The 72,089-nt window shown below is 29.0% G+C and overlaps 1 protein-coding gene across 1 annotated transcript; it reads right to left on the bottom strand.

Annotated features, from left to right (window-relative positions):
- Nucleotides 1-41,082: 41,082 nt before the first annotated feature.
- On the bottom strand, nt 41,083-41,721 carry LOC121132218 (uncharacterized). The gene has a single exon (XM_040727611.1). The coding sequence runs from the start codon at nt 41,719-41,721 to the stop codon at nt 41,083-41,085; it is 639 nt and encodes a 212-aa protein (XP_040583545.1).
- Between the last annotated feature and the right edge of the window lie 30,368 nt (nt 41,722-72,089).

Genomic DNA, 72,089 nt, shown 5'->3' on the forward strand with positions numbered 1-72,089 from the left:
TTTTCAATTAACCTTATTTTTTATGAAAATATTCAACATTTCATTAACCTCGTAGAATCCCTTAACTATAGAAATATAATAAACATTCTTTAATATTCATTTATATTATTATTATTGTTTTGCTGTATTTTCTAAGAAAACTATGCAAGACTTTTATTATATTCATATAAATACAATAAAAAAACAATTATTAAATAGTTTTGAACATTTTTCTTATTATAGAGCAAATTTATTTCATTATATGTAGTAGAAGCCAAAATATAATATATGTAAATATATTAATAAGAAAACCTCAACTATTTATGTATGCATGACTGTTTCATAATAAAACCACTTTTTATAGCACAAAATATAGTATTTATTTAGTTCAGCATGCAAATTTATGCATTAGTTTATTAAAAAAAAAATTATCTTACTTTTCCACTTTGATATCATATTTCATTGAGATAATAGAGTAATCATTAAATTTCCTTAAAAAATGGCATTACTTAGAATATCTTACCTCTGCATTAATTTGGATTCAAATCCTAACATGAGAACTATTATGGGGTTAAACAATAACTATTTTGTGTTCAAAAGTAGGATGCCTATTCAAATTTTACGGACAAGGTACGTTTGGTTTGGATGTGTTTTTTTTTTTTATGTTAGTACACACGCGACAAACATATATTAACTGTCTCAGCTATAAAGTATGTTTAGTTTGTTTGGCATGGCAGTAAGAATTATTTTACTTACTTGGTAATTTTTAGCGATTGAAAACATGGATCAAAGAATTTGCATCAAATCTTGTTTAAAAGATAAAATCCTGTGCTCCAAAACAATTGAAATGTTGACAATGGCATACGTTGAAACTGTTCTGAGTAATAAAAAAAAAGGATTAAAAGTTGTACAAACTTTTCCAAGAAGGCCGGGAAGATGACAAGGATGAGTCTGGCTCTGGACTCCCAGGCAGATGACAACGTTGAAAATGTGAATATAATATATAGCCTATCCAGCCCAATCCTGAGGACGCCCATACAACCTCTTAAGTACATTTTGCTACTATATGGTATTAATCAAGTTACTATTTAAGAAAGTTTTATTTGTCTTAACAGATCAGATCAGATTGTTTAAACTCTGATCATACCCATGTCCACCAACTCTGCAATGTTCACTAGGCTTATACAGTTGCCCACAAAATTAGAAATCCTTGTCAGAATCAGCAACACCTAACTTTTATACTGCAACTATCTAAGTAGAACACAAATACAAAATTTTAGTAAATTTGGTAACCGTTTACCTCAAGTACAATTGCAATTTCTGCAGAATTATTAAACAAAAAAACTGTGTGTGATTTTAAAAACCTGTTCAACAAGAAAATATATATATGAACAAAAAAATGTGATGTGAGTCTAATTTCCTTGATTGTAGAGAACAATAAGTGATTGGCCATAGACTGTTTATTAAATATAATAGACATTATTAAAGGTCAGTATTGAAAATAAAAAAATAAAAACCTTTCTTCCTTTTTTTTATTATAAAAAATTCCTTTTAATATGAGATAAATTTAAATTTAGAATGTAAATATTGTATTTATATTCTAACAAAAAAAATAACAATATTTAGAGTGTTGCAGTCCCCCCCCTCACCCCTCCTAATTATAAACCATCTTCAAAATCAGATCATCCTTTTTATAGTACTACAATAACGTCAGTTGAACACATATTCAGAACTAGCATGTACATATGGGTCATTCCATGTTGAATGAACAAAAATAAATCAAAAATACCACCCATTCCCCTCAAATTTAGATGATTTTTGACACACAACCTCAAATTCATGAGTAAATTAAGTGTGCCAAATTTCATCTCATAATTCTAAGCTGTTTATGAGATATAGATACTAGTCTGAGAAAATAAATTTCAACGTCGCTTTAATGTCTTTTTACCGGACGCTAATTTTTGTTACTATTTTTTTTATTTAAAAGAGCTTTCCTCTTGAATTTTGTTACTTAATTATTTTAAAATGTGAGGATTCGAAAAATGAAGTCAAAATTGAAATATTTAAATTTTTTATGATTTCAATTTCAATTTTAAAAAACTACTATAAGTACTTGATCAACAATAAAAAAAGATTGCCCAACTGTTACAAAAATGAAACTTTGGCAACATGTTCTACATAAATAGGGGCATCACTCCCGGAAAAATAATTTTGATTTTTTGCTTATAGCTCTCAAGGTGGGATCTCAAAGTTAGGTTACTTTTCTCGAGAATTTTGATCAATTTTACTTACGTTTTTATATCTTAAACTTATTTTATTACTAATATAGAATGAAAAAAGATACCTGAACTACAGTAAATAATATTATTGATTAGAAGTTAACAAATTTAAAAAAAATATATTAGAATTTTATTGAATATGACTTATTTATAAAGTTGGGCATAGCTTTAAAATAATTTATTCATTCTTTTTTGAGACTTGGAACTGTCGTCTTTCGCTCTTGCTACTGTTGTTGTCACAATGACGTCGATAGTCCTTTTTAAGGGATTGTACGGAATTGGTAATGATGGTAATTCTTTACATAAGTGAGGTAAAGGATAAAGGTTCCGGCAGTTCATCTGACGTGGCATCTTACACCAAGCAAGGTGGAAGTCTAAGCTTCTTTATGGTATAACGAATGATGTCTTAACCAAAAATACAGTTCAAAAATTACCTAAGGGGACTATATTTGTGACTCAATAGCAGCAGAAACTAAATCCATATGTATGATTTTTTATTTTTGGTAACCTGTCTTGGTGGTTGGCAGCTCTACTTCCCACAGCAGCACCTATGAATGATCTCATACCAGTCAATAACTTGATCAGTTATATGAAGATCTATAAAACTTCTGTAGATGATGCAATCAATGCATGATCGGCACATTTGTGTTACCCAAATGATGAACGCATACCATTAATTTTTGGTAAAGTTAGAACTGACATAAAAAAAAATACATGGTATCGAAATTACTGACTATAAGGCAAGGACTCTACAGCAAGATGCATGGTTCAAGATATTCCTATCTAAATCGAAGAAACAGAAAGCAAAAAACAGTTGCTTTGTATTTAAAAATTGACGAATGATCCATCTATTTAAATGTGTAAAGTAGTTACTAATTTAAGTATGAACATAAATTTATATTATTATTTAAAGATGGTATTATAAAAAAAAAATAACTGAAGAGCAAAAACATTTAATTTTTTTTTTCTCTTCTTTTCTCAACTGAAATTTGATAATGTCTTCTTTATTTATAAGTAGTCTAGGCGCAATGATTTATTGCTTGATAAAATCAAGGAAAGTGAAATGACAAAAAAAATTAAATAACAAGATAATCTTTATTTGATTATATAAATATGTTACTTATCAACATGTTTTTATATAACTCGTAAAAAATTTCTGCTACGTACATGCTTAGGAATTGTAATTGTGCTAGAGATAAACGTTAACCAGAGTTTTTCTAAAAAAAATTTATCAGCTGCAGTACCAAAAAAAGGTTTTACTAATTCTGATAATGTAGGGTCAACGACATCACCCTACTCATGAAGTATCATCTTTATAATGAATATCATCAAGATGGAGTGAAAGCTGTTGAGTCTTTAGTGAGGAATATCCACAAAAAGCACTAATCATGTCGTGCTTTTTGAAAGAAACAAAAATCCAAAGTATGTTCCTTTCCACTGTTCTAATCTTTCTTCAGGAGTTGGTTCTTGTATGATTTATAATAACTGACTATACCTCATCATGGTCTTTAATTAAATGTAAAAAGTAACTAATATTTAGAGATTGAACAGTAATTATTTATCTATGATAGTATATAAATATAATTAATCTGCTTATGGTATACGGGAGTTAACCACTTATCTCTGAGTTAAATATTTTTTTAAAGGACTCTTATAATATCCAAATATAAAACATTTGAAATTTGTCAATATATGGGTAACTAAATTTAACAAAATCATATATATTGTCTTTAAAACTTCAACATTAACAATTAGTATTCAATTATGTTCATAATTCATTTAATCATTCTAAAATTATTCTTATACTTCTATAATGAATTAATGTTCATATAAAGCCCCAAAAAATAGCTTGTATTAATTTACATCACAAAATGTCATGCCCAAAATAAGGCATGGGCGGAGCATGGCGGAAATAAAAACTACTTTTTTCTACCGTGCAAATTCTTAACAACACGATTGTAAGAATAATAGCTCGTAATGCCTCAATTAAAGGCAAATTAAACTATTAAGACAGAATAATATGTAATAATGAGTGTCAACGAATGGTTAAATAACGCTATTACATGGCTGTCAAAACGTTTTTTCGTATGAATGACGAAGCATAACACTCATGATTTTGTTGAGGAGCTAAAAATGTATATCCCTTTTCAACTGTAAGTAAAAGTTAAAGTTAAAAAATGAAGTAATTTGTGCATGTGTATTTGTTTGATATTAGTGTAAGACTTGTGTTCATTATTTTTCTATCATAACTGCTTACAGCTTATCTATATCTCCAAAACATTCTTCAAATGGTCAGGGTAAGAATGTTGATATTCTGTTTTATTTTTTGTACATAATAAAAATACTTACAATTCCCATCCATAACTTTTTTCTAATCAAATGTTTACTGACTAAGTCGTAAAAGGGCTTCTTTGTGAATTGAATATATTTTTAATTAAATAACTTTGCTCTTTTGAAAATCCCTTTTTTCATAGTTTTATTTGTAGTGTACTTGGATTAGGAATCCCACCGGATTCATAAATAGAACAAATGCATTTTATATATAGAAGTTTTTAATGACTAATGCAATAAAAAAATTACAATTTCCTCCTATCCCAATCAAATCATAATAAAAATGTCTCTTGAAAGTCGTTATATTTCTCCTTGTTTTTTCCAACACATTTATTATAAAATCTTATAGGAAGTCAATAATATATAGATATAAATGTTATTAAAATATGTGCAATAATAAAAAAAAAGAAAAGGAAAAAAAGATTATCGGTCATTTTTATACCTACCTTTCAAGGCCTGAAAGAAAAAAAAGTCACGTCAATAAAAGAAACAAAAATTACCACATTTTTATTAGTTCTTTTAGAAAGATCATATGACTTATTTTATGTATTTTATTTTAGATAGAGAGAATAAATAAATCTTTCATTGGACAGGGGCCATAGTTTTAGATTATTTGTTTGAAAAAAATTACTCGTCAATATATATTTGTACACTTTTAAAACAAAAAAAAGACAACAATGCAAATAAAAGAATAAAGAGTTTTTTACGTTTATCATATTTAAGTTAATTTTATCATTTTCAAAAACAATTAATAGAAGTTTGTCTAATTTTTTACCAAGTACGTCTACTTTGATAACATTGTGCACATTGCTAAGTAGACAAAATTTGGTCCTTTTTATGCGTAATAGTATTTTTTTTCTTAGGATTGTCTGTTGACACACTGCAAAATGATTATAAAATATACGAGTCATAAGATTACCTAAGGATGTCATTTTTCAAAGAAAAAATTAGTGCAAGGAGAAGGCACTAGTGAAACTTTTGGTATTACTGAGTTAAAATTCTTGTTACTATCAGCTGCTTCTTATATAATTTCGGGTTAAAAAAGATAACATTTTACATTTAAAATGGCATTAGTGAATGAAAATATTAGGCCAGAATGTTTAGTTCATAGGAAAAGTTGATGATCTATTGAATAATAAAACAAAAATGAAAGAGTACACAAAAAACTGTTTCTTAGATTTTTCATAACAAAAATGACATCCTTGCTCATAGTATATGAGTATAATTAGGGATGTGATTTTTGGCTAAATTGTAGTAAGTGTCAAAGCCATAGTTTAATAGTGTCAAGTTAAGAAATATTATAACTTTAAGAGCCATCATATCTGATTAAAGAGATCAGTATAAACTAAAATGCTCCTTGCTGTCTGATACATTGTAATTTTCAACATGGGGTGGAACAACTATTATTCATATGGGTAATAAAATGTACGCTCACTTCAATTTAGACAAGATTTAAGCCCCTAAATATATCAGCTCAAATATTCGTAGGGTTATGTCAACATCAAATAAGCTGATATTTTTTATTTCATAAAGAGTGGAATTTAGCTTTACAAGCCCAATGTGCTCATTTTCCCTTCATCAGTCATTATACATAAAAATGCCCTAAAAAAGACTATCTTTTACGCGAAGAGTTCATAATTTGATGTACATTATGTACTTTATGTACATAACTTTGGCTTGGGATATATATTGGGAAATTAAGAGGGCTCCTTGATGCTCAAGGAAGCGGCGGTGGAGAATTGAACTTGCCCGGGCATGACTTTTTTTCAATCTGTAACTTTATTTAAAACAATCAATTCCTAACTTTAAAAAATAATTACAAAATAAATCATTTTTGAGGGAAAAATCAACATAAAAGACAGTTTTTTTCTCCTAATGATTTAAGTTGACTAATAATGGAACTTACATAAGTTCTAGAACCTTCGACTCAAACGCATGCCATATTTTTGATGTTGAGCAATCTGAGCAGTATATTTTAATTCCAAAGTATGCAAGAAACATTAGTGTGTGAGCTCATGAACGACGGAGGATTTGTTCTAGAAATATAAGGGTAAGTCTTTTTTAGATTATGACTAAAATTGAGGATTAACATTGGAGTACTTTCTTCCTTCTTATTAGCTAGATACCGAGTATTTGTTTCCTTCCTCTTATGCTTGCAGTGGGTCTATTTGCAGTAATGTCAGCTTTGGTAGTCTCTTCTCAAAAAATTTACTTTTGTCAAGGTTACCATGTCATTTTTCGGTTTCTTTTATAGCAAGTTGTTAGTTTTATTATTATTATATATTTTATATTATATACAATACAATAAATTAAAAAACAAACATGAAGTACAGGTAATTTGAAATTTATCAGTTATAGTTAAATTTGTACATCAATATCCATTAAAAAATTGTTTATAAGCATATTCTATTGTATGAAATTACTAATATTTATATAATTAACTATTATGAAAAGAGACCCTTAATCTAACTCAACGACTTCCATATTTTTTTATAATTATCCCCCCCCTTAAAGAGCCTTACAAGTAAATTTCCAATTAAAAATTATCAAAGATAGAGAAGCATGTCAAGATTAATAAACAACGCATCACCTTGAGCGAATATTATTTCTAAACAACATCATTAAAAATTAATATGTGGCCAGTGGTATGCTCCCACATGGGAGTCCATGATTTTAATCAAGGTGAATACACAGCTTTGTATCCCGGGCGGAATAATCATGTTCGAGTGCTTTGCCACGTGGATCATTTCCTGGACATTGTAAATAATGTTCTCTATTTTGAAACACTTATCATATGAAGGTGACGTTGATGACAAGGCAATCCAGCTGGGTGAGTCTCACTCCAAAGTGGTGCCATACTATGTTCTCCACCACTCTCAACATAGATACAACCATTTGGCAAAAGTAAAATACATTAAATGATGTCTCCTTCTGATAGAATGAACACTTTTTATCTTCTGGACTCGTTCTAGATTTATTTGTAAAAAGTGAGGACGTTGCTAACCTATATCTAAGCCACTTATGGTGAGAATCGCTGAAGGGGTTGTTTAAAATTACAAATCCGTCTACATTATTCATGTCTCTTTCTAGGTCCAGTCTATTCATTCTTCTTTGAACTAAAGTGAAGGGGTGTTCCTCTAGTAAGTTGTTAGTAATTATATTCTACATCATTATATCTTATTATTGATACAGGGTGCTCAGTTTCAAACTATAAGTTCAATGAAAATAAAAAGACATGTGTGTTGTGGTGAGAGAATCTCTTTCAGGTACAAATAGTTTTTGTTTCCATTAATTTAAGCAATATTTATATATGTAACAATGTAGCATGGTCTCAAATAGTTATTTCAATTCTTTTTACCTACTATTCTTATTTTCATCTTTTTTTATTGTTCCAAATGATATCGTGCATAAATACATAATCTTCTTGGATATTAATGCTGAGAAAGATCCAGGTGTTTGCAGGGGGATCCTTTTTTTACGTTGAGGAGGTATATATGTCCCCACTCCCCTGAATGTGATCATCTTTTTATTATTAGTATATTTATGTAAATATATAAGTACTACTACCAAACAATAAGATAATCACTTATCTCTGTGTGTTGTTCATAGTAGTGATGTGTTTTATACTTTCTGATCCGAGACAAACAGATTAACAAGACATAGAAAGTCAACGAAGACAAGATCAAGACATTACCAAGACTTTGAAGTTGATACCAAGAGCGATAACGTTAGTCACGGTCTTGCTCTTGGTATCAACTTCAAAGTATGAATATGAAACAACGTAATAAAATTTTTGAACGTTTATAACACTTTCAATTCTTCAATAGCTAAAGCTCTCCACTAACTTCTGATCAATAAGATAATAATTTAACAAATGGATATTACAAAGTTCTAAATCAACGCCTGCATCATAGGAAAAAGTTAGAAGGCTAAATCGAGTTAGATATGTATGAGTTGTCAAAATGAAAAATTGTTTAAGCATAATTGATAAAATGTAGGAATCAGTTTCATAGATAGCATATCAGTAACCCAACAAACATTTCAACGCTAGTGTACAGCTGGCAAAAGTATGTAGAGCTTTTAAAAAATATTTAATTGATATCTACTTGCTATTGTTAAAGTACTGATCAAACCATATGCTAGCATTCAAATGCCAAGCAAAAAATTATTAACAATAGAAAGTATGTGTTTGAAAAAATATTATGGCTAGAGTTTTAGAAAATTGAATATTTATTACATTTAATTATATTATATTAAATCTTGAAAAATTAGATTAACATATTCCGATTAGATTCCTTTTCATTCTTATATAAACAAAATTTTAAGAAAAAGTTTCATAATGACTAGTACAATTGATATTGTTTGTCACATTTATAGAAACAATGAGAATGTTGCCCAATTTTGCATCTGAAACGGCAAAATTTCGCCTTTTCCTTATATATTGGATCTTTGCAGCGTTTTAACTGAGGGGTAGACTTGACAAGGGGAAGACCATTGTAGCTTCTCATGCTATTGCCACCTGCTTCTCTCGAAAATAGATGGAAACCGGGTCATTGTGATGGATAAATTATAAACAAGACTAATATGCATTTTTTAAGGCTTTAATGAGTCGCTATGATTGAACAAACGAAGCACTACTGGCCTGTCAAATATAGGCTACCTCCTGTTCCTTTATCTTATTATCCTTCCATATACAGCTGTTATTGCATCCAAGAGAGCAATTCTTCCTATGCCCTTGTTATATTTAGAAACGTTATTATGAAATGTCAGGTTCATTACTTTTTTTTAACTCTATTCTACTTTCTTGCTTTAGAAAATTGAGTATCTTAGAAAATGTCTCCAAAATTTTGAAACTGTTATATCACCTAATTTCAAAATGAAATAAAACTTTAAAAATGAATTGAAAATATTAAATATTATTTCTGTTTAACATCAAGGATTACAAAAATGTTTAAAATTGAAATTGAATATGTAGATCTTATATTGCGACCACCTAAAACTAATTTATTCTTTTCTTTTTTACATCATAAAAGCATTGTACTTCAGCCAATAGATACACAAAAATTTATCAATAAATGCTGTATGTACATTGAAAAATGAATACTTATATGTGGTGGTAAATTAATAAACATATTGCCTTTAATGGTTTAAGTTTACCACAACCACTCAAAAACAAACCCCAGATATATTTGACTATATTCTCTTATTTTAGTAGTGATAAAAAAGCTACATAATATGATTTGACAAAAAAAAAACTCTCATAGTTTTTTTCTAAAACCATTGAAATATAAAATATGTACGGTTCTTTCATTCTTAACCCAATAATAAGTAAATAAAATTAATATATATAAATAAAATGATAGCATCATTTGATGGTTTGTAATTAATAGGACTTTTTTTATAATAGGTTTATCCTATTCTATAGAGCGCGATAACATCTTAACTGGGACGTTTATGGTAAAGAGGGATGAGTCCTAGTCTTTTGTGTTTGCATAAATACGACTGTTTTTATGACCTAATGAAGGAAACATCGATAAAAACCAGTCTTATTGCTTTTCCATGGATTTGATTAATTTTTTTCTTGAAGGATTTCATATATCTGATCCCATTGAGAGGAAATAAAGTTTTTCAAAGTTCATCATGAAAGGTTTTGAAAGTTCTTTTAATCTTTGCCAATTTCCGATTGGGCTTTTTTATATTCTCAAAAAAATACCTCTCAAAATTACAACTCACAAGTATGTCATTCTTATGTTTTTGTAATCAGTGGCCACCTTAAGACTCTATTTTGGAGAAAGGAAGCAGATCAAATTGACTAAAATCAATATGCATATATCAAGTAACACTCAAGCTCAGAAGTATAAGATAAAAATCATTGACAGAGATTAAATCTGTGAAGATTATCTTTGTATAATTTGCATATACAAATATATCTTTCTTTAAATAAGCCACTCAATTCTTAATGTAAACGGCCAAGAGAGGTTATCTAAGTAAACAATAGCCTTAACAAATAGATAAAGAGACATCGCTATAATTGAAAATTACACTCAAGATCCTATACGTCAGACAGAAACAAAGGCAGTATGTTGGACAATTTAAAAGAGGATCTCCCTGTGATGCTCTATATTGAGAGCCTTGCTGAACTCAAATTATATTACAATACAGTCAATATTACAATAGGTAAAGTCCACAAACGAAGTTAGTATCTACAACAACGTTGTATTACGACAAAATCCAAGTTTATTTCTTTTGATAGGTTTATTTATTTAAAGGAATTATTGTAGTTTCGTATAAACGATCCACTCCTTTACTTTACCGTCTAGAATTAGTAAGGGATATAGTACTCTAATTAAAAGATCAAAAGTACATTTCAATTATACAATCATTTGGCACATAATCACTTTGAAAAGAAAGAGTAAAGAGAAAGATAGTTAATTGGCATGGGCTAGTTCAGCTAATTTAGATCAATAATTTTGTAAGAATAATATATTTTAAATTATAAAGAACAGTTTCTTTAGGGAGATAGGAGGAAGGGGAGTCATCAATTTGAGAGGGTGCGTCATCAGAGGGGCAAATTTTTGTATGAGGTAGTAGAGATGTATGTATTTTATTTAATACATTGTAGTATAGTAACGTTTTAAATGCATTAGTACTCCCGTACCACTATCGGATCGGTATACCGAACAACATTAAAATGCTCAATATAATCGGATTCGAGGTATCCAATTGTATTACCAAAATAAATTGTCATTCAGTGAGTATATTGCGGTTGAAATTAAAGCATTTATATATTATTAGAATATATTTATGCATATAATCCTAGGAAAAGTACAAAAGTATTTAATTAAAAATACTTTCAACGACAAATATCCAGAGTATTCTTTAGTGAGTCATTAAGATAAAATTAAGTTTTTAGTCTTTTTTGTAACTACGTTCTATGTAACACAGAGAAAATCTTGTATTTAATACTTTTATTAAAGTAGAAGCTAAATGATTGATTCGTATAGTTACATAATATTTTTTTGTGTCTAAAATTGTCCATAAACTAGAAAAAAAAACTTAGTTTATTTCAGATCCAGTCTTTGAAATATATTTGAAAGCAAGAAAACACCTGTTTTTTCGTGCTTCAAAAGATTCCAGATCATAAAGAGCACTTCATTATAGAGACAAGATCCTACAGATTTCTTGGTTTTAGTCAGTAGATTTTTCTAGCGTGAGTAGTACGAGCACGTTTACAGACTTCCCATTGTTGAATATAATTTTACACTACTTTTTCAAATAAATTGACCGATATTGCAGAAATTTTGCTCTTTCGTCGTCACCGGTGTATTGTTGTATACCAAATACTTACCGTGAGCCCAAAGAAAATAATCTAAAGGTGTTAAATCGTACAAACGAGACAGCCAATCAGCTGGTTCATTTCCTGAAATAACTTGTTACCCCATTTGCTTTGCAATAAATCGATTGTAACGTTCGCAGTGTGGCAACTAGCATCTGAGAGACAAATACAGTTCTTCTGCAACTGATGTGTTAGCGGCATCAATATTCCCTACACTACGCGCACTTCTTCGTCTTACTCGCACTGATACATTATATGCCATATGACTTTATTCAAATTTTACAATTAAACGTGTAATTATCAAACTCTGGGGGTTGTTAAATTGACAGTAATGCTCTTAAAATTGCGACAATTGAATTGTTATTTTTATAATTAATTTGGGTAATTTGCAATCGCTGATCAATTGTACATAATAGCTCTATGATGAAATTTCAAATTAATTAAGTTTCTAAATGTCGACGGAAGAAAATATATATAACGTCCCTAATGAAAACCCCTTTACAAATGGTTCTAAGTAATCAGATTAGAATAAGTCATGCAATTGAAACCAAAAATATTAAGGAAAAACTAACATTTTAAAGACCTTTGTAAAATCGCCAATAAGTAATATTCTAATCGTCTACACTTATACAAAGAAGAGATATGTTATTAATTTATGTTTGCACATCTTTGTATAAAATAACTATCCCTGTAAAACAAAAAAAATGAAAACATCACCGTGTATTGAAACACCAAACAAAACTTGAAATGTGTATCATCATTAAGAAACAAAATTAAAACTCTTATCATATATAAAATGTATTTTATTGTCTTTTGGATAAAGGAAGTTACTTTCATGTACCTTATATTTTACATCAGCATCGCATATACAATGTTACTTCATTTTTCAGTGACATATTTAAAAAATGAGCTCAAGAAAATGGAGAAACCACACCAAAATGTTATCAAAATTTATCTGTCAAGAAAAATTTCACCAAAGCTATAAATGACAATATGAAGTAAGGTTAAGATCAACCAGAGATTGATTGAGAAATCAAATGGTTGGATTTCGAGGTGGTAAATTAGACTCAACAATTGCGACTCACCTTGAACTCAATTCAGTCAATATATTAAAGATTTGCAAGTGGACTGAATCAATCAAAGACTTGTCAAATTGACTTGAACTCGAATTTCACTTTAGATAATACTCTCTTTAAAATATATTTTATTTTCTGAGGACTTGAACTGTAGTAGATGCAAACATTCAAGGACTTGCACTTGTGAAAAAAAATTGCAATTCACATTTTTCAAGCAGTAAAAAAACTTTTTTCGTCTTCTGGTTGGATTTCAAGTTTTTTATATTTTATTAAGAGGATCGTAAATCCTCTTAAAATTCTTTAATAAAAAAAAGTATATTGTATATTATTTGTACTACTGTATAATTTAATGAATTTTATGCATTTAATACAATTTAAAATAAGTTTGGGAGGAAATGTATTTAGAAAATGCAATTCCAATTGTTTTAAATTTTATAATTGATCAAAATATTCATATCTTTTATGGCAGAGTATCACATTACCTAAAATGTAATAAATAAATAAATTTATCATAACCATAAATCAAACCCATATTTCTGGTTGTATACAAACATATTGAACAACATCTCCTATTTTCTAAAATGGGGGACTAACTTTTTATAAGAGTTTGTCTATAAATGGAAGAGAGCAACCTTCTTTCGAATTTGTAAGCCATTAAAGACCATAAAAGGTTCACATATCATTATCTCCTTATATAAGTATATTTATGTATTTGTGAGCCTATTTTTTTCCTCTACACAACACCAAATGGAAAACGATGTTCGTAGTTATTTGAAGCTTTTTATGTTCATAAATACACATAAAAGACTGTCCTATTTTTAGGTCGGTATATTACTTCCCCCTTACCCAATACACTTTTCTGATGATGAGAATAAAAAGTCTAACTTTGGGACATTTCAAGCTATTTTTGACATAGTAAAGGTCATTTTAATTTGAACAAAAATAGGATTTTGAACATAAATATGCCATATTTAACCCTTTTGTAGAGTTTTAAAAGTAATTCTGTTATTTCTTTAAAAGTGAAAAATCAAAAAATCATAACAGTTTGACAAAAGAAAGAAATATTGCTCAAGCATCAACAACAACAAAAATCGCCCACTAAAAAGGCTTAGGATTTACAACCAAATATTTATGTACGTACTCCCTTCTATTAATTTCTTTCACATGAGCTATTGATCTGTAGCTACACTCATTCATTACTTCATTGATATTTATGAGAAAAAACAGTCGCAACATACTAAAATAGGCTTAAGAATGACTTTACATCCAGAGAAAATTTGGTTTATTAACTTATATTATTGATCTTCCTCCTATTGTCAACAACTATGCCTTCAGCTAAGTATAATTTTTTTTGAATTACTTCTGTCTTTGATAAAACAAAGAAACGGGTAATCATTTGGAACATCTTATTAGAGATGGGACCAACCACATTGATACTTTTCTTAAGTGTCCTTAAGTTCTATAATTTAGTATTTATAAAACACGAGTACGCATACTTGGTTTAAAAAGTAAGACTTATAAGATAATAATACTTAAGTATTTTAATGCAAAATTTATGAAAAACAAATCTCTTATTTCGTTTTAAAAGGTCTTAAAAATTATAGACATTTTAAGCAATTGTAATATGTACTTGTAAGTAATAAACCTTTGTATGCAGTGTCTTTGACCCTGAATGTGTTATCTAGTTACGTCAGTTAGGAAATTTGAAAATTTTACTGATTTGTTCTAAGATGCAAAACAGCATCAATTTGACAATAAAACAAGATGGAAATAATAGCCTAGAATGATTATATCTGACCTCTCCATTTCGGACGATAAATTGTCTTCTTTGCAAGCAATTTCACAGCTAAATGGAAGTAATTTACTTCTTATAAAAGTAAACAAACTCATCAAACGAGATTGAGTAACAAGATTAAGTATATTTCTTCTTAATACAACATGCCCATAAATACATAGCAGTTACTTGTTAATTTTCTTATGTACGTATGCAAAAATAAACTAATACTTGTACTTAACCTATGTAAATTTAAATGTACATGGGTTTATCCTTGCATCTTAGACTTCTTAAGTTATAAAAAAAAACAAGGAATACAATACTTTTTACTGATAAACTATAATCATAAGTATGAAAAATACAACTTTTTAAAATTATAGCAAAATATTTGGTACGGTGCAAAAGGCTTAAAACCCAATTGACTCAAAATTCCTTTTAAACTCTTTTTAAAGGCCTAGAGGGAAACTTTAATATAGTAAGTTTTTGGATTGTCGTGTGAAGTAAAAGTCTCTATGCTAAAGGAAAAGTACTATTCAAAAACGGCAGAGCCTAATGTATATTTATACTTTTATGTTCTTTATTCTACGACTTACAACATGGAGTACTTAATAGTTACTAGTTATTATCTTGGTCGAAAGTGAAGGGGAGTCGCCCACATCTAGGTTGGAAGGAATGACAATATTAAGTGGGGGAGTGGAAAGCTATCAACTCTATGTATACAAAGGATATTTAAGATAAAGATCCAATCAGGAAATTTATTATTATTTTATCTGTAATAGACAAGTTACAAAAAAAAAAGAGATCAATGTATGTAGTTAAGTCCACAAACACCTATTTTATCATTTGAGTATAAATTGACTGTCCAATAGATAGATTGGACCATTATTTTCAATAATTTATGTATTTATCTGAGTAAAATAATATCAGTTGATAGCAAGTTATATAATTTACAGTAAAAACAATTAAAAAATACTGACTGTACTATTGCAAAAATAATGTTCCTCCTGTTTCCAGAGGTAGAAAAACCCTGATATTGCATTGCATTCCAAGCTGTATATCAAGCCATTTTCTACATTTCCATCTCCTCGAATATTTTCAACAAGTACAGTTCAAGTAATCAAGGAATTAAAAATACCTTAAAAAGTACTTTCTAATCAGGGAAATTATTATGTCTTTCGAGTCCAATTCTTGCAAGTCTATTTACATATATTTAGTATATTTTGCACCTCAACGTTTCCCCCTCTAAATCCATTTTCTCCATTTTTTGAATAAAAATTGGCAAAAGTATATACAAAATTCCAGAGAATGGTAATTTTTAGTTTTCTTTTTTAGTTTCGAGAAAATAAAAACTGTTACATTTTTCTTGGTTTTCCCTACTTTAATATATCAAAATTCCTTCAAAATCTTATTGCCAAAGCTATTAAATTATATCTAGAGTGAATGATGAATTACGTCTGAAAAAATCAACAAAATGCCAGTTTGAAATGTAAAAAATAATTTCCACAACATATATTTACAAATATCGGGTTTTAACTTAATTTATAATTCAATTTAAATGTTTTGTAATTATTTTTATCTAAAAAAATTTTCCTTTGAAAAAAAATTTTTTGTTTATGAATAATCGTTAAATTACTAAAGTCTTGAAACCCCGAAGCTAAAGAAACCGTAGACCTATATGGAAGTATTTGTACTCCTTCAATATAAATTCTATTTCATGTTTTTTTGTTTGTTTTTTTGCCTTTTCTCGAAGATTCTATGAGTTATAAATTACACTAGTGCACATTATTTTTATCTAGTTTCCGACCTTAACGTGAAGATGACGGAATTCGTAAATAAAAGCTAGACACATCTATTCAGTATCTGTTAGAGTTACTCACAAAAGTTTCAGCTATTTTGGACGTACAGTCGGTATGTGGCAGTCGTTTAAGTGAGTTGATGTGAATATTTTTGTGAAAATGGAGAAAATCAAGTATCGAGCAGTAATCAAATAATTCTTTTTGAAAGGCAATACGACAATGCAAATCAAAGATGAGTTGAATTCTATGTATGAGTACTTTGCACCATCATTTAACATGGTGAAATTTTGTGCGGCTGAATTTAAACATGGCTGTATAAGCTTGGGAGACAATTATTGTTGTGGACGTCCAAAAACTCCAACTACATATGAAAACATCGCCAAAGTTCACAAAATAGTGCTAAACGACTGATTAATTAAAGTAAGAGTAATTGCCGAGGTTATGAATATGTCCAAAGAACATGTTTGTCACATATAAAGTTAATATTTAGGCATGTTAAAGCTGTCCGGGCGTTGGTTCTGTGTTTTCTCACTTTAGACCAAAAACGTGTTCGAAAGAAAACCAAGACAACACACGGGCTCACACCTAGCGGTTGCCATGACGAAAATCACAAATTATAGTTTGAACTGCTTGACCTTACGCTTTTAGTCATCAGATCTAGCCTCAAGCCACTTCTTTTGTTTCCCTCATTTAAAAATTGCAAATTGATCATTTTTTTTGCAAAAGGGAGCCCAAGTACTATTTGGACGAGTTACAGACATGGAAGTATCGATGGGAGAAGTCTGTAGAGTTACAAGGTGACTATTTAGAAAAATAAAATTAAGAAAAATATCTTGTATTTTTGTAAGGTTGAAAACTATTAAAACCACCCTTGTAGCTTTATTAGCTTTTTTCTCAGTTTTAAAATCCTTTCTTATTTCAATTCTTCTTTCGAATTTTGTATTCAACGATAGACGAACGTATAAAAGTTTTCTTTTTCCATAGGAATTATATCTCATGATTCAAATAATGAAGGTATCCATTGACGGAGCGTAAATAACAGTCTATTTTTGAAAAACTCTAAGTCCAAAATACCCGGTGTTTGTGGAGCCTTAAAAAAATGGGGTGAAGTAAATAAAGAATCTTTGAAAATTTTAGATATTGAAGAAGATTCAGTTTTGAGCGTCATAAAGGATCAAGCGAGGGAGATATTTAATATATAACTTATTAACCTTTCATTTCCCCGAGATGATTATTTGGAGTATGCAAAGCTAAATATAATCATCATTATTTACTCAACTACATTTTTTCCCCATTACACCCAAATGTGACTAACTCGTCAAATCATAATTTTTGGGAAAAAAATTAAAAATCAATACCTATTTACAGAAAATTTAATTTTTTTGCAAAAAAAAAGTTTCAAAACTTCAAAAATTTAGAACTACTTACAAAAAATTTCAATTTTTTGTAACTCAAATATTAAATTCTTACATTTTGATATTCATGTTTAAATATTTATTTAAAAAAATCATTTATAACTTAATTCCGAGTGTAAAGGATTAAAGAAAAGAAAATATCATTAAAACATATAGTATCCATATCTATAAATTAATTATAATACCCATTTTCCATATATTTTCGATTACTTTAAGTCACTTTAAGTTTAAAATATTAAGGACCATTAATAATATGAAATTCAAATTATTAATGTTTTTCACATTTGATTAAATCCAATAACAATATGCAGCAAAATTAAAAATCAATATTGATTGTTTTATTAGTTAAATAACTTATATGCAATATAAGGTTACGTAAAAAAAAATCTGAAATTAAATATATTGAGGTCAAGTTAAATAATTAAATCTGTTATAGATAATTTTCAGATGCATAAGATATGAAGCATACTTAAATTGTGGTTAATCTCTTAGCTGTTAAAGTTTTAATGACTTATTATAATTAGTCATATAATCAATATACGTATGTATACCTTTTTCCTTTTTTTTTCATTTTGGAATAATTTTCAAGAAACCTTAATAGTTGGTCATAAAAAAATCAATTGAAATGGTCCTTTTTTACACCATTTCTAAAAAAAATAATAATAGCTTATTCATAAGTTCCAGTCATACTATCAAGCAATTGGATAACATTCGCTTCTAAATATGATATCCAAGTTGAAATATGGCTTTGAATTAAAATTATATTCTTAAAATGTGATTTAAAAAAGAACAAAATACAAAAAACCAATTTTATATCAGTAAAAGGTGTAAAAAAGTCATTAGTGTGTTTTATAGCTTAAATAATAATAATAAATTGGGATTTTAGCCGGTGGGTAGAAATACTATTTCAAAGTGAATTGGATCTCAATATTTTTAAAAAATAACAAAAATATGTTTTATAACATTTAATGAGTGTAAATGTATTTAGACACTTTGTAACTGATAAATATATATATTAGGGGTTGTATGGTATGTTAAGCCTACGGTTCGGTACGAACCACGGTAGACCCTTCACATTTTGTTTTTTTCTAATTTTATTCTATATATTTTATTGTTCAATAATTTATTTTCTGTAGAAATGAAATATTCACAAATATACTTAACTTCTCAAAAAAGCATAGGTTGATGTTATATATACATGGGTTATATATGTAATACTATTACTCATAATTTTTTATTAAATTTCCCAAAAAGATAATTTTGTCTACATTTTCTGGTAATAACCAAGACAGATTAGTAGGCACAATATTGCCTTCAATTTTGTCAAAAATAGTAACCAACTCAATTGTTCCGGCTTTTTATATATGTATAATATGTAAACCAAATATAGAAAGATAAAAAAATAACAAAATTTGTATAATATTAAATATTATTATTTTATATATACGTTTCAACCCGTAAGGGTTGTACAGAACCAAACTGCAGTACAATCCCGTCCCGTAACGTTCCCAATATATATTTATATTTGAATATTTCCATTCAACAGATTTGTGTACAACCAATGCCGTTCTTAGCTACTTCGTGCCCCTATGCTTAATGAATTGCACGATACATAAATATTAATCTAATGACCTTTTTTACGGCCTTTATTAAAAATCCTTTTTATAATTTATAATGAACTATTTTTTTTAAACTAACCTTTTTATGAAGCCTCTTGTGGTCTATTTTTATAATGTGTCCATATCTTTAATTTTCTTCTTAGAAAATAGTATTCGTTTCTATTATTAAACCTTTAATGCATTATGTAGCATATATGATACTGTACATACATTTCACATTCTTTCATGCAGAATTTAACAAGTTTAAAGTTTTTTTCCTTTCATTTGTCAGATGGAGTTACATTGATTATAAGTAAACATTATAGTATTACAATTACTCCATCTGACCTTCAATCTCCAATATTCTTGCAAGTCCATATAAATAATGTATATTTCCTTTGTCAAGAAAGGACTGAAGTCAACCTTACGCACATAGAGTTAAAGAAAATACTTTCTCCCCAACACGTTGTCGATTGAGCTAAGTCCTTCAATAAAGTCTTATAAATATTTTGATAATCATAAATGAACTACCGGGTGCGGCTAAAAAATCTTAACAATTCGTTTTTGCTACATAATTCAAGGCTTTTGTGAATGCATTAATATTGTTCTGGTCAATTACTAACAAAAAACTAATTTTTCCTAAATAGAAAACGAAAAAATGTCTCCAACGAATTTTGGTTTCCACATTTTTGGACGCTGCCAAGAAACCAACAGAGATTGCAAAGTAATTGAAGATCTCCAACACGAATCTTGGACATGAAAGTCGTTTTCCAGCAGGACGGCGGGACTGTACATACGTCCAAAAAGGCCTAAAAGTGTTTGCCTTTCTTATCAAACAAAATGTGACCCCTACTCACCAGATTCCAAGCAATTGGACTTTACATTTTGTGTGCATGTTGAGTCCAAGGCCTGCACCGCCCGTCTTCCAAATATTAGCAACCTCAAAGACACTGTCAACATGCATTGGGATGCAATGTCTGAGGACTACATCTGCAATGGGTGCAATGCTTTCCGTGGCCTCCTGGAAGCCATCATTGCTGTCAAGGGGGCTACAAGGATGATAACGGTAGCAAAGACATCATATTAGTAATTTTATTGACATATGCTATTTGCGGAAATACACCCTGATTCAGTTCTAGATTGAAAGTGTAAAGATTTTTTTCACCACACCAAGTATATTAGTACTGTGTATTTGCATTTGTTTTCCATTTTTAATTTTCATTATTATTGTGGTTTAAAAATGCAAAGTAAATTCAAGGTGACTTTTCTTTTCTTTTGAAATTTAAAGAATAATTGTGCTTTGACATATTAAAATGACCTTGTAATATTTTTCAAATGACTTTTTTAGATCAAGGTGTGAGTTTAAATCACTAGAACGTAAAAATGTACAATTTTTTCATTAAAAAATTTGAAAATTAGCCAACAAGTGAAATGAAACAAAATTGATTAAACAAAATACATGAATACGAATATATTTATACACAATTTAATAAAGATATAAATGTACATAATATATTGTATAAGAATCAATTTCCTCGAGAAATAGAATAATCAAAATATTCATATTGAGAACTCTGATTATTTGAATACTTCATTATTGTATATTTATTTTCTTGGAATTTAACATAAAATGTTTCTTTATTTTTTTGAATATAATACGACTATTTTGAGTGTATAATGTGCACTTTTTTTCTTATCTAAATGTTTTTTTCTGATAAAATTATCGATTTATAAATACTTTAAATCTATGAAAACTCCAGACTCAATTTTCTTTGCGTTTTTCCATGAATAATTCGTAATATATGCATAGAATTGCAAATTATAAGCATTTTTGATGCTTGTGATTGATGTAAAGAAAACCAACAACAATAATATATAGTTTTAAGAGTAACCAGTTTATAGAGAGGTGGGTTTTTTTTTCTATACGATTTTTTTCTGGATCAAAATTTTCCCAATTTCAACGATATGGGGTAAATATTTTTATTTAATGATTGCAAATGTACTTCTTCACCCCATACATTACACATCACGTACCTTGCCTTGAAACATTCAAGGTGTCTTGGTTTTAATGAATTAACTATTCTTTGTTTTTCATTCATTTTACCTATTTCAAAGGAATATTTATAAAATACATATACGAAGGTGGTCTGAAAAGTTTCCAACCTCAACGTGAAGATAGGGACACACATAATAAAAGCCAGTCGTATGTATGAAAATGTGAATTTTCATATCTAATTTAGCTTTACTTACATCCATCTTGCATCTGTTAAATATTACTTGCTAAATTTTCAACCATTTTGGTTCAGACAGTGGTTATGTATTAGTCGTTTGAGGGAGTTAATGTGAGTGGTTCTGTCAAAATCAAGTATCGAGCAGTAATTATTATTATTTTTTTTTTTTTTGAAAATAAAATCTTAAAATATATTCAAACAATACAAACCATATTAAGGCTTGTTGTGTTAATATTTGACGTGTTTAAAATATAAAAAAACGTCTGATGAGGGACAGTTTTTATTTTTTTAAAATACAGCCAATATCTGTTAAATATCAAAGATAATCAAAAAAGTGTGAACATGCTATATTAAAAATGACAAAGTCTTTATTAAAAAGTGCTTATGTTAAAATTCTAAATTAGACGTTCTTTTATAATCTTTTTTATACATACTAAGACTAACTTGCTAATCCTCTTCTTCCTTTCTTCCCCTTTTTAATTCAAATTTAATATATGTTCTTCCTTTTTCCGTTAGTACAATAATAACTTTACTAAAAAAATAAGACAATCTTGTATTCATTGTAATACTTTAATTTCAAAATTTTGCGTAATTTAATGAATTTTTCAATTAAATATTTGTAATAAAACATAAATTTAATATTTTTACTATAAGAATGACAAATTTTATGTATTATTAATTTATTAAATTTTTTTCTTTTCGGAGCTTCTTTTTTACCCATTTCACCAACCTTTGTTATAAAAAAGATGTTTACTAACAGAGGGTTGGCAAAAAAGGACATATTTTAAACGTAAATGTACACAAGATGGTTGAAATTTCATCATGCCCTCAAATATTTTTATTTTTGTATTTCCATTGTTTAATTTTTTTTTTTTTTTGTTTAAGATATCCTCATAAAAATTTGTGCTTTCTATGTAGTGTAAATTAGCTTTTTGTTTGTTTGACATTTTGTTCTTCTACGTTTTGTTTTTCAACATTATGTCCGAGTACTATATACTTTGATATCGAAAATAAACTTTTCTATTTTTGAAAGAACATAGTAATTAACCAATCTGTAGTATAATAAATGAATAAAATAGACTGCATTAATAATTTCACAAGAAGCCTTTACATCAAAGAAAAGAAAAATGTTCACGAATTAGACGACACATTGATGCTATTAGCAAAGTCAAGACTTTCTTTTTTTCATTAAATGAAAGAATATTAATTTCATATATATTCATTTTATATCTGAAATATTAAATTCATATTTTTTATATTATTAAAATGGTTGAGATAAACTTAAATTGCTTTGTCATATTCTTTGAAAAAGTGCAAATATTTTTATATCAAATACCTTCCAAAATTAGAGTACAAATACTCATATAATCCTTAAAATATCAAACAATTTGATATCACGTAATACCGCCTTGGTTTATTTAACCCATATTGCTTGACAATTTTTTTGATTTTTTTGCGTTGTAAAAACTAAATTTAATCACAAAATGTCTGCCTTAGAAAAGCTAAGAAAGTTAAAATTATATATTCATGAATATCATGGGATTAGCCGATTCATATACAAAAGGACAAAGAAATTGTGTTACAATAAGATATACTTGATTTTTGTTTGTAGCTAATTACTTATTGGAGCAGTATTATCGATTTAAACTTTGTAGCTTCTTTGGACAAAAGTTTGAATTAGTTAACTTTTATTCATTGTAAATATGGAAGCTGATATAACTCTACTTATTTTATAATAAGTTTTATGTTTGGTGAATAAGTATATTTACTTTAATGGGTTATTGTACGCTTTAAATTTATATGTAGGTACACTATTTTTTTGTGTTTTTATGTAAATATATAGAAAATATTAAGACTCAATAAATATAAATTTGTTTTAATTAATATATAGAGGTACAAACAAAGTCAAAATATAAAGGAAGTCTGGTACCAATAAGGGAAGGAGGCCCAACAATCAATTAAATAAATAGGCATTACAAAAATTTTTAATATTCTACATCTTTAGAGTTGTATAATATATAGGCTTAACGCGTCCAAGATATTTTTTAAAGTTTACAATCTTAAGAGTGTTATTCATTGTCTATAGTTGTTATCATTATTTTTTTAATTCTTGAAGTAATTAATAGTACCGGGCCGTGCAGAACAATTTACCAATTTTTGTTCGGAACATATCGCGGACAATAATGACATTTCGAATGACTTGAGAAACAATTTATTCATACATTTTTAGAATAATAAAATAGTTTGTGATCAAATTTAATCAATGTAGCCACCATTTGACTCAATGACACTGGTCAGGCGACGTCTGAAGCTGCCACAGACTTGCTGGATGTAATAAGGGTCCATGGAGGCCCAGGCCTTGTTGACAGCAGCATTTAAGGCATTTATGTTCTTGTGTCGTTTTTTGAAGGCCTTGGTCTCCACGTGCGCCTAGATAGAGAAGTATAGTGGGTTCAGATCTAGGCTTTGAGGGGGCCAGTAGTCCTTGGCCAAAAGCTCATGTTTTCCTTGAGCCACTCCTGAGCTTTCTTGGAAGCGTGGGCGGGTGCTCCATCATGTTGAAAACCCCAAGGAGAGTTGCCGACTATGGATTTGATTCACGGAAGGACCTTGGACGCCAGAATCTTCACATAATCCTCCGCTGTTAATCTGTAGCTAGTGGGGAACCATACCGGCTTCATGGCCATCCCGTTGGAGGCCACGAGACCCAACATCATCACTGAAGCAGGGTGCCTTGTTGATGCAACATAGGGGTGCTTATCTTGCACATCTCCAAAGCTCACAATACGGTCATTTTGCCTGTTGAAAACAGGATCGACCGTAAAAGTTTTCTCATCTGAAAAAATGATGATGCGTCCAGATGAGCTCTTGATATCATTCAAGATTTTCTTGGCACGCTCAAGTCTGACTTCTCGCTGACGTTCAGTTAGCAGAGGGCGTTCAGTACGGTTCAGGGACTTTCCTCCAGCCCTTTTCAATGCCCTTGAAACAGTTGATCTCGACGTTCCTCTTGAACCCTGCCTTTACTTGCCTTGTTGAGATAGTGGGCTTCCTGCCAGCCCCAGGGGAATGCTTGAGATCACCCCAGCCTCCAAGCGCTTGGAAACGTTGTAAATTGTCTTCAACGAGGCCCCAACCTGTTCCTTAATGTTGTTATGAGGCACTCCTGCTCGGAGGAGGGCTGCAATTTCGATCCTCTTTGTTTCCTGATTGGACATGGTCTCATGTGTGGAAGTTGTTACGCTCTCACAGGAAGGATTTTTGTTTATTTTAACAGTAAAAATACGAAACAATCAGATTGGTTGCCACAAAACCTCTTAAAAAGTATATTTACATCATCGGTAAATAATTTTTGCACGGCCTGGTACGTGTGCTCATGAAAGACGCAGAGTAATATTAAAGATGAGTTTGTGAGTTATAACTGTGTAACACAAAAGTTGGACATAAAGTAGTATTAAAGATCGACATTGAAGTAATGTCTGCCTAATATATCCTTGCTAAAGAGTGGGACTTGTATTTATTTGCTTGCTATTATAGCTGATTGCAGTTAATATATTTAAACTTCATTATAGCTTAGTTACTCTCCTCCCAAATCATCTTCACATTATCAGAGTGACTATACTAATTTTTGGATACTTTTATTTTATGTATTGGTTATCATATTTTATAGCACTCTAAGTATTGTTATAATTTTGACTTAGAGGTCCTTTGGTGCCAAAAATGATACATAACTTAATAATCTATAAACTAAACTTCGGATCATTTTTTTGATAAAAATAAATAAATTAAAAAAATATAAAAGAATAAGGGAAAATTATTAGATTGATTCTCAAATTAGCGCTTTTATGGGCACATTTAGATACTTCTAAAAAGTAACAAGTAAGAAAATTTCAAAAAAATGTCCATTGGACCTATTGGTATTTCAAGGGTTCATATCAACTTTTTAAATAATGTTAGGCTACTTTCAAGATATTTTTACCCTGTGTGGAGGATTTCCCTCCAGAATATTGCTTTTGGAAAATTCCATGCAATTATATGATATATATAAGTTCAGTCTACAGATGAGTCTTACCCATCAAAGGATCTGTAAATGGTATTCATATTTGCAGATGGGCGACCTATAAATAACCCTAATAGTTTACCAAATTAGATACTACATACACGCTATTCCTTTAAGACAACTTTGGGGCGTCAATAGAGTTTAAAACCTCCCCCACTTCAATTAATCACCTATACTCTAGATCAATGGGTTGTGTAGTATAAACTTATGGCCTCAAAACAGATTAAAAACCACCACCGCCAATAACCATAAAGGATCCCTCCAAATACTTTTTTACAATGGCAGCATTTAATGACTTCTATTTATGTTCAACGATTTTTTTTTCATATGTAAAAACTATCTATGTTTAAGGACTTTTTTTTTGCACACGGAAAAACTATCTATGGGTCCTTCGATGGATTCGTCCCATCAGTAAATAAATCACTGCATTTTTATTATAATGGGGGGCCAATTTCCTAAGATGGTAATTTTTCTGCGGACAATTATACACAGATACCAATTTTTCCTGGGAAAATTTACCGCTGATTGCAATATCTAACACGGCAAATTTTTGGATGTTAATCTTTCTTGAAACATTTATATATATACATTCAACAATGTCCTCTTTTTTACAAATATCTTAATGTTTATAATTAAAAAAAAAAAATAATAGTATATATCAACAGATCATATATTTGTTGATATATATACTATTACAAATTTTAGAATTGACATACTGGTCCATAAATAAACAACCTAAAAGAAGGAGTAATTTTTTTGTATATAATTTACATACAAATATATGTTTAGAAATACAATATAAGCAAATAATAACTAATAACACAATCTGAATGGTCTTCTCTTTTGGGTTATTATTCTTGTTCTTGACATATTTTATATCCTTGGTAATCTCTTTTGACATCCAGGATTACTTCCTCATTTTTATATAATGCACATATATACATATTTGAAAAGTTGAAAAAAATGTCACGTTATTTTCTTTTTTCTTATCATTATTATTTTTTATGTTTTTTGAGTAAGCTTCTCCAGAAAAGGAGAGAAAATAGACAAAAATATGTTACCAAAAAAAAAAAAAAAAATACGCATTAGAAACATAACAACACACCACACAAAAATATAAAATGGATTAGCAATGCAATACAATACATATGTATGTTAAGTAGACTGTCCCTTTTTTGGGCCATCCCCTCTCCCTTATGGCCGAAGACCTTTTTATTTTTTGTTGTGATACTGGTAGTATTGTATCGGTCCTTATCTAAGAAAGCTTGAAATTACTATAAAACTCGATACTTTTTTTAATAAAATATTTTTTATTTTCTATAGTATTTAAAAAAAGACTAATTTTAATCATAGCTATTTTGTATATCTTTATTCGACCAAAATTTTAAAAAAATATCAATTTTAAAAAAACAGTAGAAATATCTGAGTTTAATTCCAATTAAAACTAAAAAAAAATTGAAAAATGGGATGGTGTCAAAGATTTATATGATTGGTCATTCTGCTGATAAAAATGTAAAATTGATCACTCGTAACATCATTAAAGCGGTGTTTTCTTTGTTATTTATTACATTATAAATTATATAATATAAAAAATTAAATAATTAAGAAAGCAATTTCTGTTTTTATATTATTGTACATTAATGAAAACATTAATATTTTTTGATAAATATTTGCATGAAATGCTTTTAATACCAATATATTTTTGCAAATTATTAATTTTTAGGAAAATTAAAAACCTAAGAATTTTATGGACTAACAGTCTCAAGTCCTAAAACTGAACTACAGAAATGTGCACCAACACACGACTATATACACGTAAATGTAATTTTACTTAAAGAAAAAATAGACCTTTTGGATCCTAATCGGTCATTTCTTGGACTAATTTAAGTCATTGTGATGTTAATCTTTTAATTATGGATAAAATAGGCGAAGGGAAGTCATTCAGAATTCACTGAAATGTATAAAAACAATATGAGCAATATTTTTTATTGTTAAACCAACTACTCAAAAATATTTAAGTTTTGATATATAAACAGTAAAAAAGACAAAAAATGGATAATAGGGCTTGTATGTCGCTAAAAATAAGTGGAGAGACATCATACTTTAATTAAAGTCAATTTTTTATTAGTTTCTGTAAAAAAAGTTTGGTTACAAAGAAGGGGGGGGTACTCAAAAACGGGACAATCTAATATACAGTGCTATTAGTTGTCTGAGCCCCTATTTATATATTCACATTTATCATCATCGGAAAGGGTTGTAGGGTGAATAATATGAATATTATGACAACCACATATTCTTACTTCAAATATATATGTGATTCGTCAAAGTAAGAACAATCTTTGAAAAAAATCATGAATTTATTTATTTATTGAACATATAAATATAGGGACCGCTCCCGGAATGTGTTCGCAAGTAGGAGAGGGGGCGCAAATTATACCATGTGTCATTAGGGGAGCCCCCAATATTATATATATATATTTTTTTTTTTTGGTGGGGGGACAGGCCTTTAACTAGAAATTTTCAAAGGAAAGGTTAGCCTTTTTTGACAATTTTGACAAAATGTTTTTTTTTTTTTTATTATTTTTTTTTTAATAAAAAAATAAAATGGAAACACTTTGTTTTTATGTTCCTTTCATTGGTCGGATGGAGTCACACCGATTAAGTATAAGTAAGATAGTATTACACTTACTCCATCTGAGTTAGGAATCTTCTTTTAAGTCCATATACTTAATGTATATTTGCTTCTCATGGAACGACCGGGGTGGGAACCTACAAATATAAAAACATTCAAAGTTTTGTTTCGAGATTTTAAATTTTCCAGAGAAGACTAAAAAAAATTCTTACTTTAAATATTAAAATTCATCAAAAGTGGCGGATAATGGCTGTATGGCCTCTAATATTCCGGCACCAATGCATACAAGCAAATATTTCAAAGGCATATTTAAGTGAATCTTATGCATTGTATTCAAATTAATGGGATGGAGTAAATATATCGTAGTATTTTCAATATAGTTTAGAAACTTCATTTGATTAAGGGATTAATATTGACAAGATATGGTTTTTGAATAAAAAATTTCAATTTCTCCAAAGGATTAATAAGAATATATGTTGACAGAAATTAAAGCTATTTAGTTGAAGAATACAAATGTATTCTTAACACTTATTTTTGCGAAAAATAATTCTAGCTTGCTTTAGTGCTAAAGGACAACATATAAGATAAAATTGATGTGACACTATTGTATGGAATAAAAATAGACCAAATATATGTAATTGTCCATGAGTTTATTTTTTGAAGAATTGAGACTTGATTTGAGGTCAACATAAAATCGTAGGAGACTTAACTAAACTTGAGGCTATTTTCTAACTGTAAAAGATAGTGTAAGTAAGGCGGGGGTATTAACGACGTGGAATGGCTAAAAAATATTCATTATCTCAAACATAAATATAGCTAGGTTTTCTCATAAAACTTATAATTGCATTATATAGTACAGTTTGTTGTAGAAAAATCAATAATTTTGTCAGTTTGGGGTAAACAACAAAGATGGGATCTCCTATAACTGTCAGTACTTGGCATTTACGTAGAAAAATAAATATATACAGATGACAATTTTTTCTTGATGGTAGTGTAGCAATGTGTGGCAGACGTATTTTTGAATATACAGCTCATACAAAGCTGTTATAAATTCACTGTGGTCTAGGGATGTCCTTTTTAATATCCATAGTTCTCTACTACATCTCTGTTTGTTAACAGGTGATATTTAGATCACAATATTCTCTAGCTTGTTGCCTCTATTTACAGTGGCATGATCAAAGTTTGTTAAGTAGATATTTAAACAAATAGAAACAAGTAGTTAAATATTTTGTAAGATTTTTAAACTAATAAGATTTTTTATTTTTAAATTAGGAAATTTTGAAATCTTTTAAACCGATGATATTTAAAGGGCTCTTTGTCTTTTCGAATTACGGATTCTTAGCCCTTTTTAGTCATATCGGGGGGAAATGGAACACATCGTTAAAAAGAAGCTATAACCATTCCTCGAGAGTAATAAACTTATTTCTAGCAGGCATACCAAATTTTGCCCTAAAAACAAAAAGTGTTCCAAATATAATTTCATTTCTAGGATCTTATCGTCAGGCGTCGTAATTGTAATATTGACTGTGTTATATTATACTTTGACTTCAGAATGGTTTTCCAAAAAGTCCCTCAAAATTCCTTTTTAAATTGTCCAATATCGATCAAAAGGGTTGGCTATTTCAGTGGCTTAGTTCTTGGTTGATGAATAAGATTAAGCGTTTAGTGATCAATTCTACTGTCTCTGATCCCTGCTATGTATCTTCATATGTTCCTCAAGGCATTTTATTTGTAGCTATGCTCCTTGCCACTTACATATACGATTTGAAAGATAATTTTTAGGAAGATTTATTTTTATACGTAGATGAGACGAAAATCATCTGCTGCCCAGAAATTATCTGTGCTATATAAGCTAAATTCTGAACTGGGGTTTCACACAAAGAATGCTGTTGAAGGTTAGTAAATTTTTCCTGACTCAATTCTTCAAAAAAGAGTTCATCCCCCAAAGTAATGAGAGGCTATATATTTACTTTGACTTATAAATTTACAAATTTTGTGATCTGAGATTTGTGAAGAAATACACTACATTACAAAGAATGCTAATCGGAACTTGGGAATCACAAAAGAAGTTTCAAAATATTTAAGCTTTTATCTATAGGGATACTTTTTTAAATTTATGTCCTCCCAGTCTGAATGTAAGATTTGAGAAATTGAACCATTCAAGAAACTATTTGATTAAGTCCCTGGAAAAAGTTACATGTTAGGTTTGTGTAGATGTTTCCTTCATTAAAAGATTAGGACGTCTATCATAGCAAATTGAAAAGACTTGGCCTTACCTCTTTATACCTTGGACATGATATTAAAGATTTAATTACGGTCCACATAATTTTAAACAATAAATTATACCTATCTGTCCCACCCTGGATACTTAAAAAAAGGCACGAAATAAAACTCTCGGTTCACAACACCATCTACCTCCCCAGACAAAATAAATAAAAATCCGAACATAGTTTTTATTATAAATCGGCTAGTCTCTGGAATTTCATATGTTAGGGAAATGAGACTAACATCAAGCAATTTCTAATGAACTTTTTAAGTATGAAATATTTTTATAAAAATATATTATTTACATGTATAATTTTTGAGAATCAAAAATATTTTTATATTTTACTTGTAAGTCGACTGTCACAAGTTTTACCTTTACATTTATAATGATTCATTTCGATTTATCATTCGTAAAAAAATATTTTTGCAATTTCTAAAATATAACATAAATTTATATTCTCATAAATTAACTGTTGCTAAAGTATTATCTCTTCTTTTTCAAAATGTAGAGATGACGAGAATTTTTACTTTGTCATTTTGCTTAGTTAGGCAGATAGATAATATATATTTTGATCTCGAGAAGTTAAATGCACCTCTTGTATTTGTTATACTAGAATATATTATGATAAAGTCCAGTGGAAAAAAGCAACCTATTAAATGACTTTTGCAAAAAAAACTATCATTTAAGCTTACCAAAGTCAACTGCTCAAGGCAATCGAACAACAGTTTTTAACAAATATTGTCAATTGTACATATTATTTTCTCAATGATGGGAACAGATACATTAATATTATATTTTCTTTCTAAAAAAATATGTTATGTAAAAAGATTTAAGTACAATTAGTAATTATCAATTTTTTGACCCATCATATTGGTTTAATTCTACGGGGAAATTTTTTTTTATAGGAAGGGGAGAAAATACAATAGATCATAAAATGTTATTTTACTTATGATATATCATGTAGTGTTTTGTTTTCTTCTCTGAACATACCCTTAACTACAAAAGTTATTCAAGACACAGCCATCCCCTTCCCCTTGTGATTACGCCACAAATCTATTGCTTAAAATTGATATAAAATTAGTATATGAGAAAAAAAATATGTTCCAAAACAATTAATTTCACATTTGACAAAAAAGAAATATTGCTACACGCTCTAAATTAAGTTTTTGATAGGGTTTTAAATTGTCTGGAATTATCTAATTGGCTTTATATACTTTTAAGCACTCAAGCCTATTCAGACCTCCTTCCCCTCATACATTCGCATCAATTATATACTCCTACTCAAACGAATAGCAACAAAAATACTCATATGCACAAATATCATACATCATTTCTATGCGAGGAAATAGGGCATGTCCCAGCATTTGGGGTATTTTTAGCTATGGTTATGTATATAAATTAATATCTTAAGTAATACATCTTAATTTAACTACAAACATTATTTTTTCTGAGTGGGTATAACAAATAAATGAATACAGAGTGAGACAGGGACATTTTCTACGATCAAGAAGCAAAACCAAAACCTTAATTACTTTTTTTAGAAAAGTGAATTAAAAATTTTATTGAGAAAACTTTTAGCAATTAATCTTGGTAAGAATGTTATTAAATATGGTCGACTCCAACATCTATCACAGCCTCTATACGAATTTAGAACTTGGCGTAGGTTGATTGAAATATTGGACCATTGATTCTTGTTACTGGCCTTGAGCTCCTGCACATTTATATGTGATGTATTTCTAACATTGCTCTCTAGGACGCCAGAACCTTTTGCCCCAGAAGTCAGCAATGTGCTCTTTGTAGAAATTCCGCGTCTTCAAGACCGTATGGCTGGGGGCACCGTCTTGGGATAGTTGTTCTCAGGATAGTTGGCCTTCAGCCAGGGCAAGATTTTCCACCTCAAGACCTTATAGTAGGACTCAGTCCCGATTTTCTCATTGGGCTTGAAGAAGAAGAGATCAATTTTCTTCCTATCAGAGGCCACGACTTCCAAGCATATTTTTTGGGCTGGATGTTTTGTCTTGAAGGTACCCTGAACTTCCTAAGGTGATGCTGCTATAAATCTGTCATTTCTGCGTTTCAAACCCTGGTCGACTTTGAATATATTTTTATCTAAGAAGATCTTCACGGTACACGTAATATTCTTAAGTAGTTAAATACATTTTTTTGCATCTCTCAAGCCTTAAGGCTTTTATCAAGTCGGTGTTGAGATGTCTTGGAGTGCTGACAAAGCTCTTAAGGTCATCATGAACTGTTCTTCTGACGGTGATCTGGTCCACGTTGAACTTGTCAGCCAAGCGGCGCATTGATACTGTTGGATCCACCTTGATCTTGACCTCTATGGACTTAAGAAATGTTTCATCTCGCTTCAAACAATTTCCTCCACTTCCTGCCTCCTTTTGACTCCTTTCCTATTCTCTTTGGCTACCCTGTTGTTCCACAATGATCAACATCTGCGTCGAAAAGATCCAAAACACTTTGCCTTTTTTATTCTTATTCGCATATTTTTCGTCGGATTTTGATCAAATCAAAACAAAAAAGAAAAATAACTCATACATCGGAACGTTTCTTGAGATGTCAACTGAAACCTTAATTAGCGGGGAAAAAATAATTTTAAAGACGCGGAAAATTTTCCTGGCGCACTCTGTAACGTAATTTCAAAATAACTGGCTCGTATAAGTATATATGTAATACACAAAAACATTTTCATCAATGTAAGGAGATGAAACTCGGGATAGTTTCAAGAGGGAAAGTTGTAGCAACCTTCTGTCTTGAAACTATCCCGAATAATGCTCTTTATTCAAGCATCTGAAAGTTTTTTCCACAAAATTTACATTCTAATTGTAAATTATACAATAGAAAATATTGGATAAGAACTAATTTAAGGGATAATATTAATTTTTTTCAGAAATAAATATTTTCAAATCATTTGAATCAGTGTTTTTTTTGCTTTGATGTAACTATATGTATATATATTTTTTTAAATATAGATTATTTTCAATCCGTTGAAATAATTTATCCATGTTCAAAACTTGCGTATGTATTAGTATTTTTTTAATTCTAACACTCAGTACATAGGGTATACAAAAAGTGTTGCAACTACCCTTTATAGACCAAAAAGACAAGACTCCATAAATAACTTAACAGCATTGAAGGAGAGCTGAGTGAGAGACAACGCAGACTGAATATTTCTTATCTATGATCTGTAATTATTGTATAATACTAACCGGCAAAAACATATAAGAATGAGTTTAATATCTTTTTGGGAGTAAAGGACATGGAGATTTTGATTCTGCAAAATGTTTTTGCCAATGTCAATATTTTTCTATATGTCAGACGTACAATTTATATGCTAACTACAATTTATTATAAATCTATTTGATGCAAACCATCATATTTGAAATATATTTGCGACTATTTTAGACCGACCCTTAGTTGCGGTAGTGTGCAATCTATATTATTAGGTTTTAACAAATATTATTATTACAATTCTTTACTTAAATAGCTATATGCAAAGTATACAACAAAATTTAAAATAATTTATGATCTCTTAAATTAATGAAATAATAATATATTTGAAATGCCAACATTATTATACAATTTAAATCAGATAACAAAGTTGAGCGCTAAACTGTACATTTTACCTGCATAAATGTACAATCTGGTAAATTAATTTTAAATATTTGGTATTTATAACAGGTAAAAACAGTTATAAAATTTAAAGAACTAGTCCCTAGATAATGCCAAATTTAATAGTAAAATTTTAGTTTTAATATGGGCGTAGACATAGTCACCCAAATATTGAAAGTTAAATATATCAATGCAAGCTTTTGTTCAGATAGTGTTGAGTCAATGATATCTTAATGTAATATGTTATAATAAAAGTTCACAGTTTAGCAACTTGAAAGTTCTTGTTAATAATTCATTAAAAAAAATGTTATATAGCCCAATTCTCTAACTCAAACTCTATTTATTTCTGTTACAACTGTCTTTAACGTTTATTGCTGTAGCCAGAAACAGTTGCATCATCTTACAAGTGACATACATATGCAACATGTGAACCAATAAACAGTGTGCTAACATTTCTAAATATATTTTAAAAGCAGAACATTGAGATATGTTTTGTTAAATGGTGTGTCTAGATCATAACAACTTTGAGCAAAGTTTACCAAAAGCAAAAAGCGCTCGGGAAATATCGAACAAGCTTAGGATTTTATGTCCTTTTGTATGATTGTATGACTAAATGTAATATTTATACAGGTACTCTTATTTTATGGATGAGTTACAGTAAAACTGTGTAAATGGGCATATAATGAAATCCTGGAAAAATTTAGTAAGTTAATTTGAATGATTTTTTCACTTAAATACACATGAACTTCATTTGATTGTGGTTCAATCATTTAATAAAATGATTCATGATGATTACATATAGAAAAATTATAAACATAAAAAACAAATGTTTACTGAAAAACCATCATATTTATTAACAAATCATAAACTATATTTTTTAAATGCAATTAATATATACTTAATTACCAGCATAATCTTTCTAATAATGTTATTTCATTAATGTTTATTCTCAAAGTATTCTTTTATTTGAACAATTAAGACTGCTGTTGTAACTGTTGTTACAAAGTATTTTCAGTTGAAAGAACTTACATGTATTTGAATGCAATCTCTTCTTGTTTCTACTGCTGTCACTATGAAAATTACATTTTTGTTCTATAAGGTCTTAGAGCTTAACGAATTCGGACGGTAGTAGCCTTTTAACATTAAAAATACTTTAGTAAATTCTGAGAACAAATGTAAGGTCATTACAAGAAAGTAACATACGATTGTTTTTCGTAAAATTAAGTTCATGTTAGTTTACACTTCTTTGTAAAATGCTCTATAATTTATATAGTCTAAATATTTTTAATTACTCCTCTGTAGAGTGCGCAAATTAGTGTTAATTGTATTCAAAATATCCCTCTAAAAAATAATGTAGTTATAATAGCTAAACATAATGGGAGCTGCCTTAATTAATGCAAGGAATAACAACAATTCTTCATGTCAGATCTGAGTTGAATTGAACTGCAAAAAATCTCAAATTTCACCGAAATTCTTCAAATTCGTGAATGAAATTAGTACCAAGTCATTCTGTTTTGAATAAATAGAATATGGATAGAGTTAACAAACAGGTATGAATGCTGCCTAATGGAAAATTTGTAGGTTCAGAATGTGAACTCTTCCTCCACCCTATATTTTACAGATGTACATGAGTAGTGTATATTTCATGTTTTATTGTTTTTAGTTTTTAAAATAACAATTTAACAACATGCTAATGTCACATTATTACTTAAACATGCATCATACAGTCGGAACATATTTATTTCAAACTTTGGAAATATCTGGAATAAATAATTTTCTACTTTATAATAAAAATGATAATAGAATATATTCTGATCTACTTTTAGTGATGTTATCCTATAATCCAATTATAATTAATCTTTATGTTTGGTTCTAAAAGATGATAGTTATTACTGATAATGATTAATAAGTGATTGATAAATTTGAAACCATTAGACACAGCTATAAAATATCATATTAAATAGTTTGCATGTTAGGTTTATATTTACAAAACTATATATCTTTTGAACTATCAGAAAATATATGTATGAAATGATTATCTTAATTTTTATAATTTTTTTAGTATAAAAATATAATTGATGTTTTAATCACCCTTTGGTATAATACTAAATTAAAATAGATTAAATACTAAATAACCATTACTTATTCTCATCTTTCATTGGTATATTCTTGGATTATTAAAAAATTACGCGTAAATTTAAAAACAAAACAAAACGACAAATAAATTAATGCTTGGTTGATTATTATTAACAACTAAATATAATATTTTGTATGATAAATAACATAAGTATGTACTAAAAATTTCGAATTGTTGAATACCAACAAAAATAACAATTAATTTGTACAATTTGTGTTACACAGTTTAATTCCTTCATCAAAAATATTATATCCCGAATTGATACAATTTCCTTAAAATATTAACTCACAATGGATTTAAGTAAATAAATAATTTATAATATAAAATAAATATAAATTTTCTTCGATTTTCATTGTTTAGTGTTATTTTCGTTTTCATATTTGCTATCAAAAATAATAAAGTTAAAAAAAAATCTATTATGGAGTTAATGAGTTAATTAAGATCTTATGTATAGTTAAAAGAAAATTTGAATAAAAATGTACCTGCTCAGGCTCATCAAATATATATATATATTGGCTGTTCCTTTTCCTCCATTCTCAATAGGTTTGTTACTTTATATAGAGAAATGAAATGTGTGTTTCCTATTTGAATTGACGAGTAAGGAATTGATTTAGGTTCAGAAAAGTCCATAGTTAATAACGTTACAGATTCTTGATCATTTTTAGTGTATTCAATACTCCTATTGTAATCTCTGCGTTCACTTTGAATATGTCCAATCAACCAAAGGATTTTTCGAAAATATTATGTGAATAATGAGGCCAGTTCTTGAGAATGATCATAACAAATATGACAAACATCGCTTTTCCGTCCCATAATACCCAATCGGGACACACAGTCAAACGACATGACAAATAAAAGTGGATATGCTATACTGGAATATTTATCGTATCCTTGATCCAAACATGATTGTTTATATTTAGTATATAAAACTACCTATTCCAATTACTTTGGAAACGAATTGATTTAAGATCATAATGAGATGAAAATATTTCCGGTATAGAAATCCAATGATCCTTTATAAGGTGCATTAATTTTTAATAATTTCTCTTCTTTCATTAATAGTTCAAATGTATGGGTTATTAGATGGATTTTCAGAACTTATGTTGCTTATCAGTGAATCCTTTTTTCAATTAATGAGTGTAAAGCCCCTAAACTTTGGATTTCCCCATAGCCATGAGGAAATAAAAAGTTTTCACATAAACTCTCCGTCCACTTATTCGGAATTTTATCTTTTCATCTTCCCAATCCAGGGCACCAAAATGTCCAAACACATAGGCTTCATGACTCAATGGAGAAATATATGACATTTCTAGGCATTGATCTCGCCGAAAAGAAATACATTCATAATCAAACCAAAGATTGGATATCGTTAATAGATGAAGAATAAATCGCGGAATTCCTGACGAAAATATATTATTTATATCAATATAATATTAATGGGATAAAATGATTTAAAATATAACATTTCAGAAAGTAACTTCATTTCAGATAAGCCGGTTAAGAACCTAATCTTACCAACATAAATTTTTATTCGCCCTTATAATATAATTTCACATTGTACCCTCTTTAAGATGGCATTACGGCTCCTCTGAAGCATTATACTTTTAAAAAATGCATTCAAATTAAACTGGAGATTCTAGGCAACATGGTTTTTTTTTTTTGTGTGGTTTTTAGAACTTCTGTCTAAAAGTGGTGGAATTTCATGTTACAAGAATAGTCTTTTCTTTTCTTACGAAACAAAAATAGATAGAAATAGAAAAAACTGTTATTCTCCTTTTCACATATTTTTTTAGGAGTTGATTTCTTGTGATGGCCTCACAAATGTTAAATTGATGTCTGGTTTATCTTGTTCTTAAAACTCTAGTTTTCAAAGCTATTCTGTACAAAGTATTTTCATCTCGATCAATGATAGCTTCAATAATCTTTCTTGGGTTACTTCTTCCTCTATCAACCATATCTATGGGAAAATCAACGTTACGACACGGGAACACTTGATCATTCTTTCTGTTTATATTAGCCAGGAATGACTTGATCTTCCTCACTGAAAAACTATGTTTTGAAGCCTCATATCAACGAGCAAATGATTTTTTTGAGGAAGACTAAGCTGCATTTGAACACTCATTTCTGGTGCTGGTTCAAATGAATTATTCCATATAATTTGTGTCGATAAAAATGGCTCATTAAAACCAAGAGATAGTTCACAGGGGAAAACAGGGGGTATTATATGGTTTATCGATGTTTTCACGTAGTAAATAATTCAGTCCCAGAGTCGATTAACTCGATTCCTTTAATTGTTCCAAAAAAAATATGGGAGGAAAGAGTGTCTGAAGATCATCTTCAAATTAAAGCAACTTTTTATTTTGGAGACTTGATGATATAAATACAATTATATGGTCTTTTGTATACATATGTAGCTTCCATGTATATTTCCCATAGTAATCGTGCTTGTAATCACCCTGCATCGGAACCAATATGTAGAAAATTCGAATAAATTGTTAGACATAGCCCCAAAAATCTTGTAAATTTGAGCCGTCTCTCTGAATGAATCCCTCTTTCTATTTATTTGTCTTACGTAATGACTTTTTACGTTATCATCAATTTGTATTAGTCCAATCGACTGATTGGTCGATTCAATTTGTTCAACTCTTATAAAGTTGAATAAGGAATCCCTTGGCCAGTTTGTCTCCAACACACTGTAATTAATTTTAAAATTCTTTCTCGTTCCATTTCCTCCGAAAAAATACTTTGAGTTCGTTATTTAAAATTACCAGATAAAAAATTAAAACGCTGAATATTTATTATGAATTCTTACTCTATCATTAAGCGAAGGATTTTTGCACCAATGGTATTGCATATGTTTGAGACTTCATTCCAAAAAGCCCATTGTGACTTTAAAGTCCGGATTATTTATTTGGTCCCTTATCTCGAAAATGTGTGAAGATGATTTTTTTTTTAATTGTTTAGACCATGATCATGCCGTCATTCATCAATCTTATGAACCCCATAAATAAAAGTGTTTAAAAAAAATTCATTGAGATCATACCCAATCCTTCTGACATTTACGACAGATAATTCGCTTCTACTTTATCCTTTTCTGGTCGAATTAGTGCAGAAAATTCCCGCACAACTCTTTTATCTTGCTTGCACACTTCCCATTATCAGGTTTAATTTTTACAGATGTGTTATTTTAGGAAGGAAAAGAGAGTTCCAAATATGTACAAGATATGTACAGTTAGCAGAAACTTTCCTAATTTTTTCCTCGATTTCACTCAGGGTTTCTGTAAAAGAGTCCTCCGTGACAGATATTATAGCTCTAAGGATTTTTATCTGAGGAACAATCTGTATTTCTAGACCAGATAAGATACTTTCTATTTTACTTATAATTTTTGACTTTGCAAAATTAATTCTCAATTCAGAACAATCTCCGAAAGTTTAAAAAAATTTTAAGGTTCAACTCACAGATTTCTGGACGACTTATAATCTCTCAGAATACAAAATAGTCGAATTGTCCACAAAAGCTTCAAGCCTGTGTCCCGAAACCCCCAGAATTAATGCCTCTTATCGAATCTGCTGGGTCAATTTTACTAATTAGTTGGTCCATTGGTAAGATAAATAAAAAGGGAGACACGAGATTTCTCTGTGATAACCTCGTCTAATTTCAAGGCTTTTTACATCATTTGAGTATTTTGTGTGGATGTTACGTAGGCAAAACACAATCATCCTTGCATAGTTACTATCAAAACTTAGAACAGACTGACCCTTTATTTCCTGTATTAATACGTATTTACACATAATTCCTATTTACACATTGACACATATATCATATAATCTCCCTCCCAAGTTCGATCTTACTCGAATTATTTTCGACCTTCTGACTCCGATTTCATGTGTATCTCCATTGTCTTCCACACATTTCATTTCTTCCCCTTTCTTCAGCCTCAAGAAACGTCTATATTCTATTTTTTCCCCTTTCCAATAATCCGTCCGTCAACCAGCCATCGATTATTCTTGTAATTTTGCACCATCACTTCCATTCCTATTTTCAACTACGGTAAATCCCTCTTATTATTATTATAACGGATTTTCTCCTTCTCCCTATGCTCCTCCATTCTCCTCAAACAGTCTTTTTGTTCTTTTTCGGATCTTGGACCATAGCTCTTCCAATAAATAGGTAAACACGAACTTACTTGATGACAAAATAAGATCTCATTTGGTGATCTTCCATCGGCGTTTGAAGTGTTTCGAAAGTCCAGAATTCTATGTAAGAATTCATCAGAACTACATTTTTCTCCTCTTTTCACTAATAGATTCTTCATACATTTCACCCAACTCTCAGCATGTTATTACTTTGCTGAAAATGGGGTGAAGAAGGTCCCCATGTTACTCCCCACATCTTCAAGAATGTCTGAATTTCCCTGGAACTAGACTGAGGGCCTTAATCTGTTCTTATTTTTACTGGAATCCCGGTTTCAAAAATATTTTTCTTAATGTCACGATTACTTCTCCCGAAGATGGAACTCTTTTGAATTCTTCTATATATGGATATCATGAAAGACGATCTCCATATAGCAAGTAATGGTCTCCTCCATACTCAAACAAATCTGCAGACGTGCTCTCAAATGGCCTCATTAGTATCGGGTCCCTCATCATCGTTTCTTCTGGTAAACTAGGTAATCTTTTTATACATTTTCTACATATTCTAATCATTTCTTCATTATCTGAGTTCATTCTAGGCCAATAAATCGCCTCCCTAGCTCTTCTTTTCGTCTTCTCGATACCTTGATGTGAACTGTGAAGAGCTTCAACTTGCCTCTCTTTTGGAATAACCAGCCTATTACCATATAAAACAATACCATTTTCAGTACTTAAATCATTTAATATCTTGGAAAATGGTTGTACTGGATCGTTAATACAATTGTCTTCAACTGTATTGACTAAATCTTTATATGTTTGATCTTTTATTGCCTTTTTTCTAATATCTTCTATTAATGGATCAACGAATCTTTCTTCATCTTCTAAATGTGTTTCTCTAATAACAGGAACTCTAATAACTTGTCCTCTGTGATATTCAACATCTCTTAACAACTTTTCATCATCCTCGGGATGAGACACCGGTGATCGCGATAATTCATCTGGTACTTCATGATATTTCCCCTTTATCCATTTCGTTTCAAATTCATACATTGATATTTTCAATTTAAATCTAATTAATCTAGTAATATCTAGCTTATCTATGGTGTAATTATTAATAATAGGAACAAGTGGTTTATGATCCGTAATTACACTAAATGTAGGTAAGACTGCTAGATATATGTGACATTTCTTTATAGCCCACACTACACCCAAACATTCTAATTATGTCATGGAGTATCTTGTTTCAGTACTTGATAAAAATCGGGAGCCACATTGAATTAATTTCCATTCTTCTTTGTGTGTCTGACATAATACATACCTCAATCCATTTATTATCGATACATCAGTTTCAAGTTTGGTTTCTAATCTTGGATCGAACGGTGCTAATGTTGGTGGTGAAGTTAAAACTTATTTAATTTCCTTCATTGATAAAGAATGATTTTTGGTCAACACATACTCTACTTTTTACGATAAAAGCTCTCTCAGTGGACCTACAACTTCACTAATTCTTGGTGAGAACTGTCCCAAATGATTCACTAATCCCAAAAAACTTCTCAATTTCTTTCTAGATGAGGGCTCTACAAAATCTTTAGTAGAATCCAATTTACTTGGATCCACTTCAATACTCTTCTTGGAAAAAATATAACCACAATATTTTAATTTAGGTTGTACAAATACGAATTTAGATGGATTTAATGTTATTTTGTTTTCTCTATATCTTCGTAGGATTTTACGGACACTCTTAATATGTTATTCGAAATTGTGTGATATAGTAAGAATGTCATCTACGACTTTTGTAAGTATTTAATAAACCTTCCAATGCCTCATCTCGACAAAGACAATATGCGCCCCCCGGTTGCTATGAGTCCCATCATAGCTCTATTAAAAAAATATCTAACCCAAGGAGTCATGAAACACGTCATATCTCTTGGGTTTTCTTCCAGTTCCATCTGACAATATCCCTGTTTTGCATCCAATGTTGTAAAAAACTCAATGTTTGTTGGAATACATGATATTATGTCCCAAGGTGCTCTCATGGTATGGATTGGCCTCTTAACTTGATCATTCAATTTCTTAAGATCCACACATATTCTCACTTTTCTACTAGGTTTGAGTACAACTACTAACGGATGGCACCAATCTACTGCTTTATCACCGACTTTACGTATTATTTTCATTCTTTCCATTTTGTTAATTTCTTTCTTCACTTCTTCTCTATAGGTAAATGGTATGTTTCTTCCCGTATGAATTGCGTATGGTTGATAATCTTATTCAAGACTTATCTTCATTGGTTGCCCGTCCATAGTTTTCACTTCTTCGTCATCACAAAATACATTTCTAAATTCTACCACAATTTCTTTTATTTTTTAAATCGCTATCTATTCTTTCTTCTCAGATTGCCCTGCAGCTACACTCATTTGTTTATGATTTGCAGTTCTCTACAGACTTGTCTAAATAAGAATATTTCAGGAACATTTCGACATATAATTATATTTTCTTCACTTTTTACTGAATTTAACACTTAAGTCATTCTTAACTTTCCAATAATTGCGATCGATCAACACCTAAAATCTTCTCTTCTTCGCACTTGTTCACCATTTTCGTATTTATTAACTTATAATTATTTAGTAACTTCTGCTCCTGTATCGGGAACTGCTTTAATTTTACCAATAATATTTCTTTCACAAATTACTTTCAATACTACCATTTAAGTATTATTCTCTTCCTTAATTAATCCCATTTATTCTTATTGCAGTGAATCGTTCATCATCTATTTTGGACTTGCAAACTCTTTGATAATATCCTATTTTTCTGCATCGATTACACTTATTTCAATATGCCGGACATTTTCCACCCTTTCCATGATTGTAACCTCCGCAATAAGAGCATCTCATTTATTTTTGACTGGTTATTTCTTTAACATTTTGTTGCTTTATACTAGATATTAATCCTAATTATTTTCTAGCCAATGCCTCTTCCTGGACTTTTCCCTTCTCTTCGCTGCAGCAGATAAAAATTACTTCTGCAAGGGATAACTCAGGGGATTTATATAATAACAATTTCTTTGTATCTTCATTTCTTATCCCGAGTATAATTAAATTTGACATCGAAGCATCAAACGTCATCTCACGTAACCCAGCGTTTTTAGCTTGAACACATCATGATGTGTAGAATGAATCAAATTTTTCATCCTCTTTTTGTTTTCGTTCCACTAACTTTATTCGTTCTAATACCATATCTGTTTGTTTTCTTAGGTAATTTTCTATAAGTACCATAATTTCTTTTATAAAATTTCATTTTCAATGTTGATTTCCATGGCTTGATTGATTTTATTAAAGATCTCCGATAATGATTTAAAAATTGTTTTTTTCTTAACTTCTGTTTGGTTATTCATCCCCATCGCCGCCATTACATTACATTGCCCCAGAGTGCTCTTCAATTTATAAATTCCTTGAATTCCATATCTCCTTCGATCTGAGGTGGTGCATTTAAGCGAATTTTCACTTCTCTGACACTTGCTGATGACCTTCCTTCTGTGACTTTCTCATAATCTTTATTACCCTTATGATCAATGAAATTTTCGAATATTTTCCCCATAAATTGTCGATTTTCATCTCGAGCTTGTTTTTGTTCTTCCATCATTATTTTCATTATTGTCACTGTAGATTATTTATTTGTTAATTCCGCATCTTTTTCTAGCTTTTGAATCCGCTCCATAAGTGACTGATTTTCCATTTTTAATTCGCTCTTCGTCAGTATCCTTTTTAATATTTAATTTTCTCACGTAGGTTTTTTCTTAATTACTTAATTCCCGGGCGACTGCTCTATGTTACGTTTCAATTGATATCAATTAATACACTTCAAACACTTTGAATAGACTGACTCTTTATTTCATTAATGGATACATACTTCCTATATACACGTTGATACTTATATCATATCATCTCCCTCCCAAGTTTGATCTTTCTCGAATTCTTTTCGACCTTCTGACTCCGAGTTCATGTGTATCCTCACACAAAACCATACATTATTAAGCTTTCCAATATGAAATCCTGATAAATGCTCTCAAAAGCTTTCATAAAATCAATGGAAATCAACGCCCTATTATGCTCTATTTCTTTTCCCTCTTCTATTAAATCCATTATTCCCCTATTTACATTCTCCATGAATCTCCCTCCTACAAATCCTTTTTGAGCATAGTGAATGATATGAGGAATTATCTTTCTATTTCTTTCACTAAGCACCTCACTGTATATTTTATAAGAGTTGTTTAAAATTCAATTTTCAAATATAGCATATTTTGTTTTGTTAAGTGCTGGGCTCTTTGACTTTGAATTATCAAATTTCAAGCAATTAAATTGTGTAAATTAAATGTTTGATTCATTTCAGAATTAAGCTCTACTTTCTTACCCATTACAGGTATTATTGCTTGAAGTCTTTTCTTTGCCTCTATTTTAAATTTTAGTTTACTTGGCATCATTTTGCTTAATTTTTCCAAATATTTAGATTTTTCTTCATTCTCAGGTTTCAGTGAGAGATGAATTTATATCGATTACATTAGTAAAGATGAAGCAAAATTATTACTTGAAGTAGTAGGGAATATTAAACTTAGAGCATTTTATATGCTTAGGTTTTGATTATATTGTTCTTTACTCATAGTCACTACTTGCACCACTTAACACTATTATTCCAACATCTGGAGAATGGCATTGTCAAAAATTGGCATATTAAATGTATTGCTCTTATTAATTACTTTTGTGGGAGCAACAATATCAATTTTTTTTTTTTTCAAATTAGTATGTAAAATTTCATCTGAGCCACGTCTATCAAATATTCATATTTTTATAACCTCTTTTTCAGGGTGAATTTTCGTACAAAAATATTCTGTAGCTATGTAAATTCCGTTCCTTGCTCAAGTTTAATATGTGTAGATAATTCCAAGATTATTAATGTTTGCTGAGCCTCAGAGAATAAACAGAAGAACGCTTTATTTATTTGTGAGTAAAGGCTTATGATAATTAGGTAAATTCCCTTACATAAAAAAGTTTATTATCAATTTTAGGGAAGGAACAAATCATTCAGATTTGGAAGTTGTAATTGTAATTATATATTAAAAGATTGTATAATCATTATATTTTATATATCACGACATATCTATTATGGTTAAAAGTTGTGTTACAATTACCAAACTATTTTACAATCTTCTTAAAAAATGTTTTGGGGGTTTATGGGATATGAGTATAGATGTATATACTATTCTATGTGCCGGCTTTTTGTTGTTGCTACAATAATATATATTTTTTATATTCTTATAGCTATAATCATCAATCTTATATTCATGAAGATATAAAATATAAGTATATAGTAATAATTAGTGTGAAAAAGACAAACCGTAACACTAAAGATTTGTTACGGAGTTACAAGTGTAAGATTTGTTGGAATGGGAGTAGAATTAAGGAATTGCATTGGAGAAAATTCATGTCTATATCATTGCCAGATACTAATTGGAGTTTGCATTTATATTCTTAATCACATTTAATTAAAAGCCATAACAACTAAGTTCTACTATTATGCACATTGTTTGTGGTGAATACATTGGGAGACATCGTATAGTGTACAAAAGTACCATTATTCAAACCTACCATTATTCAAATCTAAAAACTAAATATTAAAGAATGATCTAATACTTTGAACCACACAAATTGGAGTATTACTAATACATTATCAATAGCTTAAATCATTATTTGAATGGAATTACTTTAGAATGCTCGATTTTTAAATAAGGAAAACATGATAACCACTTGATGGATGAAAGTTAGAGATAGATAGGATAAAAACTTATGTACTGTTTACTCAATTTCCATAATTGTATTCTATATATTTATCGCTGAATAGTCATGTCCGATTTCTTTTAGTACAATTTTTGTTCCACATTAGGTACATAAGCTGTAACAGAATATATGGGTATATAATATCACTGCACAGCGATGAAAATTTGTTAGCCTATCATATCAAGCGAATGAATCTGCTGGTTTATTTATCTTGTTAGTCAACAAGAAAAAAAGAAAAATCATCATACGGCTACAAGCTAAGACTATATGATGAAAAGGACTACGCGTTAAAGGAGGAGGCGTACAACAGCCGTCATAACAAAAAGAAACGTACCTAAATAAGTAGAAGAGAATATAAAGAATTATTTATTATAATTACACACCTATAGTAGGGTACATAAGACGGCAGCAACATTGGTGTCTTTTAATTTGCCCCCCCCCAGATTTTTGACTGGCCCCCTAAATTGAAGTCTCACATTCAAAAAAAGCATCCCTAACACTTAAAACATTTTTTTGTATCATCTAATGGTCTGAAATGCAGTCAAATGGTTATTTTTCTATCATCAAATTTGTATTAATGCATATTAAATTTAAAGTATACATCGAATTTATAAAAGCAGACCCTATTTGACAGTCATTCTTGAATTTTCTGCTGATTTATTCAAGATGATTCAAATCTAATTAGTTTTTCCGATAAGTATGGTTATCTTTCACCGTTCTCTTTTTTTTTTCTAGTCTAATTTGGTCGTTTTTTGTTTGAACAAAATTACGCATGAAAATATTGATCATTTCTGCTGAGATGATAGTAGCTTTATCATTGAAGACATTACGACCAAAATTACACTCTTGTAGTAAATTGCATCAGTGATTTCTTCATTTTCTATCTGCACCGCCACTACAGATGCAAACAAAGATTGTGGATTCTCAGAATTGATGAAGATATTGTAAAGGATTTGGTGGATCATAACAGTATGATAAAAATCATAAACAAATATTACAATTAGATATAAAGAATCTGAAGGAGATTTCAGTCCACCTCGATTGCAAATGTTCAAATATTCTGACGGAGAATCTCTGTCAATAAAATCGAATAAATCTGATTCTTTGACTTGACAAGATAGTAAATATTTGCAATCATCACAGTTAATTGTTTTAGAAAGCGAATAATAAATGAATCCGGCAATAAAGAATAAAATATTTTTTTTTTAGATTTGTCTTCGATTGTAACAAGAATTACCATGTCATCCAAATATTCAAGAAAAACAGCAATATCTTCCATACATTTTGACTCATCTATCTTTATAGTCTATTCCAATGGTTTTTTAAGGTCTCGAATCGACAACAAAGCCCTTAGTTTGATGTCCTTTTCTGATTGAAGTAACTGTGTGATTGTAATATAGTAATTGCAGTATCTCATGCTTCTATATTGGCCAAATTTCTGCTCAATCCAATCACTCAGGAATTTCCCGGACAAAACAAATTAAAGCCCTTTTTCACTAGTAAATAGCAAACAGCAGCATCTAAAGATGAGGAAGTTTGATAGATTGCCTCAAATGTTTCTTTCGTAAAATAATTTTTTTTTTAATTCTTTGACTCCTCAAACCAGAATTGAATCAATCATACAAATTTTCTGAGAAATTTGAGCTATTCAAAGTCTGTTCATGTGAAAGGCTCTCGAGTCCAGTCTTCGTGAATTTTTCCAGATCTGGAGCTCCTAACATTTATAATATTGCACCACTTCCTTATGATTTTTAAGCAGTTATGAGTAGATTTAAATTCATGATGCCCTTTTTCATAATAATACTGTATCCCACTTGTTGTACTGGCATGAAATATGATACCACAAAGTTTCACATTTGTTTTTTTTTCATTAAATGTTGGATTGAGAGCTTTTTCATTCAAAGGATTTGCCATCCTCGGATTATTTACAGAATCGATCCGATACAGTTCCAAAATATGAATCCAATTGGGAGAGCCGATTTGTTTGCCATCGACTTCCAGACATTCAAAAATTGTTTCTTTTTTCCAATTGTTTCTTATAAATTTATAAATATGAGCATCCATCAAACATGGGGAAAATGGTTTTTCTGGATCAGCTCGATTTGAAATGGACCGTTTGAACTCTCCTTGGCACAAGTCTTGCTTAATAGCCCGTCTATTCGAAGCATGATTGTCTGCTCCAAAATGTATTACTTTAAATCCCAATTTGGTGACTTCTTTAGTTAAAAAGTTCAAATCTTTGGTAATATCTGAATGACTCTGCATATGAGATGGTTTTATTTGAACTGTATCCTCATATGATCCACCAACACTAGAAAGCATGAACACACTACAGGTATTAGTTCATTAGTATCATTTTCAAGGTCACTCAGCTTCCCGTGGTGAAATTGTACTTGGTTTGCTTTATGAGCATACACATCTTTTCTCTACTAGATAGTCAATTCTTTTGGATAGGTAAGCTCTTGTAACTTCCGTGAAACCTGTAGACACATTCAATGTTTTTTTTTTCATTTTACTGATGTGAATAGGATGGGGTAACGTCAACAAATTTTCCTTTCGAAGAAATATATACGCAGCAGAACTTGTAGTTTTTAAGGAAGTTGCAATAGATCATGTCATTTATGTGACCGGTTTTTTTTTTTTTTTTTTAAATAAGCCTTCAGGATTTGCTCACTTGCGAAGTTTTTTCTTATCAATAATTTCCAAGCTGCAAATATCAGACTTCTCCAGCAAAGTTTAAGCAGATGTCATCAAATCATTTTGGGTGATATCTGATATATTTTGCTCTTTTCTTTTGAGGAAAATAATTAACTCCCTTACATCATGAATGGAATTTACTGTCGTAAAATTAGGACTGCTGATGTAACACTTCAAGAGAGAGTAAGAGATCGTTACACCATTATAAAAAGCTTCATATTGTAAGTCTTTCTTAATAAGTAAGCAACTCAAGATTTGTGGGCCTTTATCATTATTGTTGGATATCTTGAATATGATGATTTCTTCTGAGCATTTTCTAATCAGAACGTTAAATCCATCGAAAAGTTCTGTTTCATCCGTTATTAACATAAAAATAGCATGCCTACTAAACAATTAAATGTTTAATGTAATATTAAAATGGATCTCACCTAATTTTTTTTAAGGTCAAAAAGGGAGTCACATTTGGCATCATTAAAATAACTCTCCACCTGAAGCTCATCCATAAATTGAAGAGTCTCATTTCTATTTTGAGAGCGACTATTTATTGCTTGAGTTGCAGGAAGAGGTTGGCTGAGGTAGTAAGGTGCATTTGGGAGTACATTAGGAATTGTCCCTTTTTTCAATCTCCGCCGTTGATGAACTTGAGACTCCCTTTTCTTCTTCCTGCGAGTCAACGAATCATAACTCTCGGTGATGAAACAATTTGAATGAAAATGAAGTGAGCAAATTGACGGCGATTTTTTTAAATGTAATGGATATTTCTAATGTTTTCTCACTTTTTATTGCTTTAATCCAATTTTTTCTCGCATTTGGATCATGAGAGAATCTGTAATGAGGGCGTTGATACTTAAAATAAACGATAATTTTCAATAGTTTGTTACCTGTGAAAAGTTAGACCTTCTGGTTTTTCATAATTTTTTTATCTTGCCTGAAGTGCAAGAAGGCACAATACAGTGATCAGGCATTGTTCAAGGATGACAGGGATAAGCCGATTCACAAATATAACTCTTAAACCTGCAGTAAACAATAAGAGGAGAGAAAAAAGGAAACAAGGAGGGAAAATAAATTTATATAGTTACGTGACGTGTATGCCGGCTCATGTACGCCTCACGCGAGAATAAAAAAAATTGCTTAGTCCTTTTATTCATGAAGTCCTAGTCTACAAATGCTTGTATTTAAAAAATACCAATTTCATGCTTCTGGATCATGGATGTTATAAAAATTAATGATCTGTATTTTTTGTTTTTCATTGATGGAAAGATATTCTGTTTGATTTATAAATCCACTGATTGCTTTAATACTTGATTTTACTAATATATATATATATATACCTTCTAAATAAGAAACATTCGGCTACGAAGTTATACTTTTTATTATAAATATAATTACAAATTAATGTGTCACTATTTTTATTTTTTTTAAGCTTCAGGAATACCTCAAAGAGGTTTTATGATATGACTTCTTACCTTCCAACGCAAAAAATTTAGCCCTCGAAGACTCAAACGTCCCAGATATCAAAACTAGGAAAAATTTGGTTAAAAATCTGGCTAAGAATATAGAGTAAATCGAAAATCTTCTTCAATTTTTCACTAATTAGTTCAAATCATAACTTAATTAAGGAGAAAGTTATAAATATTCCTCTCTCCAAATTCACATAACAGCCAACTACAAATGTCACATTTCTACTAATCTTATAAAATTTTGAATGAATGAATTTTGGCTATCCTAAGTATTTCTAGTTTTGAATTATACGACCTTACATCTTTTTCTCAATTTCAAATATCCTTTGAACATGGTCATTGGAAAACATCGTCGGCATTGACTGTTTCCTAAATACTTGATATTAGTAACAATAGAAAAAGGTTAAAGTTATAGAAAAAAGGACTCCTACGTATACTGAACAATCCGTAAGATGACTTGGTAACTCCGATAATGTAAAAAATATCTTGGGAGAAGAGCAGCTCAGCTGTTATGAAGTTTTATTAGATTAGTTACAAACAGTTATTAGAGGAAGGCAATAAACACAAATCCCACTCCTTATCTAGAAAAGACATAATAACTACTCTGACGACGATCCTTAATGATACTTTGAGTCCCAAATAACTTCTCGACACATTCTACTCAAAGTCAGTCATGAGCACACACACAATTTGTTAATTCATACTTTGATTTTTCTCTTCATAACTTATGGATCATTGATAACTTTCACAATAGGTATTTGTTTTTAGGTTGTAACTACAAGAAGTATTGTACTCCTTTTTGGATCATATTTCCTACAACTCTAAGTATGAGATTAAAGATATAAGTAGTAATTGGTATTATTGACTTATTTTTATCAATGCCATGTGATTTTAAGCTTTCTATCCCCTCCTGTTGAAGAAAAAATTGCAAAACATTATAAACGAAAATACATTTTTTTTTTCTAATTTAAAATAAAATATGTTAAACTCAGCCTCTATCCTAATAGTTTGTGAACGATATTGCAACAGTTAGAGGAATTTTCTCTCACGTCTTTTTTATTTATCCTTTTGAAGGGAAGATTGTGTTACACAATGGAACATAAGATCCACTTGGTGAACCTTATTACTCATCTGTACTAAATTAATACTTATTTTTACATAAAAGTTGATGTATTTATGGTTGGATATTGATATTAAAGCAATAATTAAATATTCATTACCAAGGTTGTGCCTTTATCCGTCTTGCAGTTCAAGTGGTTCAGATTCTGGATCCCCAAGAACTGGAACCAACAAAGTCGAACTGAGACTTCAATATATTATTAATTGGTCTCGGTAGTTGTTCTTTTGTTGTTATTTAGAATATGTAAAGAAAATTCAATATATATTATAAAAAATAAATTAGCTTTAACCAATAAGTCAATTTTTTTATCAATTACAGCATTTGCTAATGATTTTTTTAATTTGCAAGGGTGATACAGTTCTATCTGAGTTTCGAATAGCTAAGAGTTTTTTATGGATCTGGAAATGTGGTTTTATGCACCAACTGGTGTAAATAAAAGAAAAAAAGAGGGGGTATATTATGCAACCAAGTCCTCTACTAAGTTTGTCGTGCACCTATAGGCTATAATATAATATAATTTCTTAAACAAGGATTCCCCAAACTTTACTATGGTAAGGTCACCCTACTGAAATACATTTTTAACTGAGGCTACCTTTATACAAAAAACATGTGTACTCTGTACTGTAGACTGACATAAATCCTCAATTTTGTATCATTTTCAGTCAAACAATGGAAATATATCGAGTTCAAAATAAGATAGAGAATCAATAAAACACTTTTTAAATGTAAAAAACACTTTTATATAAGTTTAATTATTTGTTTGAATGGTAAAAAATGATTTTGAACTATAATAGTCGCGAATAACTCTAATTCCAGATATTTTAGTATTCAGATGACTAAAAAAGAAACTGAGATCAGTTTAGGACTCTGCATTCATAGATAAATTTGATTATGTCTTCAATTTTGTACAAAATACCCCCCCCCCTAATTGTTCCACTGTGTAATTCATTAGGTTGTTGCAAAGTGTATAATTATATGTAACGAAGTTTTTACTTTACTTGCTGTCTTAGAAAACTAAACTCAATTAACTTCAAACGAAAAAATATCCCTTTTTTCTTTAACAGTTAAAGCTGTAAACTTAACGCCTAGCCAGAAAATATATATAACCTTTTTCTTAATAATTTAAAAAAATGTTACGTCCAGCAACTATGTTATATTTAAAACAATTATCATCGACTAGGCTACTTATAAGTAGGATATCGAAGGGATAACCGAAAAGGATACATTAGTTTCCATTATGTTAGATGAAATTTACTATATTTAAAGATAAATTATAAATGCCAATATTTATAACTATAACGGAAATGGATATACATGGATTCTTACATTATACATGGTTTCATGATCAATTCCATTCTTAGAAATTATCAAATTGTCGTGGAGTGAGATATTTGTGGCAAAATCCCATATATTCCAAATATTACTATTTTATTCATGTCTTCAACCCCTATTTTGTAAATCTTTTGAGTTATTATTTCTAAAAAATATATAAGGGTAAATAAATAAAGTACATTTTTCGATAGTATTGAGAGACAACAAACTCAATCAATATTATCAACTTTAGTATTTCTTGTATATACGACTATTAAAAGCTCTGACATTTTTTACATTAGTAACATATGAGTTTTTTTTTTTTTTTAATTTGCTCGTTAAAACTTTTACAATTTTCACATCTCTAGTTATAAGTGAAAAATAAGTGACGTATGTCTATTATGCAAATATTGAAAATGGAGACATGTCCTGACAAAGCATCAAATCTGAATTTTCGAAACAAAGAATTTGTTTTGATCAATCCATATTGAATGGTCACACTTGAAACATTAACACCTATCGATTAAGGAAATTTGTCCAATCATAATCATAAACAAAGACTAATAAAAAAATATAAGCTTTTGTGATACACATGTTACCTGCAGGTCAGCTCAGGCTGGGTATATTCAATTTGTATTTATTTTTTAAATAACTCCTTCATAACTTAGAAAATAAGTTTTTTCAACACTTTAAATTTCATATTTCTTACAATTAAAAAAGTATCCATTGCGTCATTTTGAAACTCCCAAGCTCCACACAATACCTTCAAAACTTATGCATATCCACTTTTGTTACGCTTATATATCATAAACTGAATTTTTCATATATTTAAAAAAAAATAGAATTTTTTATTTAAACACTCTTTTTTGAAGACTAACATTGAACGTATCTGCTGAGGGTTTAGCCATTTTTATGACATATTGTTATTTAAATTTTGGAAAGGGGAAGGATTTAAAAATAATTGTTACGTAACAATAAAAAAATAACTTGGAAAGTTTTTGAGTGAAATGGAATTTAATCATTCGATAAGCACGATAAAAATGACATTTTCTATGCTATTCTATTTAAATAAAATGACAGAGTTCAAAATATCAAAATAATTTGTACTTTTGGGCACACGTTTCAAATATAAATACCAAAAAAAGTTCTAAAAATAGTTTGCCTATTTTCTTCTTCTTTCATATTATGTTGAATGAACCAATAATAAGCATATAAACAGAACAACAATTTGCCCTCTCTTCATCTTTTTCTTCATTAGCACAAACAAACAAACAACAAACAAAATCAAGCGGCACAGTCCGTATTTGAAGTTGATATATGAACCAATTCTACAACATGTTACAAACATTTTCCCTTTCTTTCTAATTTATACTTCTTTAGCATAAAATAAATAAAGTGACATTCGAACCATCCCATACATGTACGTATAGGGTGATCCTTAATTTAAGTCTCATAAAAAATAACTAAGTAAAACATCACTAAAGTTATGTACCTATTATGTATACTTAATGGTGGGATTGGTGTAAAAGAACAATGAGAAGGTTTTAGTGATTTAAGACCGTTGTTAATATCAGCCGCCTTTTTATATGATCTGGAACGGAGAAAATGAATTACTGCGACAAAGAGGTGGCCCTTCAACATTAGTGCACGGGAAATATTATAATTGTATATAAATTTATATACACTTATTTTAAAAATACATTTTCAAATCAATTTAGAGCAAAGATAGGCGACAATTCTTCTTTTAGAGGGAGAATGTAACCCACTCAAGACTTATTAATTAAGGGAAAAAAAGAAAGAAAGATCACACGTGTCAAATGTTTTTGTTTTTTTCATTTGAAATTGCAATACTTATTTTTTTCTTAACAGGGATCCCTCCTTAAAATATACTTTAGCCAGATTATGGGCTCAATTATAAAGACATCAGGAATCGAGGATTTTGTTGACAGACAGTTGAGGGTGCTTCTACAGTTTGATACCATAATCTTAACAAATAATTTATTTATTTGATGTTCTCTTCTTGGGTATGTTCACTCCCATAGTAACTTGCTTATCAGGTATCTGGCCGGGTCTACCGGTTTTTATCTTTTCCCCTCCCGTATTTGTTGGTTTGTTTTGTTTTGGTATTTTTTATCTGCTGTGGATTTATTAAATTTATTAATGCTATATTAATATTTAGTTAAATTTTTCCTTCGTGAATTTATTTATTTTTTGGTACTCATCATTTAAAATAAACTCGACAACTCGACAAGAAGACGCCTCATCATTGACTTTCCGATAGTCCGTCTTATGAAATTTTTGCACACATCGTCTTTTGGATTACAATATATAACAGGGGATCCTGGCATTGAGCTTCCCTCTTCCATACCCTACATTACAAAGTCAAGCGGGTTAAGATCAAAGAAATGGTGCTCAAATGCCTGAGCCCCATAATGTTTTGCTATTATTTCATATTTGTGAAAGGAAATCTCTAGTCGCAATCCTAACGTATATGGTACACTAATTATGAACCACCCTCTACAAATAAACATTACAAACTCACAGATGAAGAACATATTTTCTTTTAATGTAATCTGTGCGACACAAGGTGGTGTTTGAAGACTTTTCTTCAAACACGTCATGGATAACAAAAAAATTATATAGAAAATTAAGTTTATTTTTGTTCTATTTTTTTTTTTTTTTTTTAGTTTTGTTGTGTACTAAACGTAACCCCATATAAAAACAGTAAAAAACTATAATTAATATTTAAATGTGTTCCACCCTTATTTCTCTTATTTTTTATTTCATTTTTCATTATTGCTTTCGAATTGAACCAGATGGTAATGTCAGTTTCAAACTAACGATTAAAATATGTTTCAAAAAGTGTAAATTCATCCTTGTACCATATTTTTATATTTGTTTCAATTTGAATGAATTTCTAAAATATAGCGATTTTCATATATATTTATGGATATAGGAGGAAATGAAAAAGTCGTTGATATTTTTTCTTTAAAAATGTATTATTAATTTGAAGTCATTTTTGTCAATACTGCAAATAAATTCATTTTAATATATTATTATTTTTATGAAATATTTATCAATCCATTACTTTGATGGGTTGATAATTTACCACAGAGGCTGAAACATTGATGTAGTAACTTATGTGTATGTGTATTTTTGATCAAATTTCTAAATAAATTATTTAAGTTATTTATAAAATATTTTTAGAATAGTCATTCATTAGTTTATGAGTTATTAACAAATCCTATAATTACTTTTGGAGGCTTTGAAGAATTTTTATTTTACTACACGAACATACAAATATTAGATTATAAAAGGTTAAATATTATTTTCTTCACCTTCCTTTTTTAATATAATATTAGGTGCTCAACTTCTTCACTTACAACTATTAATAGAAATTATAGATTTATATTGCTAAAATATATCCTCAAACATTATTTTTTCATGATATTATCATAAAAGATATCTAAGAATGACGTCATTTGAATCTACGTGGCATGCATAATAAATTTACAATTCATAATAAACATCTTAATTAGGTCAACCTATCTTTAAAAAAAATAACAAACTGTTATTGCTCATTTTGTCTATCCAAACATATAAATATATATTACACGTTTTACTAAAAGAAATCAATTTGCAAACTGAATTTCTTAACAGTAATCCAAGTAAAAGGGATGCTTTCTAAAGGATATTTTAAAATTTAGAAAAGTATTTCGGACAAAGGAAAGACTATACCGATTGAAGCAATATATTTTAATAAATGATACCATCTTGTTACATCTGACCATATATTAAAGATATAACTAATAAAATCTCCAATAAGCTACTTTGACTATTTTAATAATCAAATTAGAAAGTTGATGCAAAATCAATTAAATATTGTTTAATCTTTATTTATTTAATTATTAATTGCAATAAATCTTTGATATCTAAAAAACTAGGTTAATGAATCTGGTTAGGGGAATCTTTTTCATTGGAATTACATTTCAATATTAAAAAGAGCAACAAATATATTGGTGGGTTGTCTAAATCTTTTGTGGACATAATCACAAAATGCATTCGAAAATTTGGTCGATATAACGAAGAACCCCAACATGGAGTGGATGTTTGTGATAACGTCAAGTAATGAATATATTATTATGCTTGGACGAAAGCTTATAAATAGATAACGACTTCCACATACGGTTCTGGAATATCTTGGGAAATAAATTACTTTAAATAGCTCAGGTTATCCTGTATCATTTAAATGTGATGCAATCACAAAAAATCAGCTAATAATACATAACATTCGTGTTCATTTTTTTTTATTGGAAAGTTTACTATTCCTGTCATAAAACATCCCAAAGTACACAATCAAATTTTATATTTCATAGGAAGAATCTGCACTGTCAAGATTTGATGTATGGATTAGAACAACTCAATTCAAATAGCCTTAGAATTTGTGTTTTAAGCACTCCATATAAAGATTGTAAAAATTATTCAACACTTAGTTACATATTCTGGGATAATTTTTCTGGAGGAAAATAATATTTTTATCATTACGGCAATAATTGTGTTCGGTGTGTCATTGAAAAATAAAGATGTAATTCTAAATTGATAGAGAATGTTTTATAAACTGTTCAGGGTTACCTAGCGAAGAATATAACTATAGGAGAACGCATATTTCCGGAGGCTATTCGTACAATTTTAATTTTGGCAGTGGCAAGACACAAGGGTTCAAATTGAGGATTCCTAAGATGCTCAAAGGTATTTTGGGACTGGGCTTATGATATTATTATATATCAGCCATCAAAATTCATTTAGACTTTTTTAGACATTGCAGAAGATGCTTTAATTTTTTTAGAAGGAGCTTAAAAAAACGATGCTTTAAAACAATTTGCTCTAACTATACATATTTATATCTTAGTAACTTGTTTTCCATTTATTTATTTCCATCTTGACGGGAATTTATATGAAAATTGATGTTGTATGTCACATTGTGTTATTAAATTGATTTTTACTCAGTTAATTTTTTATGCATATTTTGTTGTTGCGATACTAATTTTTTGAATTGGAATTATGAATATTTTTGATTATAAGCCTTAATCCGGTGAAGAAATTCTAAACTAAGATGTTTAATTATATTTCTTCAAATACATTTTCACCCGAAAATTTAAGATAATTCTTATATATTATTTCCTATCAAAGTAAACGTATAAAAGAATGAATATTCCAAGCTAAGTTTTTTATAATTGACAAATGTCATAACTTTCCAAGTACTATAGAAAAGAATGATTCTCTATTTTGTATTTTTATATAATTAAAAGTTAGTCCCCTCACTGTTGGTCAAATAGAGTTATACAAGTTACGTATGAGAAGACATTAAATTACTACATTTAATCCATCTGACCGAGGAATTGTTTTTGAAGTCAATTTACATATCATATATAAGTCTACTTGTCTATGAGTTCTAGAAGGAAGGAAGAATTTAAATACAAAGATACAATAGGTTAAAGAAAAGGTTTAATCCGATGGCCTTATTAGATAAAAAAAAAATATGTACTTTAATGTTCAGAATGTAATTGTCAGATCTGTATTCCAGTAGGGAAGTCAAAGCTACCAAATTGTATTCTAACATAATTAAAATGCAACAATATAAAAACTATGAGTTATATAGAATGTCTGACTATTTGATTTTCAAACGAAAATCATGATTATAATGACACAAATCTGACAGATAATATTTTAGATATCTGTTTGAAATTGTATTAGAGAAGTGGAGGAAAATTTCATCAAGTACTAATTTTTCGTCATAAAACAATTTAGAAATTTATTATTAATTTTTCAAATATTAATAGGTTTGATTAAATTATTAATGCACGAAAATTATAAATTATCAAGTACATTAAAGTTTCTTAATTTTGACGACCCAGTTACAGTAACAATTGGAAAAGGACGTTTAATCAAACATAATAAAATTATCTACATTTAAAACCTTTATGATTTAAATCATCACATCAAAATGCTGGCAAATGATTCAAAAATAAAAACACATAATATTGTCTAACTTTGAATAGAAGTCCATAAAAGAGCACACATACGAAGCAAGAGATGATTCATATTTTTCCAAAATAGGATGCAATTGTAAATCAGGGCCTGAAATTCCATGCGACAACTAGGGGCGGGTCATTTGTTTCAATAATATTTTTAACACATACCAACTATTTTTCATTGCTTTTCAGGGGACCAAACATGAATTTTATTATGATGGGCCTTTTAACATACATTGTAATGATGGGGAAAGACGATGATATCTCTGTTCAATTTCTAGTACAGAATAATTCCAATTTTTATCCCAATTGCAGCTTCCAAATGATTTTATTTTTTTACTAAATAAATTATGAACACACAAACGAAATCTTTGAATAATTCATCCTACTGTACAGGTTTATCGAATTACTTTAATGTTTTATATACGTATGAAAATTTACATTCTCAATAATCATAAACTATATTTCACGTTATTTTCTTCATTGACTAAGTAAAAATCTATAACTCAGAAGTAATATAAATTTAATTGAGTTTATATGCATCATATAGAAAGGTCTATAAAGAATAAATATCAACCACTAAGATCCAAGTTTTAATCATTCACTTCTTGAAAATTACTAGAATAAAGAAACTCAAAGTGCAATACTTTTGTTCATCCTATTCACTTTCTTCCTCTATTTAACTCCGTAATTTTTCTTCATTCTGTCTTTTATGTTGACAGTTATGTGTAATTTATATCACACAGGAGCAAATAAAAAACTACCTTCAAAAATAAAGATCTAATACAATGAATGATCCAAAATATAGAACATCAAGGAAACATTATGTCAACTGCTTAAAAAAACTTAATACATGCTTAGAAAAATGGAATCACCCTCTTTCTCATCCTCCAAAGAGCAATTTGTGGTATAGAGCCTAACTCATAATTTATATTTCTTTCAATAAGAATATAATTATATTACTCAAATGCTAAAGCAGAAGTTGAAGTAAAGCAATACTGAGAATTCATCCGAAATATTGAAAGGAATTGTGAAAAGTGGGACAAAAACATATAAAAATTAATTGGAGTCAAAACTTACCTATTATTTTTTTAATATTTCAAGTTGTGAGTTGAATTGAACAATATTTAAAAGAGCTTTTCACACTTTAACATCAACTACGCACCTTAAATGACATAGAGAGGATTAGTTCATTTTATAAAAATTCCCAAGTTGTCTGTTTTATTAAAGATTAGCGACTCAAACGTACTCTTCGTTATTAAATCCTTGCATCAAATTGCAAAAGTTGTAGAATTATCAAACATTGAATTCAGGAAATAAGTTGTAATTTTTCCCATATCTTTATTCATCTTCAAGATTATTTGTATATTGACGCACCATATATGTCAAAAGAAAATTAACTCACGTACAATATTTTTTTTTGCCAATTATGGGCGTATTTCTTGCAGATCGATTATGTAACTGTACAATAACGATGAATAATATTCACCTGTAATAGTTTTACACTTTTACTGAGAGTTGATGAGGATTCTTTCTTGCAAATGCAAAAGACAGTAACCATAATTTTCCCGTCCGATTCATCGACTAAAACGAATGCTAAACAGAAAAATTAATAAAATTGTTATGCAATAAATTTAACAATCAACAATTCCTTACAAAAAATTTAACTTTTAAGGGGAAACAGTTTCAAAAATTCTCAGTTATTTACAAAAATCATTATTTTTTTAAAATTTCAATTAATAAATTTTTTCTACCAAAAATTTAAAATCCATAACTATTCTCAAAAAAAATTCAAAAATCCTTCACAAAAACTTAAACTCAAAAATTCTTAGTTATTAGTTTTAATTAATACATTTTTGGGGGAAAAAAATTCACAGTTATTCATTGAAAATTAAATAATTAAATGAAATATTTAATTATTTAGTAAAAAGAAAACAATCTTTAATTTGGTGATTATATATTTATATAATTACTGTATTGTAGGCAATTTGGAAGGGGGCCTCTACCAAATTTGGCAAAATTACTCCCCCCCATCCCCCTACTAGTGATATTTGGGTAGTACATAAGAGAAAAATAGGAGCAAGTTTGATTGACTTACTTGGCTAACTATCGGATGATTTCTGGCCTTTTTTCTTTTTCTTTTTTAATCAAAGGTTGCGTGATAGAATAACAGTTATTACACGATAAGAATAATTATATCAAACTTTGGAAAATATTATATTTTGGGAGCAATACAAAAGGTCGGGCACTCTTCCATTATGATATGATTTAATATTTTCATCTATAATCCTATAAGGCCAAATAAGGTCTTATATGCTACAGTAATCATAAACTAAGTACTCCAGTTAGGATCTTAAGTTTTATTTTCTGCAAATAGGACAATGTTGTTTCAAATGTTTAAATTATGAAATAAATCGATATGATTTAAATTAGTCTTCAACAAGATTTTAATTTTTATGAATCTATGAATAATTTTTCAAATAAATACATGTAAAAACATTAATTATGTGTACACATCTAATTATATTTTTATCAAAACTTTACAATCTGTTAGTAAACATGCATTTCTACACTTTTAATACTATAAGCATTTCTCTAACTTTGAGTTTTGGGGATATATTGAACTTCCAAATTATTGTTCTTGAGGCAATAAAAAATTAAAAAATTCAACATTTTCACAAAAACGCCCACATTTTTTTAAACTCTCAAAATCGATAAAAATAGACAACTAGGATTATTAAATAGCCTTCAAAGTTTTGAGTTACGATTTCAAAAAAAAAAATCATCTATTTATAAGCGTTTAAATATTAAGGCTGGTAGGGTATCGTAGTGCGGTTCAGTGCACATTTGCCTACGATGCAGTACCAATATAAATATATAATCACATATTAAATATTTTATTATTATAAAATGTTGGTAATTTTTTTTATATCATTCTTTATTCGGTTTTTATATTATATCTAACATACATATATAAATAAGCCAAAGCAATTGGATTGGTTATTCTTTTTAGCAAAATCTATCCTATATTTTGAGTCATATATATGTATTGTACAATTGTCAATTTTATTTCCCACTCCATCCTTGGCCCAAGCAACGCTACATAATCCTTTGCTAATAAATATATTTATATTATAACGCTGGAGAACCTCAGTGAGATCTAATTTCATCTCAAACTATCTAAAAAAAAACAATATGTAAAAAAATAAACTCAGATAAGATTTCAACACAAACTTTTTCTAGAATATCGAAAAAACTACAGTCAGTTCAATAATATATTGAAGAAGCAACAACTTTTGATAATCCATTATTTAGATACTTTTTTTGAGAGGTTAAATATTTTTATCACTATGTTTTCACGTACTGAGATATTACCTATAACGCAAAGTACAAAATGGTCATATGCAACTAGTGGTAAATTGTTCCTAATATTGCTTATTATTCCGTTTCATTCTATTTATTTACTCTTCAGACAAAGTATGTTTGTTAGTTAGGACAAGACTATAAAGAAGTTTTTGAGTTTGAATTTATTCAATCTGTAGCAGTAATCATCGATCTATTATCGTGTTATATCTTATTATATATTTTTATTATTTTTTTATTCATTTTAAAAAAATTGTCCAATTTTCTTATTTTCAAATTCAAATTCGATTTTGTAACTGTTGCAACCGTCTTTGGATATCCTACATCATTTCAACAACCCGTATTCTTATGCAATTTGTGGGAAACTACTGACTTTTATTAATTGTATACATATATATTCAACCAATAACAAATTTTAGTTCGTTGTATTGTACTACTTTGAAGTATCTGAATCAAGCTAACTCCGGATGATGTAACAAAATAAAGCGTTCCAACCGTTTCCGATTTTTTCAAGTAATATGTAGCATTAACTATTTCAGTTCTTAACCATTAATATAACGCTAATCGATTGGTGGCTTTTTACAATTATATATAAGCATGCATGTACACTAACATAAATAAAATGCATTGTCACGCAGTCATGTAATAAACAATGCAGTTCGCCAAAAACAATAGTTTATGGATGAATGTACTAACATATGGAAATTACGATTTTTACATTTAAAAAAACATTAAGTTTGTTAACCCTTAATTGTTTTTTTTTTTGTTTTTTTCTCTGAAAAAAAATTTAGCTTGTGAAAAACATAAAATAGAAGTAACATAAAGTAGAAAGAGGGAGTTTTGGAAAAAAAGTCCATAATAATTAGATAAAAATTAACAAATTTGCAAATTTGGTACAAAATATATATGTTTACCATAATATAAAACAAAAGGATATGAATTTACTGAAACCGTATTATCAAAACATAAACCAAAACAAAATATTTGACTATGCATGTATGAAAAGAAAAACCTAATTGTTCATATAATATAATTTTAGCTATTTCGTATGAAATGTAGAAAAAGAAATGTGATCTTTATTAAAGTAAAGTCCTACGCCACATTTACTGCATTTTACACGATTCATTATATGACATCCCGGCATTTTTGAATGATCAAACATTTGAACAATAGAAACAAGAGTTTCATCAACAAAGATGACAGCAACCATACAACATTATTATCATACCATTTTATGCAAAATACATTTACACCATCGATGCGTGTATCTTTGTAGGTATCTCCTTAGAAAAACCTTTTCTAGGTGATTTCCTATACTTCACAGTTTTTAATTTTAATTCTGCCAACCGATTACGCTCAAACTGTGCCTAGTGAAAATAAACCTTCTTTGGCAAGCCACCTTCAAATTCAAAGAAGTAAAATAATTTTCTAAGTACAATTTATAAAAATAACATTTCTTAGAATCTTTCAGCTCAACCACAACAAAATATTTTTAGATGATCCTAAATCTGGTTCATTGTCTTTTCTCTCTGAATGATTTTTTTCTTGTGCAATATATACCTCGAAATCATAAAAGTATCCTGAGGGATTAAATAATAGAAAATTTTTATACCCCATTTATGAGGTTTTGTTGGTAGATACTATTTGAAGGAATATTCACCTTTTAATGTTTCTAACGTAAACCAATCGTATTTATACAATGCGAAATTTTTTAATTTTTTTATATTTGAAAGAATAATATAATTTCTTCGATTTAGCCCAATAAAATGTTCGTTGGAGGGAGAGGGCATGTATCCTGTGCCACTTTACAACTACATATATCCCCTATGGAACACAACAATGTAGTAAACATATGCTACATGTTTGTTCCAAAGTTTCCTTTGCATAAACACGGAAGATATAAGTACAACTTTTTTAGTTTGTGGGATAGGCAAACACACCAAATGGAGCGTTGATGTATTCATCAATTTGTTCATCAACAAGAACATGCAAATCCAAAAGTTTTATGAAAGATGCATATAGTTTGCTATAAATAGAGCTTTAAAAAGTATGCCCTAAAACGAGTTCTGTATATTTTGTAGTTGGAGCCTCAATAAGGCTTTTTTGACAAATATGTTTTCATTATTCTTTAATTTTTGAGGAATGATTGTATAATTTTAGATAGAGTGTGCTCATAAAGTATAGAAAGTTACACAAACAGTTTTTTGACGAGTTAAAAGTTTAAGCTCAAAAGTAAAATGATTGACATTGAAGTATTTCTTACTTATGTCTTCGTTCGATACAGAAAATGGGAATTGTGTGTATTTACTTTTTTACATGTTCAGAGAGTCCATGTCACTTTTTAGTTTCTATTTTTACATAGCGGCCATTTCTTTTTACTAGAAATTTTTTTCCAAAAAATTAAATTCTTATGAATAAGTGTGGATTTTTTAAATTTTTTACAAAAATTCAACATCATAAATTTTTTACAATTTTTTTTATTTTCTATGAATAACAAGGGATTTTTGAAATAAAATTTTAGAAAATTTATTGGATAACTTTTTTTTCAAATTTAATTTTATTTCAAAAGTTGAAATTTAATGCTGTAATTACCTATGGATTTTTGAAATTTTTTTCCAAAAATTTCATATTAAATTTTTTTCCCAAATAATTCAATTTTTTGGTATTAGTTTTAGATTTTTAAAATATTTTTTTTCAATTAGTTTAATATTTGAAATTTTTTTCTAAATAATTTTATATTTAATTTTTTTTTCTAACAAATTTAAAACTAAAAAAAAAAAACTTTGATATTGGATTTTTTTTTTTCTAAAAATGTAATATTTGAAATTTGGTTGTTCATAACTAAGGATTTTTTATATTTTTTTCAAAAAAAATTATTTTGGATTTTCTTTTTATTCCAAATACCAAGTCTCCCCCCCTAAAAAAATTTATAATCCTGCGACCGCTCTTCTAGACTCTTCTATTCCATAACCTGATATGCATTGATTAAAGCTATATGAAGTAAGTATCAAATATTATTTCAATAACCGACTGTGCCAAGGACGTAGAAATAATTATATATTAATACTTTGAGGTAAAAACTATTTTGTTGTGATTAAAAGAAAAACATCCTTTCACATATAATCAACATAAGAAAAATAAAATAAAGTAAATATATTGAATAAGTAAGACGTTGCCCTGGAAAAAGTATTATGCAACTCTATTTTTTAATTCATATTATAATCTACTGATTAACTCATTTTTCATAATTTATTCATATAGGAATATAAAAGAAACTGAGAAAAGTAGACGATGAAAATAAAAACTAATCAAACATTGATATACAATACATATCATTAGTTTATATTTTGACTGAATATCTTAAGTAATTGAAGAGATTAGTTTAAATCGATCTTCATCAATATAAAAACTAATATAAATATTTTGTCAAATAGGACGAAAAGGAAAATGTTTAATTTTTTTATATATGACAGTATGTTTGACTATTTTCGACATAAAATATAAAAATACAATATTGTTTTGCTTTTTCGACAACACTATATTTATTTATTAGAGCTAAACTCATTTTTGTTAATGATATATTTTCTAACTCAGAAGGTCTTCTTTTTGTCAGTACATTTATTTAAAGAGGCATAATGACGGCTGAAAGAATAATGAAACAAAAACATGTAGAGCTGTTAATCGTCAGCAATTTGGGTATGTAAACATGGTTTGCCACTCTAACAGCCATGGGGTGAGAGCCAAATTGTCTAACTCAAATATTTACTGTGCATAATTAAATTTAGAAACTGTCTTGTCTCAGTATGAATAATGGTGTTTTCCAATTTTTATTATGAAATAAATTTCAGAAATTTATTTTAATTTTCTTTGTTTTTAAGCATTGGCAGTAACTATCAGACTTCTAGGATGACATACAGGCATTAACATGAATATAAGTTATTTGGGCCTCGATATCCAGCTAGAAATTATTATTATTAATTTTTTTAAGAGTGAATATTGATTTATTCAATGTTATAGGAAGACTATATATAATATGTTAACTGTTAGACTTTCATTAAATCTTCATTAAACTTTGAAAGGTCAAAAACGTTAAAAACTCCAAATCGACCATAAATGTTTAACAAATTAAAATACATCATTCAAACTAGAACGGGCACTCGGTAGAGAAAAACATCAGCACTAAAATTGGAATTAACAGTCATTTGAGTTATGTTTTACAATTTGTTTATAAATTTTAGTCGGTTAAGGATTTTTAACATTTTGTATGACCTTGACCTCTCAAAAAATAATAAATTATGTACTATTACTGTTGACACATATAATGTTCCTGCAAAGTTTTACAAAATCGGTATTTAATTTTTCTGTCATCCCGATTAACAACAGACAAGCAAACCAACACACTGTCTGAGGCGAAAATAAAATGGTTGTTGGCATTTTGTAGGTATTATAAAAAGGCTGCTCTGATTTAAGTCCTGTCGGTAATGTTTTATCTAAATTTTCTAACTGTAATGTTAAATAATGTCTACAAATTTGTCGTGCTTTCTTTCTATAAAAAAGAGTTTATCCACTCAGGTTTTACGGTAAAAGTTGTTTACTTAGGTTTAAGCATTTACATATATTGTGATCTAAGATTTTATAAAACTTATATATAACATTATAAGGAGGCCAATCGAAACTTGGGAATTATTAAAAGAAGTTTAAAAACACGCAACCCTTCCTTCATCGTAAAACTTTTCAAACTTTATGTCCTAAAAATCTTAATATACGGATCTGAGATCTTGAAATCTTGGAGGAACTACATGACAAACTCGATGGAATAGGTAAAAGTTATATTTGTGTTTATGTTTTTTTCTTCATTGGCTGATATGGATAACTATCCATTCAAAATCAAAACACTTGTCATCATCACTCTGTGTCATAGACATTCCATTCAGGATGTATTACGCTCCACAGAATTTTAAGCAAAAGATAATCCTATAACCCCACCCTGGATATTAAACCAAACCCACACTACAAGACTCTCTGATAGCAAAACTATTTACCTCCTAGAAACAAATAATGACATTTTCAAGCATAGTTTTTAATATAGATTGGCCAGTCTATATAATTAAATGCTTTCGTCAGGGAAGTTAAGCAAACTCATTGATTTTGAGTTAATTGTTTTTTTGTGTGACATATTTATAAAAACATATTATTTTCATTCATCTATTTATGCAATTTTACACTTTTTTTTAACAATTCTAATATTCTTACCTTACATGCATTACTTACATTAAGAATGATAATTATGATATTTAATCATTACTAGCTATAAGTTGACTGTTACAGGGTTGGTTGGTCAAAACAAATAAATAAAGGATCTCAAGTGGAGGTTTGTGCTTTACCAAGTGTTCATTTTAGTTCTTATTGTATTTACCAATCTTTCAGTCCAAAAAATAAAAACAAAATGGACAAAATCAGTTGGTGTTTAGCAAATTTTTGTTCCCATATGAGGAATATATTTTCTTTAAGAGAAAGTTTGTTTTTAGAAAAATGAAAATAAAAATTCATATGACATTTATTTTATAATCGATTGTTAAATTTCAAAAATATGTAAAATCCTACAAATTAAGATAAGTAATTGTTTTTTTCCTTTTTTAAATACTTAGTAAAGTATAGTAAAAGAGTTGATATAACTAAATGCGTATCATTTTGTAATATACTTCCTATCGTACTACAGGGTTGATTTTATCTAGATTTCATTACTTTAAATCCGGAATTACATTAGTAAAAAATAACGGAGAAGGAAATCTTATCTCTGAACAGAGAAATCTTTGAAGGTTGGAGAGACCAACAAAAATTCTAAACTTTCTCTAGGCAACAAAAATTTGGCAAAGTTTTGATCTTTTCTGATAAAATTTATTTCATCGTTGATGCCACAGAACAGCCGCTACATCAGAAGCGAACATCTACACAATGTATCAGCTTCAGTTAAACATGTCTTCAGAACAAAAAATCAAGTTGCCAGTATAGACAAAATCTCTCCTACAAATTTTTGTGGAAGGAAAGTTGCGGCTCAAAGCAGATGCTTACATTAAATTTATGGATAAGAAAGTGCTACTTTGGGTAGATAATTTTTGTGGGACAACTTTGTTTTGAAACAAGACGGAGCTGCGTGTCATTGCACCAATAAGACCAAGGCCTTCATGAGATACAAATTTCGGGACTTTTCGGAGCTCAATATGTGGCTTTCCTCCTCTACATATGCGAACATCAAATACACCGTTATCTAGGCATGTCATGAGGAAAGGGTGTGTGCTATTTAACACAGGAGTGTCCAGTCTAGAGAGGCTTCCATCATCAAAGAGTGGACCCAAGATTGGTTTTTGGCTACATTTTCAAGGTCTGCAAGGGATTTAGACCTTGGATTGAGGTAAGTATTAGAGCTGAGGGCTCCTAAAAGAATAATAGGCATACCAAGGACTATTTTCAGATTATCAACTTTTTCGGATAACTAAATGTCTCAGTGTAAAAAATGGTCTTTAATTGTACAAAAACCACATAAGAAATGTTTGAACAGTCTTGAAAAGTATTTAGTATTTAATCCCCTAAAGTTTTAAGAATTTACAGTTTTAAAGAAAAAACTCAGTACTGACCATATAGTTTAAATTACAGCTTTTTTTTTTGCTTACAAAATAATAAATTGTACTTAACTAATTTATACAAAAATATATTCTATAATTGTTTTAAAAAAATATTATTTTTATCTCCAAAATAACGTCAATTGAAGGTGATTTAACAATTACGTTAAATTTAAAAAAAATCAACAAAAAGGATAAGCTAATATTTACCATAGTCTTAACGATCTTTTTACGGAAAAAGACCATATTAATTTTATTTTGTAGCAGAAAATAAAACATTTATTATATTTAATTTTTTTCGGCTTTCCTAATCTTAAACCAATTTTTATATTATAAGAACATCTAAAACTCTAACCCTCAATTAGGAAGAAATTTAATTTAATAGAGACACAATGCGTCGAAAGAAGGCAAAGCACATATTAAAAAAATTAATTATATGATAACAAAGCAAATCTCAGTCCTAAAGGGCATTTTGTCATAAATTGGGACAGAAAATGATTTCAAATCTTAATAAAACAGAAAAAATTTATAGATTACTTGTGTATTTTCAGAAAAATAATTTATTAACTATTTTCGGTTGACAAATTTTATTCTGGGACAGGAAAAGAACAAGCCAATGCTTTATTTAAAACAATTAAATAATGGGACATTTGAAACAAAATGAAAGCAATTTTTTTTGACAATACAAGTTCAAACACCTGGCAAGAATAATAGGCCTTGTGTTCTAATGGGAAAATTACAAAGCAATAAACCTTTAACTTATGCTTTAAGACACCATATAATAAAATTAGTTATTAGAACTGTTTTTCAAGAGTGTCAAATCGTCACAAGATGATCTTTTCTTCAAAAGATTAAAAAAAAATTGGTCATCAATCAACAAAACTAAATATCAACCTGAAAATGCAGATGTAGAGGTGGCCATCCCTTTAGAAGGCATATGAGTTTGAAAAAAAAAAATCTTAAAAATATTCAAGGGACAAAAATAGATCAGTATTAAAACTACTAATTGTATTTCTTGACAATGCTCCTGAACTTGAAATTAAGCTCCTGTTACTTTATATAATGTTTTCAAAAGATATAGGTATATAGTATCAAGATCTAGATATTTAGATTAATATTTAAATTGACTCCAAGGGACGAATGAGAATTAGGTGATGTAAGTGTTTTGATTGTAAGAATATACATCAAAACTTGGGTGAAAGGATCTGAGGCCTCCAATACTACTCCTTTGCAAGACCTTAGTCAAATGAAATTAGTAATGTTTCAAAATTGCTTTTATGTAATTTTTCAATTTGTCTAAATGTAGCTGTTGACCTCGCTTTCTACAATGATAAAGTAAGTTTACCTATAAAAAGTAAAAGGCTTAGCTATCTCGAGGTTAGGACAAGGAGGCAAGAAAACTTAACCAATGTTTTTAACATAAAAGTATTGAAGACTTTGTCAGGAAGAAGTTTAAAAAAATTCTGCGAATAATTGAGCTGCCTAACAGTTTTTTTTTAAAAGTAAGCCTATTTACTTATCCAAAAAATTGAAATTATTGTCGCCCTAATCAACACTTTATGTAAAAATGAACAATTGCGTTTTTACTCTCACCTTTTGCAATTTTGGGTAAACAAATAAATCGATGAAGGATTGGAAATGAGTTGATCCAAAAGCTTTCAGTAAAATATTTCTAGATATAGGCCAATCGAAACGGAAATTTATTAAGATATTAGAAGACGATTGTCAATATTACTATGTGCAATATGTATTTCTAGATTTTTTTTTTTAGAATTGTAAGGTTGAAAGATATTTAGAGAGATAAACTTGTTAAGTTTAAAGAAAACAAAATAATCAATAAGCCACAAAAGTAGAAATTTATTGTTTTAAAGGTCCTTTTCGTGTTTCTTGAGGTAAAAGTTATTACGGATATACCACTTTAATCCATATGAAAAATAAAGTTGAATTTTTATTGTTATCATGGAATATAGGTCATAAACTATTCTAATATGAACATTATTTAATAAGTAATAATATAATTCAATTAAAAGGAAACTAAAAATTCCTTCTCTGATATAGGTCACATGAACATAAAATAATGTGTAACAACTTTGATATCATCTAATGAGAAACTAACACGAACTTTTCTCATGGAAAATAAATATAACTTATTATGAATAACTGTGAAATGCCACCAGCTCTTTTGTCAGGACTTTCAAAAAAAGGCACGTGGCTAAATATGATTCAAGTCCATGGGCTAACAAAAAAAATCTTGGAGGTATTATATATACATTAATGTTACCAATCTATTAGTATGTTTTAATATAAATCAATGAGCCAAAATCATATAGAAAAGATATTACCCCTTAAAATACTTAATAATTTACTGTACGTACAATAGCACAAGTTGTTTTGTTGTTGTGATGTTGATATTGAAAAATATTCTGTTGAACTATATATAGATGTATAATAACACCTAAGTCTGTTGGATCCATACGTACTCTTTGACATCTTTTTATGTATTGATGGCAAAATATGGTTTTTATATGGATTAACCAATTTATATACGAAGGAACGAAGAAATGTTGTTTAAATAAATAAAAAATTATTTAAAAACCTAATGAATATTGAAGAAGCGACATTAAAATTACATTTTTTAGCATATTCAGACAAAATCAGTTTACTTTTATTTTTTGTCTACATGGGCATTTATAAAACTTTTCTTATTCAGTAATAGGTTTTTAGTTTTGTAAATAAGTACTTAAAATTTTAATGGGTCTATTTCACACATAGTTATTACATTCTATATTTTAGTGTTCTTGTGTTTGTATGTACGCATAATTTTATTTGAGACTGAGGAAATAAAAGTATCTGGTTCATTGTATATCTAAAGGAAAACAGATTGGCTGGGACAAATATGTAAAGTAGGAAAAAACAATCAGATTTAAAAAACGATTCAATTTAACACAGTTGGTACTTAGCAACCAATGTCCAATAAATTCAAT

Source organism: Lepeophtheirus salmonis, chromosome 2 (genome assembly GCF_016086655.4).
Source record: "Lepeophtheirus salmonis chromosome 2, UVic_Lsal_1.4, whole genome shotgun sequence".
NCBI classification, from domain to species: Eukaryota; Metazoa; Arthropoda; class Copepoda; order Siphonostomatoida; family Caligidae; genus Lepeophtheirus; species Lepeophtheirus salmonis.

What these genes read in the sequence shown, in the direction of transcription:
- LOC121132218 (XM_040727611.1), bottom strand. Translation starts at nt 41,721, where the DNA reads ATGTATGAATTTGAAACGAAATGGATAAAGGGGAAATATCATGAAGTA.